The 72,089-nt window shown below is 35.1% G+C and overlaps 5 protein-coding genes and 2 long non-coding RNA genes across 17 annotated transcripts; 5 read left to right on the forward strand and 2 right to left on the reverse strand.

The window, feature by feature from the left end:
• Nucleotides 1-2,180: 2,180 nt before the first annotated feature.
• Nucleotides 2,181-3,164, forward strand: LOC120265021. Its single transcript, XM_039272955.1, has one exon. It carries the CDS (start codon nt 2,181-2,183, stop codon nt 3,162-3,164), a length of 984 nt encoding a protein of 327 aa, XP_039128889.1.
• Nucleotides 3,165-7,760: 4,596 nt separating this feature from the next.
• Nucleotides 7,761-14,725, forward strand: LOC120265553 (protein ABCI12, chloroplastic). Its single transcript, XM_039273495.1, has 9 exons — nt 7,761-8,130; nt 8,606-8,722; nt 9,331-9,567; nt 10,242-10,406; nt 10,625-10,700; nt 13,107-13,171; nt 14,039-14,213; nt 14,274-14,391; nt 14,474-14,725. Exons 1-7 carry the CDS (start codon nt 7,777-7,779, stop codon nt 14,189-14,191), a joined length of 1,167 nt encoding a protein of 388 aa, XP_039129429.1. The 5' UTR covers nt 7,761-7,776; the 3' UTR covers nt 14,192-14,213; nt 14,274-14,391; nt 14,474-14,725.
• A 14,502-nt stretch (nt 14,726-29,227) lies between these two features.
• On the forward strand, nt 29,228-33,254 carry LOC120264690. Of its 3 annotated transcripts, none has more exons than XR_005537519.1 (5): nt 29,228-30,235; nt 31,782-31,876; nt 32,628-32,710; nt 32,813-32,941; nt 33,148-33,236. It is a non-coding gene; the product is annotated as an uncharacterized LOC120264690 (long non-coding RNA). The 3 variants fall into 3 exon arrangements; XR_005537520.1 differs by lacking the exon at nt 33,148-33,236 and adding an exon at nt 33,016-33,077; XR_005537518.1 differs by lacking the exon at nt 32,813-32,941 and having other exon boundaries at nt 29,230-30,235; nt 33,148-33,254.
• On the reverse strand, nt 30,789-35,902 carry LOC120264689. The gene is made up of 2 exons (XM_039272512.1): nt 32,653-35,902; nt 30,789-31,487 (listed from the first exon to the last, which is right to left on the reverse strand). The coding sequence occupies exons 1-2, from the start codon at nt 34,921-34,923 to the stop codon at nt 31,062-31,064; spliced, it is 2,697 nt and encodes an 898-aa protein (XP_039128446.1). The 5' UTR covers nt 34,924-35,902; the 3' UTR covers nt 30,789-31,061.
• On the forward strand, nt 35,116-38,575 carry LOC120264691. Of its 3 annotated transcripts, XR_005537522.1 has the most exons (5): nt 35,116-35,203; nt 35,384-36,503; nt 36,579-36,770; nt 38,312-38,431; nt 38,540-38,575. It is a non-coding gene; the product is annotated as an uncharacterized LOC120264691 (long non-coding RNA). The 3 variants fall into 3 exon arrangements; XR_005537521.1 differs by having other exon boundaries at nt 35,384-36,770; XR_005537523.1 differs by having other exon boundaries at nt 35,148-35,203; nt 35,341-36,770.
• Nucleotides 38,576-46,490: 7,915 nt separating this feature from the next.
• On the forward strand, nt 46,491-49,869 carry LOC120265977. Of its 7 annotated transcripts, none has more exons than XM_039273926.1 (3): nt 46,491-47,073; nt 47,201-47,491; nt 47,547-49,869. In XM_039273926.1, the coding sequence occupies exons 1-3, from the start codon at nt 47,029-47,031 to the stop codon at nt 47,565-47,567; spliced, it is 357 nt and encodes a 118-aa protein (XP_039129860.1). In that variant the 5' UTR covers nt 46,491-47,028; the 3' UTR covers nt 47,568-49,869. The 7 variants fall into 6 exon arrangements, with proteins under 7 accessions (XP_039129860.1, XP_039129859.1, XP_039129855.1 ...); XM_039273925.1 differs by having other exon boundaries at nt 47,560-49,869; XM_039273923.1 differs by having other exon boundaries at nt 47,201-49,869.
• Nucleotides 49,870-57,113: 7,244 nt separating this feature from the next.
• Nucleotides 57,114-59,396, reverse strand: LOC120264499 (probable ribosome biogenesis protein RLP24). Its single transcript, XM_039272313.1, has 5 exons — nt 59,244-59,396; nt 58,589-58,701; nt 57,854-57,967; nt 57,603-57,739; nt 57,114-57,491 (listed from the first exon to the last, which is right to left on the reverse strand). Exons 2-5 carry the CDS (start codon nt 58,667-58,669, stop codon nt 57,323-57,325), a joined length of 501 nt encoding a protein of 166 aa, XP_039128247.1. The 5' UTR covers nt 58,670-58,701; nt 59,244-59,396; the 3' UTR covers nt 57,114-57,322.
• Between the last annotated feature and the right edge of the window lie 12,693 nt (nt 59,397-72,089).

Consider the following 72,089-nt stretch of genomic DNA (forward strand, 5'->3'; position numbering starts at 1 on the left):
TTTTTTTTAAAAAAAATATGGAAGATAATATAGGATAGCAATGCATGCAATATTAGTTTTCATGTGAATTCCAAGAGAATTTTCTTAGTATTCATCACATTGTTTTAATTATATGGTTTAAATTACAATTTTTTTTAAAAAATTAGATAAATCACATATATTAAAAATTAACAATAAAAGAGTTAAAAAGCTTAAAAGCCTATAGAGAAAAGAGAAGAGCAAAAATAGACTTCCAATAAAAAGAAACAAATCTAAACAAAGTGAAGAATAAAAACACCCAAAAAAACACTTACGGACTAAAAATAACATAAAGATTGACAAATGATAATCTTTTTTTCAGTTTTTTTAAAATTACAAATCAAATGTGATTGTGGAAAAAATTAGAGTAAAAATTTAGCATGTTACTCCAATTTTTTTAATTCTTTAAAAAATTAGTTCACCTAATTTTCAAAAAAATAATTTTTTTAAATATAAATTAAATTAAAGTTACAAAAATTATTCTTCCCTGATCCATGTGAGCCATGATGCACTTGATGAGCAATATTATATTAAAAAAATATAAACCACACAGACTCACAGAGCCAAATAACAGAATAAATAAATAAAGGAAATCACATCGACCATATAAGGCTTTTTTTTTTAAATATTACAAAAAAAATTTACTAAATTATGCATGTTTGGGATTATTTACCAAAATACGCACGTTGGTGGAAAACGGTAAAATTTTCCCCATTTTCAGCTTTTTTTTTTATTTTATTTTTATTTTAAAATATAGAAAATGGGAGATTTTCATTTTTTTTAATTAAAAATTATGAAAACGGGAGAAACTCTCCGAAAAGGAAAACGGGAGAAACTCTCCTGTTTTTTTTTTTAAAACTGATGTAGTTGCTGGTGTTATGTCTTAAAAGAATTCTTTTTATATAATTAATTTTTTAATTAAAAAATAATGGTTGATATATATATATATATATATGTATATATATATTAACCTTTTATTTAAAAAAAAACTATGAATCTCGAAAAATATTAGAAATAAAATGGTCAAAGTTGCACCGGTAATTAATTAATACAAAATATGATGGTTAAATCTACAACGGTAAGTAGTTAGTATAAAGTAGGACGGTCAAACCTACACCGTTAGTAATTATCACAAAGTAGGTCTGTCAAACCTACACTGGTTAATAATTACCACAAAGTAGGACAATGAAAAGTGCAACGGTCAGTACTAAGCACCAGTCAGTACTTAGCACAAAGTAGGTCGGTTAAACCTGCACCGGTCAGTAATTGGTATAAAGTAGTTCGGTCAAACTTGTATCGGTAATTAATTAGGACAAAGTAGGACGATCAAACCTGCACCTGTCAGTGATTAGCACAAAGTACGTCGGTCAAACTTGCACCAGTCAGTAATTAGTTCAAAGTAAGTTGGTCAAACATACACCGATCAGTAACTAGCACAAAGTAGGACGATCAAACTTGCACCTGTCAGTAATTAGTACAAAGTATGTCGGTCAGACCTGCATCGGTTAGTAATTAACACAAAGTAAGACGGTCAAACCTGCACCGGTCAGTACTTAGCACAAGTCAGTCAAACCTGCATCGGTCAGTAATTAGTACAAAGTAGGTCACTCAAACCTCCACTAGTCAGTAATTAGTATAAAGTAGATCGGTTAAAGCTACACCGGTCAGTGATTAGCACAAAGTACGCCAGTCAAACCTGCACCACTTAGTGATTAGCACAAAGTAGGACAGTCAAACATGCACCAATTAGCACAAAGTGCGCCGGTCAAACCTGCATCACTCAGTGATTGTGACAAAGCAGGACAATCAAACCTGCACCAGTCAGCACAAAGTACGCCGGTCAAACCTGCACCACTTAGTGATTGGGACAAAAGTAGAGACGATCAAACTTGCACCGTCGGCCAAGTACGGCCGGTCAAACCTGCACCGCTCAGTGATTAGGACAAAGTATGACAGTCAAACCTGCACCAGTTAGTACTTAGCACAAATAGATTGGTCAAACTTGCACCAATCAGTAATTAGGACGGTCAAACCTGCAATGTTCTCAAATGAAATTTTCAAAATTCGAGCTCTTTATATAAACCAACATTAGTAGTCCATTTTCACTCTTGCACACTATTTACTCACTCACTCACCCATACTTCTTCTTCTTGTCTTCAACAATGGCAGAGACTTCACTTGTATTGGTTTACTACAATGGTTCAATCATTGCTAATGAAGACACAATTATATTTTCGTCGGAGGATCAATCATATTTTTATGTCAAAGACGACATCTTGTACGAAAATTTAAAGAGATCCATTAAAGAAAACATTGAGACTGTTGAATACCAAGGAGTTTCATGTATCAAATACCAGCTCCCAATTTCTTCAAGATCTAGTAAGATTTGCTATCGGTCATTCAAATTGCGTAATAACCGAGATGTTCGGATGATGTTCGACTGCCACAAAAGAAATCCAGATATTAGCATCATTGAATTGTACGTGGAGTTCAGCGCTGCAACTTTCGAGGGTGCTCCTTCCCAACAACAAACCGCCACAGATGATGAAGTTCAACGCAATTTGAGACGGGAGAGGATTTCATCACCATGCCAAGTTAATGAACCTGAACGGCTCTCTATGGAGTGGAGGGCACAAGATGATCCACCACCCAACAATTATTTTACTAATTCACAACATCTACAAGGCGGAACAAGTTCTTTTTATGATACTCATGAAACCGAATTCGGTCAGTATGGCCGATCCAGTGGAGACGATGAGGACGACGATGGTGACAGCTTTGGGGAAGACACTGAAGCAAGTGTTGATGACATTCAGTTAGAAGAATGCAATCTTGAAGACGTTCCAATGACCAACCATAATTTTATGATGGCACCAATGGAGCCTCCAGCACATATGCAGACCCTTGATTTGGAAGCAATGCCCGCACAAGAATTTCCGGAGTACCCTTTATTGTATGCCGACACATTAACTGGAGCAACGACAAATGGAGATCTTCATGTAGGCATGAGGTTTCGAAGCAAAGATGATGCTATGACCGCAATTAAGCATTACTGCTTACTTAAATCTGTCGAATACAAAGTTATTGAGTCTGATCCGACTCGATACTCCGGTAAATGTAAGTCATATGGTGATGAGTGCAATTAGAGGGTTCGCACATCCTACAGCAAGCGGAGACAGCTTTGGGAAATTACAAAGTACACTGGGCCTCACACGTGTTCATCAGCAATGATCTCGTAGGATCATTCGAAGCTGGATTCAAACATGATTTGTCGTCAAATACAAGCACTAGTCCAACAGCAGCCAAGCATCAATGTATCGGTTTTAATAGCGGAGATCAAAAATCGATACGAATACACACCGACATATAGGAAAGTATGGACAACTAAGCAAAAAATGGTTGAAGCAGCATTTGGCAATTGGGAGGAGTCCTACAACGAATTACCAAGATGACTATCAGTGTTGCAACAGTTTGTTTCTGGGACACCTTGGGCGAAGCCAAATTGTCTTGTCACTCGATCTGTTTGGTGCCACTCAACAACTTCGAAGCAAATCAATGATGTAAATGCAGCCCATAAAGGTCTGTCTGCGAAAATGTCATGTGGCACTTGTGCGATTATCTCATTCGAATCATAAGGCCGCCATATAAACTGTTCAAAATTATTTACCAAATAATCAATGATTATTAATATCTAAAATATGTGTATGAATTATCAGTTTTTTTTTTAACAACATTACCTGTTGCATCTCCAACCGATCTAGTAGCTGCCTATATATCTTCACATTGTGCTTGTTGCTACGACTATCATCATCCACTTCAATGTGCGCCCACCTGAAAAATGAGAATGAATTATAATTTCAATGTATTATAATTAAGTGTAAAATGAATCATCAATTTACTTTGCTCTCACCTACGAGCCAAAGGAAAGGATACGATATACTTGAAATCCTGTACCATGCCCATGCTTGAAGTAATATCATAGATCCACTGATATTTTTCATATCCTTGTTGGATGCACGACATAAAGACCTGTACAGGGTTGCTAGACATGCTGAACCCCAACTGTATCTTCCTGCTTTTGTAAAATCCCTCAGAAGTGGTAACCACTTCAGATGAACCCTGTTCTGAGACATATTTGACATAAGGACACAACCGATAAGCCTTAGGATATAGGCACGTGCATAACATTCTATCTGTCGTTGACCTGCATCGTATGACAGCATGCCAAATGTTTCCTCAAGCCACGTTAGAGTTATACTCTAGCCTTTCCTTTGCTCCGCCGGTGGGACCACTCTGAGCAACTCTGCACAGACAACACTTCCTAAGCCGGAAGTCTGCCCGATGACTTCGTGGCCGTTAATCGTAAGCCAAGCAATAGTGCCACATCTTCCAACGTGATTGTTGTCTCACAGCATGTAAGGTGGAATGTGTGTTTCAGTCCGCTATCTCTCCACTAATGCGCTCACAAGAGCGGCATCAATTCGGAAATTAAGAATTTGAGCCGCATGATAGAACCCGGCTTCTCTTAAAAGGCCTATGATTTGTGGAGGAGGCTTTGCGATAGACACATGTCTACACCTAAGAACCCGAGCATACTGTAGAAAGTTATAAATTAATCAATTTCATATTAAATGGGAAAATAAAATAGGTTGACTTGAAAAAATATAAGACACGAAAAAATCATAAATCCGAACATATGCCATCGAAAAATTAAATATGATTGAAGAGTAAACCATAAACATTGGTGTCCTATAGTATACTAGGTTATCTAAAAAAACATGCTTCAGCCATAATATAACAATTATTAATACAATAAAAAATTAACCTAATAATATACTAGGTTATCTAAAATAATGACTTAATACAATTATTAATAAAAAAAACCTAATAATATATTAGGTTTTCTAAATAAACATGCTTCAAGGTTAATATAACAATTATTAATACAATAATTAATTATGACATAATAAAATTATTCATAAAATCTAATGACATAATACAATTATTAATAATAAACAAAATTACCTAAAAATGTAGTGGGTTATCTAATTAAACATGATTGGGTGCTAATAAGATAATTATTAATATGATTAATAATTATGACATAATATAATTATTAATATAAAATAATGACTTAATACATTTATTGATAAAAATAACCGAATAATATACTAAGTTATTTAAATAAACATTCTTCGAGGTTAATATAACAATTATTAATACAATAATTAATTATGACATAATAAAATTATTCATAAAACCTAATGACATAATACGATTATTAATAATAAAAAAATTAACCTAAAAATATAGTGGGTTATCTAATTAAACATGATTGGGGTGCTAATAAGATAATTATTAATACGATTAAGAATTATGATATAATACAATTATTAATATAAAATAATGACTTAATACAATTATTAATAAAAAATAACCAAATAATATACTAGGTTATCTAAATAAACATTATTAGCGGTTAATATAACAATTATTAATACAATAATTAATTATGACATAATAAAATTATTCATAAAACCTAATGACATAATACGATTATTAATAATAAAAAAATTACCCTAAAAATGTAGTGGGTTATCTAATTAAACATGATTGGGTGCTAATAAGATAATTATTAATACGATTAAGAATTATGATATAATACAATTATTAATATAAAATAATGATTTAATACAATTATTAATAAAAAATAACCAAATAATATACTAGGTTATCTAAATAAACATTCATAGTGTTAATATAACAATTATTAATACAATAATTAATTATGACATAATAAAATTATTCATAAAACCTAATGACAAAATATGATTATTAATAATAAAAAAATTACCCTAAAGATATAATGGGTTATCTAATTAAACATGATTGGGGTGCTAATAAGATAATTATTAATACGATTAATAATTATGATATAATACAATCATTAATATGAAATAATGATTTAATACAATTATTAATAAAAAATAACCAAATAATATACTAGGTTATCTAAGTAAACATGCTTCGAGGTTAACAATTATTAATACAATAATTAATTATGACATAATACAATTATTAATAAAAAAAATTATCCTAAAAATATAGTGTGTTATCTAATTAAACATGCTTCGGCCGCTAATAAGATAATTATTAATACGATTAATAATTATGACATAAAAAATTATTATGTGAAACTAATGCCTTAATATAATAATTAATAAATAATTAATTTCAAAGTTATCTAAGTATAAAAAAAATATTATCTTTTCCGACAAAAATGGATGAAATGTGATCACTCTGTAATCTTAAGAAGCCATCTGAAAAATTATCAATGTAAAATCCCAGTACATGTGTAAGTAGAAAATACCCGCACAATTAGAACTTGAAGTAAGATTAAAATAAGAGAAAATGAGAATGGAGGGGGAGATAGTATGAAATGGGAAGTGGGAATTATATAAAAAATAATAATAATAAAATAATTCAACGGATAAATTTATATCCGTTACTAAAGCTATTACTCAATGTTCTTGTTTTTGCTTTTTAATAAAAGCACGGGTGAAAAAGCCTAGGAGCGAAGACCTCTGTGTTTTGAGGAACTTTCTTTTTAATTTTTTGTTTCTCTGTTTTCTTGTTTGGCTTTTCAGCTTTTTCCAGCAAATCGAGGACAAAAAGAGCTTTTATCTGCTTTTTGAGGCTTTTTAATAAAAAGAAAAAAGAAAACGGGAGAGTTTCTCCCATTTTCCTTTTTCTTTTATTAAAAAAATTTAAAAAATTATGAAAACGGGAGAGTTTCTCCAGTTTTCATAATTTTTTAATTAAAAAAAAATGAAAACGGGAGAAAATCTCCCGTTTTCTATATTTTAAAATAAAAAAAATAAAAAAAGCTGAAAACGGGGAAAATTTTACCATTTTCCACCAACGTGCGTATTTTGGTAAATAATCCCAAACATGCGTAATTTAGTAAATATTTTTTTTGTAATATTTTAAAAAAAAGCCACCATATAACTAGAATAAAATATATAAAAAGTTCTTACTAATTCTTTTAAAAAAATATTACAAATTAGGCTTGACTCTCTCGCCGCAGTCGCAGTTTTTATAAGATAAAATGAAAAAATAAATAAATAAATAAATAAATAAATGAATATAAACTACAAATTAAATAGAAAAAAAAGTCATTTATGCAAATTAAATAAAAAAAAAAATTGATCGTCTGGTTAGTATAATTTGATTGGTGGACGTTGAGATTGGCTTTACGATATAAATAAAATTTTTTTTTGGCATCATTATGTTTAATAGGTTTTAAACTTAGATAATGAAAGTTTTTATAAAACATTTTTTACAGCAAGACAAGTATCACACACACGACCAAAAACTTTTATGTTGGACAAATATTTTTATAAATATATTAAATTTTTTTAATAAAATATAGACGAGCTATCATCACTCACACATTCATTACATATTCAATCATATTTCCAAAAGCGAATAAAACCCTCAATCTGCCATATTAAAAATAAATTCATTATCATTAAACTTTTGCATCACTAGGCAGAAGAATTGAATATGGTAAAATATAAAAACAAAAACTTGCATTTGATTTTTTAAAAAATATTTAAAATTTAAATAGTTATTTTTTGAAAAAAAAAAAATTAAAAACATGAAACTTTTTTATTAATAAAAAAATAAATAAAAAATAAATAAAGAAAATGGGATAAAAGGACTCCAACACAACCTTCCTGCAAGCTCTCCCCCGCCATGTCTTACTCTACTCTTCTCTATCCTTCCTTCTTCTCTTCCCCAAACCCTAACCCTAATGCCCTCCGCTTCTCGCATTCATCCATCTTCCATTCTTCTCGTCTGATCTTCTCCGGATTGCCGAAACTTGGTGCCAATGTTGTGAAGAAGAGGACTCCATTGAATTGCTTTGCGGCGCAGCAGCCGCACAACGAGGGAACACCTTCAAAAGGATGGGAATCTTGGATCCTCCATGGCGCTATCTCTCCGGAGAGAATCCTCAGGGTGATAGCCGGTGCCACCTCCAGCCCAATTTGCCAGTTCATCGAGTCTCCTCGCACCTTCCTCCATTCTGTCGACCCGAGAATCAAATTGGTTGGCTTTCTTTCTTTTCGTAATTGCTTTGCTTTGAAATTTTTGGCCTGTATTGGTGTTTTCAGATTGAATTTGTTTGCTGGCTTGTAACCAATTCAGGGAAAAGAAATTTCTTTACCTTCTATTTTGCCTTCTTTTATTGCTTTTCCCCCCCTTTTTTTCCCCCTATCCTTTTAGTTTAGAGTATGATCGGTGCTGTTGGCATTTGATTGATTTTGCTTGATCGTAGAATTGATTAAATAACCGGTTGGGAAACAGTCTGCATTTTAGTCTTGTAGACCATGTCCTTTGTAATTGCTGTTGTAGACCAGTTCTTTTGCTAGATTTTGTGTTCAAAATTGTATCTTTTGCTGTGTTTCAACTTTTTTCATTAGTTGCACCGTACCATGTATTTTTTATGTGTATACGTATACATGTCAGATGTTCATTGATGGTCAAGGTGCTGTTATACTCTTCTTGTTGATGGTTTTGACAGATATGGCTTTTGGCTCTTGTAATTTTACCGGCAAGGTCAAATATTTACATACGCTTCGGATTGGTCGGCTACCTCTCAATCTTGTCAATTTCAGTTCTTCCTACTCAAATTTGGATGGTGAGCTTGATAAGCAATTGACTTGGCTTGCAGTGATCTTGTTTTAATACAAAATAATGCAGTTAAGAGATTGTGTGCAATTTTACTTATGTGCAGTTTTAATAACTCAATATACCTTGAAGAATCTCTAAGCACTTATCTTCATAAATTAACTTCACTCACTTCATAGCACAAGAATATTCAAATTTCTTGCATATGCCATTTACATTTTAAGTTTTTGCTTCATTATGTTCTCCATAATTGCTTTATGTCTTCTTCTCCTTTATCTGGAGATCATAAACCCACAGGGCTGCCCATAGTTGACAAGATAGTTCGCCTACATGAAACATTTTAGTGAGTTTTGCTGACCAGGATCTCCATATCAATTTGAAATGTGAAAGTTAATCCATTGCTTCTGCATATATGATGGTCTTTACTACATAGTGACCTCATCTTGTTTGCAGGACGCATGATTATATGATGATCACTGTCAACTTTTGGTTTCCACCTATCAGATAATTTCCTTTTTTCTTCAATTTCCTTGAATACCCATATGGTATGGTATGATATGAGCAGTATTCAATTTTTGCTTTTGTTGTGTTACTAAACTTACTGTTTTATTTTTGTAGGATCAACTAGGCAGAGTAGCTCTCCTTTCAGGGATTTTGTTTGTGATGCTGGGTTTTGGAACAGACAGTGTGCCGACATTTCTTCAATCAAGAACTCCTCCCCCATCATTGATAGGATTGCCTGGTATCCCTTCATCATTGAGTGGTTATTCATATTTGATTATGAAGCTTGGACCACTGCAATTAACGAGGAAAGGCTTGTCACTAGCTAGTACGTCTGCATGCCTGTCATTCACAGTATGTTTTCTTTTTGTGACTATTCTGTTATGTGATTTTGATTTGTCTCCATTTCTTCCTCTTGTGCCACAATGTGTTGAGTGTTGACCACTCCAGTAAGTGTTCTTTTCCCTTTTATGTTCCTTTGTGAGTTGCACCTACATCATCAGACCTTAGCTGTGACCTTTTTTCATTTGTTTCAGTAGAGTGTCTTCTGCAAACATGTTATGAATGTATGAGTAATGCTCAGCTATTCTAAGTTGGCATAGCTTATCTTGTCTCACCACCAATGATAATTCCATCTAGTTTACCCTCCCTTATGCAGAGACTTTGAAGTGAATTAGGGCCATAATTGCAATTCCATCTTAATGTACATGGATATATTAGTTTGATGTTTCCCATCACTTTTTCTCTTTCAATACTAGAAGTGATTATTTTAGATTTATTCACAACCTTCGCTTAATGATTTAATGAATTGACCACGTACTGATACCCTGATGGACCATTTTATCTGTTTCTTGACTGTGTGCAGCTTGATGTTCTTAAGTTTTTCTTTCCCCTTTATATTTTCTTCCTGTCTTTGCTGACTCAACTTGAATTGTAGTTTAGATGTCAGTTCAAAACATGTTCTTTTTATTTCCATAGTATGCCAAGAAAACTTAACAGAGAATCCTTTGTTTTTTAATTTTTGGAAGATCTTTCAAAGTGCCAGTTTGTGCCTAACAACCACGACTCCGGAGCAACTTGCCTCTGCACTGCGGTGGTTTATGGTTCCATTCACAGTTCTTCGTGTTCCAGTTGCTGAGATAATACTGACTCTGCTACTGTCACTGAGGTTTATAAATTTGGTCTTTGATGAGGCAAGTTTTATTTTGTTTATATTTAGGTGGCATACCAAAGTTGACCGAGTCTATGGATATTTTAATAGCTTCCTCTGTTTTTAATCTTTTAGCATTTTGTATTAAATCTACTGATATTTCTGATGTAAAGGAGTAATAATTTTTTTGTATTCTTATCCTATAGTTCATTTCCTTTTTCAGCTTCCTCTAATTTACTGTGTGGTTGTGATAATTGTTAGGTCCGTAATGCTGCATTAGGCATTGTCGCTCGTCGGATAAACTGGAAACAATTGACAGTGATGGAATCATTGGATGGTATGTATCAAATAGTAAACATTAGTGCTAGATAACATAGAAGCTAATAGACATAATTTTATTGTCTTAAATTTTATGTGAAAGTATTATACTTTTAACAAAAATTGTCCTTTGCTGTTGATGTTTGAACTGGGTGGTTTCCTTAGTTATTTGTCTCCAGAATGATTTTTTTTGCATTCCTATAATTGATGCGAAGGAATCTCAATTTAAATGGACAGTGGAACCAACTCTACTATATGATTTATAATTAGTATTGAGAATGAGTTTGAGAATTATTAAAGTCACTACTAAAGTAGGTATATCTTACTGTTTTTAATTTATGGTTGCTCTAAGACTGAGTGACAGCATTGAAATTGCTCTAATATCATACATTAGCATTTCTTTGTATACAGACAACTGTCAGCCATAGTGTAGCGTTGAGCACATTGAAGAAATCACAACTTTTTTCTTTGTATGGAGGTGTTATTTCTCTACCAAAAACATATATGCATGACTTTGATCTTGTAATCTAAGATTATAGAATTTTAATACCATCTTGGAAAGAAAATCTTAAACTCGGAATTTTTAATTCCATTGTATTCTAACTTCCACCTATTTCTCCAATACTCTAACCATGGTTTTATTTCTTGTGAAAATGACACCATACTTTTTCTTTATTTTTCCCTCTTCTTTTCATGATGTGTGAGCTAATCTACATCTTAGAATCTTAGTCCACCTTTCAAACCACAACTTTCTACATCGTAGAGTCTTCAATTATTTGGATCTTCGCTTGAGAAACTGGAAGGATTTACATTAACATGGTCTGGACAAGGCATTCACCCACCCACATGGAACAAATTGAAAAACATATCTTTGAGGCATATTTCAAAGGTCTTGAATGATTGGTGAGGTAAAGATAGAAAAAAAAATTGGTGATGGCTTTTCTCACCATCCCTCCTTTTTATAAATGTATAAGGGTAGCTCAGAGCATTATGCATATAAGCTTATTAAGGTTTTGCTTCATCTTCGTTTGAGGAAGGGAAAATTGCAGGTAAAGCAATGTTTTACTGGTTCAAGATATTCTAGAAGCTTCTCTGCAAATAGTTGATGATGGTTTGGTCTTGATGTTATGAATGAATCCGTTTATCATTGACATCTTTCTTTTCCCCCTGCTGATGATCTATCTCCAGCTTTTGTTGACCTTGGAACCCTATATGAGAAGTAAGTTAGCAGGCAGGTCTACATAGGTTCATGGTGATCTTTGATCACTGCACCACCTGTGTCCATGTTCCCGAGGGCACCCCTCTCTTTCAAGAGGATTCATGGCATGCTCTAACGCCTGCACTGGACATAGACTGGATTGTTTCATGACGTTCTGAACCTAGCTTATGTACCGCTTTATCAGTGAACATCCCAACCTTTGGAACACCGGCTGGAGGCTCCTTGGTACTTAAATCCAAAAACTTGCCTTAAAAGACGAGTGAGCTGAACACCACCCCTGCCCCCCTTCACAACACCTACTTTTTACTTCTTTTTTCCCCCTCCTTAGTGCTTGAAACAATAGGAACGGTTAATGTAGCTGCGTTAGATTTTGTTTTTTAATTGGCTTTTTTCATGGAGGTGGAGGATATGCTTCTTGAAGGGTTTGGCGTGCTTGGCTAGGCTGGTTGGTATCAGACAATGCACGGCGGTGGGTGGGGAGAGGGTGTTGCGGCAATTTGGGATTGATTAACCATCTTACTCGGCGGGGGATGCTATTACAAACATTATTGCTAATATTAGATTATTTGTGTGCATATGCCCATGAGAGCTAGGCTGGTCTTTTATAGTTAAACATATCTAAGAACATCTTACATTGTTGAGCTTGCCTAAGGCCATACAGGTTGTTTTCATATACTGTTACACATCTAGCACATGCTAACTTTGGTTTGTGATAAACTCTATTACTCGCTTAGCTTGCTTTACTTTTGTTGAATTTTTAATGGCATTGCTATTGGTTCTCACTATTGTCTTCTTAGCTCCCCTTACAAAGTGTTACACAAACTTGAATTTAGGCATTGGAAATTTGTTAGGCTACGAACAAAATGATTGGAAGAAAATAGGCTATATGTTGACTTAAATAAAAGGGCATGCTTTAGTATTTCTATTTTAAGCACTTGATTTTTATACAACTACATTTCTTTTTTACCGTTTCTTATCATTATTATATCTATTCTTGTCTCCCCTTCATTTTTGGCATTGGCAATTCAAATTGTCTTACTCCTGCATCTGTATAAAATATTTACCCACTCATATTCATATGCCATACTGACCATATTATTTGGCGACCTCATCGTACCTCGCAAGAAAGAAATATAGAAGATTTGACCTTGAATGTTGCAGAAAGACCATACTTATATGTTTTGTTTATTTTGTTGACTTTTGCAGTATTCTTCATGTACGCTCATAGGATCTTCAAGAACATTTTTAATCATGCTGAGCAAATTTCTAAGGTTCATTTTTGGTTCATAGTTCTTTATATCTGATTTATTACAAATTTCGTTGAATTGTAATTTTGCCTCTGCGGAATTTGTTTTGTGGTACGATTGGGATGGTGACATAAAATCCTGTGGATCAAATTTCATATATTGTCCTAGCTTATATTTGAATAATTTTAACATGAAATAATGAAAATATCCATACCATATGCAGATAATTTAATATGTTGCTTAGTAAATACTGTATAAAGTTGTAAAGCTACAAGGTCTTTTCATCCAAATTGACAGGCCAACATAATAATCAATATGTTTTAAATCATCTTGTCTCGTACTATTTGGAAACAATATAAAAATACTCATTGCTAGCATTGTCTTGATTGTAAATGTGGGTCAGCATGTGAATTCTATTTTACTATGCAGGCAATTAGCATGTTCAATATAATCTTTGCATTATATCGGTTATAAAAAGTGTTAGATACTCAAAATAAAAAAATAGCATAGCCTGTCCTTGACAAATTGGTTGATGGCATAAATATATGGCAAACTTATAAAAGAAAAAGGTTATTATAAGTTTTGAAAATGCTTTTATAACCTATAATTGCTAGTTTTGCATTGCATTTATTTTGAGTTTGAAATCATAGTTTACAGTTATGCTAATCTGTGCATTCAAACATATGGAACAACGCAATTATGTCCAAGCATCACCCCCTACTTCAAATTTTATTTCTTCTCCTTTAGACTCCAAAATGAATGTGATGTTGTATCATTGCTATGTTTGCTATTGTTTCTTCATTCTTTAGCATGGAAAATCTAGTCTCCTTCACATGATTGTATGGCTTTATTTAAGTTTCAGTCCTCTGATCTTCAAAAGCTTTCTGACAGGCAATGATAGCCAGAGGCTTTCGTGGCGACAGTGACAAACACAAAGTTTACTTCTTTCACGATTCTTCAAATGGATTTATCAATATCTTGTCCTTGTTTTGCCTCTTTGGTCTGATATGTGCTGCCGTTCTTTTAGAGCGCACCTTCATCTAATACGAAAATCACAGTGCTCATGGTAAGTTTCATATCAATCCAACTAGTAACAACATATTATCAAAAGTCTAACCGCACTCAGGTTTTTGCGAGCATTACATTTGGTTATCAGAAGTCTAACCACAAAGTGAAGGCATTGATATCTACATTCATCGAAGAATTACCATTCATTTGTTACAATTTTCCAAAGAGAATTAGAGGTAGATACAATATAGATTACGATTTCCTTTTATGCTTGCCTACTTTCTATGTGATGATCTGATTGATGCCCTAATTTTACAGCTATCTTCATATACTCGCAAGCTCTCGGAATTCCAATAATGCTGATTGACATTTGGGTCCAGGGACTAAAATCATGAAGGAAGAATACCATGATCTCTTTTTTCTTCTTCTTGTTTCATGTTAGTATATGTAATGTGATATCTTCATGTATGCTGTATAATTTTTTAGGTTACAGTGTTTCAGTCTCTGTTAACACCAAACAAAGTCCAAATGATGCAAAATTCTTTCTAACAACAAAGGTGATCATTTATATGTTATTTGGCCATGTTTAGAGTCCTTAATTGAGAAATTATATCAATAGCTGTTTGAATGTGAAAATCATTAGTTGGTATATGATTGATGTGTTTGTCTGGAGGGAATTTTGGTTTTCTATTTTTTTTTTGAAAATATTATTCAAAATTAAAAAATGCAGTAAAATGACGGTAGAGGTATTATGTTTAGCTTGAAACTCATTTATTTTTTTTATCTTGTTTATTTTATTTTATATGGGAATATATTTTCAAATATAAGCATTTTTAGATTGATAAGTGCATACAACAAACATTTTGAAGAAAAAAAATGTAAAAAAATCAGAAGGTATTGATTGTTTGCATACAGAGATGGGCACGGGCCGGTTAACCGGGCCTGACCCGGCGGGTCTGGGTAGGTCTTTGACCGGCCTGTGCAACAGTACTAACTCTCTGGGCCGGGTTGACCCGCCAGACCCGGCGGATCACGGGTCGGCTGAAAGGGACTCGAACCAGGCCCGACAGTTCCTCAAACCCGCCAGGTTCGGGCCCAACCCGTCAGGCCCAGCACTTTATAAAACCTCTCACCTCCTGGGCATCCTTTCCACAATGTTTTTCTAACATTGTTGTTAAAACAAATTAAACTATATTTCATATTAAGTTTTTTAAATAATTTTTAAAAATAAAAAATTAATTCTAATGAATTAGATAAAGTCGAGACAACTTAAAAAATTTGAAAATAATTTTGAGAAAAAAATATTGCATTAAATTCATTTATCTATCTAATTAAATTGTATGTACATTTTTTTTATGTGATAAATATTAGTTTTTTAATTTTTTATTAGAGTTGTCACCCATTTATTTATCTATATCTATTGAAATCTATCTAAGTTTTACTTTTGGTCTTGAATTATAAGGTGTTATTTTTTATACTCATTATGTTTGTTGATGAAAAAAAATAATAAGTCTCTTATCTAATGTACGGAGTGGTGAGGGTTCTAATCTTCGTTGAAAGAAACAATTCACGAGTGATGTTGCACCCCACATTCACATGCCATAAATACAGATGATCGTCGCCTTTTTTTTTAAAAAAAAATAATACTAAAGCACACTTTAATTATTTATATAAATTTATATTTTGATGAAGATAATTAATAGTTTGTTAAGTCCAACATGTATTTACTTGTATTAGATGTATGTTTATAAGCACAAAATACACATAAGTGTGGTTTACAATTAATGATGTCTCTAACAATTTTATATATATATATATTAATCTATAATAGTGGTCACCTAATAAAAATTGGTGTAGTTGGTTAGAGCATTACATTAAGTTGATAGAGGTCATGGGTTCAAATATGTGGAGAGGCAATTTCATGCTCAAATTTTTTTGAAAAAGAATAGCAACCCGGCGGGTTTTGCCGGCCCGAACCCGCCAATTCGCCGGTTGACAAAACTAGACCCACTACAGGTTGGGCCGTATGTAGTGGGTCCGGTTACGGGTTGGCAGGCCCGCCGGGTCAGATGCACGTGCCCCCTCTATTTGCATATAAGTGTATGTTTGGATGGGGGAATGGTTCCCCCAAGAGGGTCACCATTAGTTACACATTTCCATGCCTTTGTTTGGGAAGTTTTTTTGAGAGGTCACCATTACCCTGAGGGGGTCACCATTAACCCCCACAGGACAATCAAGTATTCCCCCCAATATGGGGGGGAATGAAACCATTCCCCCCTTGTGAAATGACTATTTTGCCCTTGACAAACAACAAAAAAACACATTATAAAAGTTAAATAACCAAACCCTAGCTTGCCATCTTCATCCTTTTGAGAAGCTGCACATCCCTGTTGGCAAGGCTCTTGAGATCGGGTTCTTGCGCTCGTCATCGTCGCCGGCGAGTGTCCGTCCGACATCGACATCACCAACGCCGCCATCAGGTCACCATTCTTGTGTGTGTGTGTGTGTGTGTGTTTTTGAATTATTGTTATGATAGTTTGGCTTTTCCATGGGATGGTAAACTTCAACTAGTTTATGGGAAAATGCATGATTCAACTGTATTTTCAGAGATTCGGCCATTTGTTTAACTCATCTTTTTGTTGCTCTGCCAATCACATTACCAATTTTCATGAGCTAATCTCCTCCTAATCATAGCTTCATCATTATGAAATGCCCTGTGAATCAATAAACTAATAATGGTTTTTTAATTAATAATAATGTTTATTGGTTTGGCTGCAGCTTTTCCATATGTGTCTGGGAAGAACTGCCTGTGTTCGGCCCAAGTTCCTTAACAAATTAAGCATTAGTTATCACTAATTTCAACCCCCTGTTTTTTTAACTAGGGAGAAATTGCACTGTTCTTTCCACTATCAACCGAGTTCTGAAAATAAAAGCATGCATTGAATCACTAGTGCTTAATTGCTTACCAAGGTTAAGCATGGGCCATGATACTACATCAATGAAAGATGCAGTGCCATTGAACGAATTTACATCTATGGATCGATCATAATATTATTTTATCATATATCCATGGGAAGAGGAGCTATTAAAGCATTTAATCTCATGTCATGTGCAACAAATTAAGTAGCCAAAAGTCGTGTGAATGCTATGATTTGGAAAAGGTCATGCGTCGTGGCTTTTTGATTCACCGAGATAGCAACGTTTTTCTTCTCTTTTTTTGGAAAGGTGGATATTGATCATAATCCTTAAAACATTAAGGATTTAAATCAATCATTAATTAGCCCTCCTTCCACCTAGCTACTCACTGTATATAAACTCCATCAAGAATACTACTAAAATATTCACTGTGTTAATTGAAATCTCCCAGATTTTTAGATTAGAACAAAATTAGGAACCTATGCCACTTTAATAAAAAAAAAATTATGAACCTATGCAATATTAGCCACATAAACAGACCACACCATGTGTATTTTAATATAATGCTATGATTAGTTTATAAATAGATAGGGCCATCAAAATGTGAGAACTTTATGTGATTGATATTCTAAAATTTGGACTCATCTTCTTGGCCATGCATGCTAACAATGGAATTATATGATAACTAAGCTAAACTAGACTTCTCCATCATTTTTCTTTAAAAAAATATTAATTGACAATGTCACATAGGAGTGACAAGTAATCAAATTTCTGAAAATTTTAATATGTATTTGATTGAAACAATAAGTGATTGTAAGCAAAGTTGATCTTGATTATTTGTACAAATCTAAGTTGTTTATAGTTAAAAATCATTAACTTCAAGAAAATAACAACTAATATGACTCATATGAGAAATATGATTGTACTATCATTATTATATTTTTATTTATATTGCAATGAAGTTGAAATAAAACTTGCAGAATCAATTTAATGGAGGATATGCATGACAACTTTAGTTCCTAAAGATTTAGATCTTATTACTTGATCCTCCTCTAAATGCTATATATGTATCATGTTAATAAGTTCTTTTTCGGTGAGACCTTATATATATATATATATACATATATTTTTATGATATAGCAAATGTGTTTATTAACTCAACCATAACCTTTAGAATGAGGTTAAATTTGATATATGCTTCATGAAGATCAACTGACAGTATTTTGGGACCTTCCGGCTGAAAGAAAATTGCGCTTTTGCCGGGTTTTCTTGTCAAGGATGTCATATTGCCCACCCAATGCTTGACTCATCTTGGTAAGAATTTAACATTTTAGCAATGTAACTTTGATGATTAATTAGTGTTCATTACATGTATATTTAACATTATGCTTTTGCAGGTTTATCCATTTGATAGCCAAGTGTTAGAATGAGGAGATGAGTATGGGAAGGAGTTGGTTATTTTTATATTGGTACTACTTATCATTTTGAATAGAACTTTGTGGAATAACGCGAAAGTCTTGGACCTATGATCATAGTTGAAGTTTATGATGTTTTACTATTTATGGTTTGGTGAATTGTTTGTGCAACTTTGGTAGTTTATGAATGTTATTGAAGAACAATGAGCTATTATTGTGAATGCATGTTGAGATAATGAATGGTTGGAATTTGGTTGGAATTTTTGCTTTAATTGATGTTTTCTAGTACTCTTTGCTTTATGTATGCCATTGAAGAACAATGAGCTAGTATTGTGAGTGCATGTTGAAAAATTGCAACTTCTTCTTCTTAATTGCTCATTAGTGATGAGCTTTTAAATCCATGCATATGTTAAAGGTATATGAATGGCATTGAAGAACAATGAGGTAGTATTGTGAATGCATGTTGAAAAAACAATGAGCTAGTTTTTGGTTTTTAAGTTTTTGTAGTTCAAGTGTTTGTGATAATGAATGGTGAGTTCTTGATTTTTTATTTTTATTTTTGGTTAAGGTGTTTGCTTGGGTTCTTGATTTAAGGGTTGTGGAGGTTTTTGTTGTGGAAATATTGAAGAGGAACAATCTTGTTCATAAGGTGATTTTTTGGATTTCTTTTTTGATGTGTTGTAGTTGTTGTTTTGAATGGTTAATTGAATGATGAATAATTAGTTAAAATTGATTTTTATTTGTTATTTTCTTGAGATATTGAAGAGAAACAATCTTGTTTGATCGTAGCTTGTGTGAAAATGTTAAAATTATTATTTTCTATTAATATTTATGTTTTAATTATTTATAGATAATAATTATTTGAAATAAATATCATATCTAATTAAACATTAAATAATAATAAAATAAATATTTATGTTTTAATTATTTTATAATTAATAAATATTTACATATATATCATTTCAAATTTAATTAAAATATATAAGGTACGGAATGAAATTAATATTTATTTAAAATTAATTTCTAGTTAAACATCAATTAATAATAATAAAATAAATATTTATGTATTAATTATTATATACATAATAGTTATTTAAAATAAATTTCATTTGAAATTCATTAATAAATTTTAATTACAGAATTAAATGAATACTTATTTAAAATTAATTTTGGATTAAACATTAATTACTAATAATAAAATAAATATTTATGTTATACTTATTTATAAATAATAATTATTAGAAATAACTATAATTTCTTTATATTAGGGGTAAAAATGTAATTTTATCACAACTCCATTTTTTACTTTTCTCATTCCCAATGAATTACCCCTCCAACCAAGCACCTTTTTCATTACCCTCCCCTATCCATTCTTTTCCCCCCTTACCATCCTAAGATTATGAATTATTAATTGAAAATTGTGAAAAGTCCAACTTAAAAGAATGATTTTTTTAGATTGCTAAGGCCATCTCCAACCCAAAACTCTATATTTGGCGTTTCAATACACAAAATTACAGCTGTTACGGTAAAAAAATCTCCAACCATCATCTCTATTTTTAACTCTAAAATAGAATATTCTAAGAATATTCTTCTTATTTCACACTTTTATATACATACTAGTAATAAATTTAATCATCTTTAATTTTTTCACTTTTAACCATTGAATTTAAATATTATATTATTTTAAAATATTCTAAAATAGAATATTCTAAGAATCTTGCTTTTCAACAAATGAGATATGAGGACAAAATTTTGATGCGAGACTTGAATTCTATAGCTGATCCAAATATTCGTGCTTGTATACAAGCACAACAACAAATAATTTTACAGAAAAGAGGACATTTTCAACAACCACTCCCTTCTGGATCTAACATGTTTAGTGATATCTTTGGCAATATTGGTGGAAGTGGCGATAACATGCCAGATTATTAGACCCATATACTTCAGCTTTCATTAGTTGTATTTTGTGTGTTGTGGTTTTTTTCTTATTGCTATCGATGATAATCTATGTTATGACTATTTTTTATGTTTTTATTTTATTGTTCGTGTAATTTTAGTTAATTTTAATGAAGTTATATTTCGTGTATTATTTTCGTTAATTTTTTATTTTTTATTAATTGAAAAATACAAACTTAAATTATAAATTATTTAATTTAATTAAAATATAAATTATAAATATAAATTTTATAAAAAATAAAAAATAAATAAAAAAAGATAAAAAAATAAACTGAAAATTAAAACTAAAAAACCAAAAAAAGATAAATAATAAACTGAAAAAATAAAAAAAAAAATAAACTGAAAATTAAAAACAAAAAAATCAAAAAAAGGATAAAAAAAAGATAAATAATAATCTAAAAAATTAAAAAAATAATTAACAAAAAATTAAAACTGAAAAACCAAAAGAGATAAAAATAAATAAATGAAAAAACAAAAAATAAAACTGAAAATAAAAAAAACAAAAAATAAAATTGAAAAAAAGAGAAAAAAAAAATCAAAATGAAAACTGAAAAAAATAAAAAAATAATAAAAAAAGAAATAGCGCTGCTACAGTGGTGCGCTACATGTTGCGCACTACTGTAGCATTTCGCAAATATGGCGCAGGATTTGGCGCCGGATTGGACCAAATCCTGCGCCAATTTTGCTATGAAACTCTTTATTAAAGCCTGGGTTGGAGTTGCTCTAAATGCATTCAACAAACATTTTGAAGAAAAAAAATGTAAAAAAAATCATTAGGTATTGATTGTTTGCATATAAGTGCCTAAGATTATGAATTATTAATTGAAAATTGTGAAAAGTCCAACTTAAAAGACTTTTTTTCAAGGTGATTTAGATAGCGCAAACATGGAAATATGGAATTATGTGAATAATTTTTAAGTTTTTATGCAAATAAGTTCATGTTGAAAACATACCTTTTATTGTGAATCTTCACTCTCATGATATATCGTTCTGGAAAAATGAGAAAATATTGAATTAATATTTTTCCTAAGTGCAAAAATACAACATAGTGGCAATGTTACAAAACATTGATGAGCAAAGCAGTACTATAGAGGTACAATTCATCACTATTTTTGGGCATATGTATTGTTCATAGTAATGTTCAAATTATTTTGGAAAAATCTTTTAAGCATGAACATGACAGGACTATCATCATAGCATGTGACATCTGGTTAAGGTAGTGGCTATGCATTTGGAAGGTAGAGCATTACAGTGGCATTAGAACTATATGAAAAATAGGATGGGAAGAGAAATGCCATATTGGAAGGAATATATTACCGTTATGACTGTCAGGTTTGGTAATAATTAACGCTCAGATCTAATGGAAGAGCTTAAGAACATGAAGAAACTGGGAACATTCCAAACTTATTTAGATAAGTTTGAAGAATTAATGAACAAGGTATATCTCTCAGAGGAGTATATAGTCAGTTATTTCTTGGGAGGGTTAAAAGATGAAATACGATACATTGTTAGGATGTTTGGTTTAAAAAACTTACAACAGACTGTTAGTTTGGCTAAATTGCAGGAGATAGCAGTGGAGGCTAGCTAGAAGAAAGGGAAAAAGGTATTGAAGAGTCTTCCCCAAGGTCTGTAGGAGGTTAGCAGTCAAAGATAGGAAAAAGGTGGAAGTTGGGGAATAAAAAATAATTTTGTGAAGCCTTACAAATAGCTTTCAAGCAAAGAATTAGAAGAAAGAAGGAGCAAAGGGTTTATGTTATGTATGGCACAAAAAATACAATCCTGGTCATCAATGCAAAGGAAAACAATTATACAAGCTTGAGGTATATGCAGAAGAAGGAGAGGATGTGGAGCAAATAGATGAGGAAACAAGTGGTGAAGCTACTGAAAAGAAGAAGGAAGAAACATTGATGCCAATTATATCCCTAAATGCCATAGCTTGAATTCCATCTCTAATTGATTATAAGACTTTGAGGGTGAGTGGGTCAGTGAATGGGCACAAGGTGCACATATTGGGGAATTTAGGCAGTGCACACAACTTTATAGACACCTATATTATACAAAAATTGGGTTATAAGATTAGCAAGGGCCCAGCATTGATTGTTGTTGTGGCTGATAGCAACGAGATAAAGTGTAAACAGATGTGTGCTTTGAGCTATTGTGGAGGATGCAGGGTCAAGAATTCCAAACAAATTTCCTAGTGATTCTTTTAGAAAATTATCAGATGGTGTAGGCCATTTAGTGGTTGGTGTAATTAGGGTCAATTGTCTGGGACTTTTAGCAATTGAGAATGGAGTTGTAAGTCAACAACAAGAAAATTATTATATCCCTAAATGCCATAGCTTGAATTCCATCTCTAATTGATTATAAGACTTTGAGGGTGAGTGGGTCAGTGAATGGGCACAAGGTGCACATATTGGGGAATTTAGGCAGTGCACACAACTTTATAGACACCTATATTATACAAAAATTGGGTTATAAGATTAGCAAGGGCCCAGCATTTATTGTTGTTGTGGCTGATAGCAACGAGATAAAGTGTAAACAGATGTGTGCTGGGCTATTGTGGAGGATGCAGGGTCAAGAATTCCAAACAAATTTCCTAGTGATTCTTTTAGAAAATTATCAGATGGTGTAGGCCATTTAGTGGTTGGTGTAATTAGGGTCAATTGTCTGGGACTTTTAGCAATTGAGAATGGAGTTGTAAGTCAACAACAAGAAAATTATTATATCCCTAAATGCCATAGCTTGAATTCCATCTCTAATTGATTATAAGACTTTGAGGGTGAGTGGGTCAGTGAATGGGCACAAGGTGCACATATTGGGGAATTTAGGCAGTGCACACAACTTTATAAACACCTATATTATACAAAAATTGGGTTATAAGATTAGCAAGGGCCCAGCATTGATTGTTGTTGTGGCTGATAGCAACGAGATAAAGTGTAAACAGATGTGTGCTGGGCTATTGTGGAGGATGCAGGGTCAAGAATTCCAAACAAATTTCCTAGTGATTCTTTTAGAAAATTATCAGATGGTGTAGGCCATTTAGTGGTTGGTGTAATTAGGGTCAATTGTCTGGGACTTTTAGCAATTGAGAATGGAGTTGTAAGTCAACAACAAGAAAATTATTATATCCCTAAATGCCATAGCTTGAATTCCATCTCTAATTGATTATAAGACTTTGAGGGTGAGTGGGTCGGGTGAATGGGCACAAAGGTGCACATATTGGGGAATTTAGGCAGTGCACACAACTTTATAAACACCTATATTATACAAAAATTGGGTTATAAGATTAGCAAGGGCCCAGCATTGATTGTTGTTGTGGTCGATAGCAACGAGATAAAGTGTAAACAGATGTGTCTGGGCTATTGTGGAGGATGCGAGGTCAAGAATTCCAAAACAAATTTCCTAGTGATTCTTTTAGAAAATTATCAGATGGTGTAGGCCATTTAGTGGTTGGTGTAATTAGGGTCAATTGTCTGGGACTTTTAGCAATTGAGAATGGAGTTGTAAGTCAACAACAAGAAAATTATCTTGAGGGGGTCTCCAACTCCCACGTTGCAGGTTATGCATGGCAAAACCTTGGTGATAGAGTTGCAGCTGCCTGCACAGTTGTGCTTTATTCAGTCATGTTCATTGCAATCAACAAAAGAATCCAATATACAAGAAGCTAAATCAACATAGGATCACTGGAGTATTGATTAAAGGTTGCAATTAGAAAAACTACTTCTCAAGTATGAAGATATATTTGTAGAGAATCAAGATCTACCTCCTAATAGAACTTTTGATCATAAAATAATTTTGAAAGAGGGCATAGACCCAGTTAATGTGAGGCCATATAGATTTCCAACTTACCAAAAAGATATCATGGAGGGGTTCATAGCAGAAATGCTTAAGAAATGAGTGATTAGACATAGCAATAGTCCCTTTTCTTCACCTATTGTGCTAGTGAAGAATAAAAACAATAGTTGGAGGCTTTGTGATCAAGTTCTAAGATGCAAACATTTTTTTTTATTCCTGAGACACCTACTCAAATTACAAGTATTTAAAGAGTAGCAAGGTTCTGGCATGTGGCTCAAACTTGTTATATTAAGATTGATTATGGTCTTATCAGTGCATTAGTGGAGAGATGGTGGTTAAAACACACATATTTCACTTGACTTGTAGTGAAGTAACAATTATACTCGAGGATATGGCATTGTTATTAGTCTTATCCATTAATGGCAATGAAGTCATCGGGCAAACATCTGGCTTAGGAATTGGTGTATGTGAAGAGTTGCTAAGTGTTGCCGTGTCTCCTAAGCAAATGAAAGGCTAAACAATAACCCTTACTTGGCTCCAAGAAACATTTGGTGTGTTTCCATTTGATGCAAGCCAACAATAAATTGAGTATTGTACTCGTGCTTATAAACTAAGGCGCATTGATTTTGCCTTAATATCGGATATGTCACAAAATAGGGTTCATTTGAAGTGGTTACAACTTTTGCGGGATTTAACAGAAGCCGGAAGATACAATTGGGGATTGGCATGCTTAGCAACCTTATACAGGTCCTCTATCATGAATGCATCAATGATATGATGAATATTAGTGGATCTATAATGCTACGTTTGTCATGGGCATTGTATAGAATTTCTAACATATCTCCAATAACTCAATCCAACATGTTATTTTCTCTGGCCCATATGTAAGAACAATTTTTAGTGATTATTCATTTTTTCAGTAAAGGACCTAAATTGTGTTCTAATTCATTCTTCTTGTTAGGTGGACACATATTCAAGTGCACTACGAGAGATGCAATAATAGCCATAATGTTAGGATGTATACATAGCTAATTAATCGAATGGAAATACAACAAGTAAATTATATATATATATATATATATATATTGTAAACAAGCAAAATTATGGAGAAAAGTAAACTGTATTCTTCTCTATATTAATTACATCTTTAGATATATATAAGTCCTAAGAGGAAAGTCTAGTAATTTGGAAATAGCTATAAGTTAGCATAAGAATTAGGCACAGATTTGTCAATCCTAAACTATGTAAATACCAGAATAGAAAGAAAACTAAGATTGATAGCTAACATTCCTCCTCAAGCCGGAGTATAGATGTCTATCATGCACAGCTTGTTACTCAATCTAAGGAACTTTTCCTTCTTAAGTGCTTTAGTAAATTTATATCAGCAATTTGATCTCTTGAATGTGTAAAAGGTGTGCAAATCTTCTTACCAATAACTGCATTTCTCACAAAATGACAATCGATTTCAATGTGCTTTATCCGTTTATGAAAAACATGATTGCTTGCAATATGAATGGCAGCTTGATTATCACAATGCATAGAAAATAGGATATGAATAGGTGATATTGAAATCTTTAAGGAGAGCTTTCAACCAAATCAGCTCACATGTGGTATAAGCCATGGTGAAGTACAATAACCTGATGTAGATTTTTCTGTCATCCTTATGGCTAGCATAGTTAGCATCATAATAACCTACTAAATTCACATGCTTGATCTTTCTGTACCATAATCCTTTTCCTGGAGATTTCTTTATATATTTCAAAATGTTGCAAGCAGCCTCAAAATGACCCTTCTTAGGTTTATCCATAAATTGACTAATCAAGCCACGACATGCATAATGTCCAGTCTAGTAACAATTAAGTAGATAAGTTTCCAAACAAATCTTCTGCATTGTCCATAGTTTGCAAAGTCATCATCCTCCTTCCACAAGTCTAGATTAGGTTCCATTGGAATATCTAATGGTTTTGTACCTACTAAACCTACTTCTTATAATAGATCAATTGGATACTTCCTTTGAGACAATACTACACCTTTTTTACCATGGGCAACTTCAATACCAAGAAAGTATCTTAACTGACCAAGATCTTTGGTGACAAATTGTTGATGCAAGTGCTTCTTGACTGCTTCAATGCATATACATCACTACGTGACAAGATTATATTATCAACATAAACAATAAGTACCACAATCCCTGATGAACTATGTGCCACCAACACCCAATGATCAGGTTGACTTCACTTCAATCTTATTGTAAAAACAACTTGACTGAATTTATCAAACCAAGCTCTAGGACTCTGCTTTAATCCATAAATATCTTTATTGAGCTTATACACTAAATGAGTCTCACTCTGAGCAACAAAGCTAGGTGGTTGCTCCATATAAACTTCCTCATTTAAGTCTCTATAAAGAAACACATTCTTGATATCTAGTTGATTTGGTGTCCAATCATGATTGATTGCAATAGAGATGAGCACATGAATAGAATTCCGTTGAGCAACAAGAGAAAAGATTTCAAAGAAATCGATGCATGGTGTCTGTGTGTATCCTTTGGCAACTAGTCGAGCTTTATATTAGTCAATAGAGCCATTAGGGTTGTATTTGATAGTAAAGACCCAACGACAGTAAAGCTATTATAGGAAGATTTTTTATCCCCTTTAATATTGAATTAACACATTCAACAAAGTTGGTGGTCATTTTCCCAGACCTTCAACTTTCATTATCAAAGGATTGAGCCAACTTTTCCTGCGATATATTGTCTAGTCACCTCATCATTTTTACATTTCATTCCTGCACTAAGCCATACCATTAGTTAAAGTCATGAGTAGTTCTTGAATAGCCTACGTTAATCACCATAAGGAAAGTAAGACTAGACAAAAAAATTTTAAAATATATGATTAAAACTAGCAAAATATAAGTTTTATAATTTACTAGAACTAACAACTATTTGTTGCATTTCTTTATTTTTAAAATAGTTCATGAAGTTTACTGATTTATGCCTAATGCAACAAACATGGTAAGCATGAGGAGGATTTATTAGCCAACTTCTCTTTGACCAAAGAAAGTATATGCCTACAAATCATATTGGAATCAAGCTTGGAATGACCTTGGGAGATCAATGCCAATACGGACATATAAGGACCATTATGCTTTGCAATATTCCAAATTTGCTTCTTGTTAAATGATGCACGAACCCTCCAACTGCATCCATTGATTTATAACTTGGAACTTCCTGAATATCGAGTCAGATCAGACTCGATCACTTTGTATTCTATTGACTTTTGCAAATCGTAATGCTTAATTACTGTGATGACATCATCTTTAGTTCAAAATTTCATGTCTAAATGCAATTCTCTAAATGTTATTGCCTTTCTTAATATATGATGCTCTAGGAATTCTGGTGAGGATATTGCTTCCAAATCTAGTGCCCTTATATGTGTTGGGGGCTCAAATGGCAGATCATAAATTCTGCGCTGTCTTGGGATCTCTTCCAAATTGCAATATTCTAAATGAAGATCTTCAGAGCTTGTTTCATTGTTCTTTGTGTAGTTATCACTATTATGCTCATCCTCACTAGAGCTCCATACTCACCAACTTCATTTCCATGAATATCATCAAAAAATGTTATTTTGACATCTTGATGTCTATAACTTGATTGTGTATGTGGTTGCATTTATATTGAGCAGTATGTCGATGCATTTGATGGTTGTGGGGTGGTAATTCCAACATTGTATGGTAGATCATCCCATGCCCTCCATTATGTTGAGGTCCTTTTAGCTTCATTAACTGACCATAGTTTACTCTCTTCTCATAGTATGTTGAACGATGTTATCTCTATTGATTTGTTGTTGAGAGAAACTACTGGCAGAAGAATCAACACCAAGCTCCATGTAGAGTTTAACAATTTGAATATTAAGAAATTTTTGGTGGTGGTAGAACATCATTTGAACATCACATTCATTGCACAATTTAAATGATTAATAACAAATCTTACTGTAACCGGAATAAATAGGAAACCTGCATTTGATACGTATATCTCTTTCACTGTCTGTCGTTTCTAAGTTTTCTTCAATGATTCTCTTTAAAAATTCTAAAGAGATATCATTTTCTACATAGAAACAAGATTGATTAATCTTCACTTGTAGTAATAAAACCATTGTAGTAAATTAGAATAAGTGATCTTTCTGCCATTTTTGAAGAAAAGTAATGTATTGTAGAGAGAGTAATTTAAACAGAGTAAATAGGGTAAAAATCAAAATATAATGACATGTAGGGGAGGACTTCAAGCATTTCCATGAGAAAGCTTTTTTGCATGTTGAAATTTTAACCATTGTAATTTTGACCATTATCATTTTTCTTGTTAAACTTTTGATGGTTTCAGATTTGACCGTCATAATTCTTGACAGTTGCAATCTTTACTATGATAATTTCTGACAATTGCATATTTGATTGTTATAATTTTTTACCATTACAGGTTAGGTTTGACCATCATAATTTCTGACAATTGCAAATTTGGCCGTTGTGACTTTCAATGTTGTAGATTTGACCGTCATTATTTTTAATGGTTGCAAGTTTGACTATCATGATTTCTGACAATTACAGATTTGACCGTCATGATTTCTGATTATTGTAAATTTAGTGCCTATAATTTTTATCATTTTACGTTAGCTCGTTATAATTTTTAAAATTTTTTTAAAAAAATTTTGTTTAGTTTTAATAAGTAGTGATATTAAAATAGAATTGTGAGAAAGAGTTTTAATTAAAAAATTTTCAGGGGCTTAAGTGTAAAAGTTTCATATATAAAAAAAATGAGTTTTACTGTTTGTTACTGCTACACCGTCTGTTCGATACTGAGATTGTTTACCATTGTTAGTAGTGTACACGAATATGGCCACTGTAAATTTAGGGACATGTGCTCGTGTGTATATATATATATATATATAATGCGTTTTTTTTTTAATTCAAAATTTTAACTCTTAAGTAATTTTTGGTAAATTGTGGAAGCAGCTCCAAATATGGAGTGACAGGGAAGGGTTTTACCAACGAAAGGGAGGTATCCTTCTGTGACTTCTGTCGTTCTTGGTGCGTTTGTTGTCAGTCTCCAATGGCTGGTTTGGTTTTCTAATTTCAATGGAGGAGATCAATGACTACCTTCACAACCAAGCTTTTTCTTTTGTGAAATGGTGCCTTCTTTTAGTGGATTTCTTTTCCCTTTTTGTTTTTGTTTTCACTTTGATTTGTGATTTCTGGAATGATTCAGTGCTTGGTCGTTTGATTTGGAGGATGCTGAGAATGGATTAATGGTGTGTTCTATGGTGTTTATGTTTGAATTTTTGAGTTTTATTGCTTTAGAGAATGGCTTGGAATTAGAAAAATTCATTGTGCTTTTTTGGGTGTTGGAGGTGGTGGATTAGATTCCTTCCACATTGATTTGATTCTGTTTTGCATTTCTCATTGATCTAGGTGGTCAAAGCTTATTGAGAATTCTGCTTTTCTTTGTGTGGAGACTTTTGTGATCCTAATCAGGGTAGCTGTTTAATCCTTGCTTGTTTTGCTGATGATTGTTGCTGATAAAATGTAATTGTTCAGATGCACATTTGAGCAAAAAATGGTGAATTGCTCTATTGTCTTTATGTAAGAAAAATCGCATCTTTTCACTCCATCTTATTGCTTTGGGGGAATAATATGCATAAGAAACGTACCAGTGAAGTGGATCAAGTCAAGTGATAAGTAAAACTACACGATAACAAGTTATACCGGCATCTCTTGTAGCATCATCATTCATACCTATGTAAATATAATATTATGTTTGTGGTTAGATGATACCTATATTCTGTGGAGTCAACTGCACTTAGGAATTGTTCACATTCTAAGAAATTTTTGAGCATATACTTGCAGTTGAATTTGTAGCCAGCTAGTTGGTGATCTTGCTGGTGGAGTCACAAGTTGTACCTCATAACTGCTTTGAAAGGATGATATATCATATAGGAGAATATAACAGGTAATGTGCATAAGTATATATTCCTCAAATTTCTAATTTGTACTTGTGTTTTCCTAGACTTGGAGCTCTCTATTCCACTTTCTTGTATGAAGGCTTTTGCTAAATCTGGTGGCAATTACTCACTTCCGAACTGTAGGATAGTGCATCGGATAACTAATGAGTCTTTGGTTGGGAATTGGTTGTTAAGCATTCTACTAGATTTATGGAGATAATTTGATTTTCATAAAATATCCAACATAATCATGTTGATCAAAAACTCACTTGTATTTAGCTTTTTTACATCCTATAACATTGAATAATTGCTATTGCTTTTGAGGTTATCCCTAACCATAATTCTGTCATTGTTTCCTGATGCAGTCAGATTGTATTGATCCTTTTCTATTCAACTTTTGTTTACTCATAATTGTATCATGCAAAATTAGTTTCCTTATTAAAGCTGATTTTTAAATTTTTTTTTTCATAATTTTCACTAAATGCCGGCTGGAGATGTTGCCAATGGTAATTAGTTGCAACTATTATAAACAATAAAAAAAAATTATGCAACTGCGCCTAATAAACAAGAATTCTTATCAAAATATACAGGCCTTCTTTCAAATTCTGAACAATAGAAACTGCAGTGATGAAGACAGATAAATATATGTCTACATATTTGTATGTATATTCTATAGCTTATTTCTGGAAAATTTTTCCAGATTTCTTGGTTGTCCATCAGCTTCTTTGCGATTGTTTTAAGAACCTTATTTGTATAGCTTGCATTAATAGCTTCAGCCTGCATCATATCAATTTCCATGCCTTCTCTTGGATGACTTTATGAAATAGCTTACCTTCAATGTTTCATTAACAGCTCTAAAGCCACATGTGTGAGTGAGCATAGACTTATATCATCTCTGCTGAGTCCAATGCTACCAGAAAAGACAGGGAAGCATTCCAAGTCAGATGTGGTTTCAGCTACATCCTTGATCGCTTTGTCCATCTCGAATTTCTTTGACAACTCTATATATTTCTCATGTGATTTCATCAGCCAAATTACCATCTCTACAACAAATCTCCTTATCCTTGGAACCTGTACATGTGGGATGTTGTATTTTTCCAATATCTGTGCCAGCTTCTTTACGAAGTTGTTTGGACTAATACAAGCTTTTTTTAGTTCCTTATCAGATTCTTCAAAATTCATAAATCTGAAGATCTGTATTGTGAGCCCAATTGATAACTCAAGTAGTTTGCCCTCCTCCACCATGATGGAATGCAGCAACTGCAGAAAAAAAGACAAGTCATACTTATTTTCTATATTTCCCTTATAAAAAGGAAATCTGTTCATTTTTAGTCTTTGCAATCAAAGTGTTAAAGATGCTGGACGACACAAATTTCAAAATTATACCTCCTATCAGATAAGAGCACATGCTTCAACTCTCATTTGATAACGAGCAAACTTGTGGCTGATTTTATTTGTTTTAGAAAGTTTAGAGATTCTTTGTTTCTTGTACCTGGCATTGACTGAAGCTAACTATCTTAGCTGTTTTTAAATTGGTCTTTTTATATTGGTTAGAGGAGCATCATTTGGCCCTTAATGTTTTGGATGGGATGGACTGTTGCCTTCGCAATCAGGTTGTTACTGGTTGAAGCTGGGCTGCAAGGATTAACGTTAGTTACTTTATGTCGATATATTTATTTCAATTGCATGCATTCTTGTTAGTTTATCTGTTACTTTTATAAGGTGTTATTTTTTTTTATTTGTTGTGACTAATATTTATATATTAATTCAAAATGCATATGTGATCCCTTGATTGCTTACATACACATAATGTTTTTCAGAATACCTCTGACATTTTTTTAACCGTTTAAATTTTATGATTTAGTTTAGTTTCAAAAAAATGTATGGTGACAATCTTGATACTTTTAGGTAGATATTAAAATAAAAATATTGCATTTTGTGTATGTTTTAAGCCTTTTTATTTCTATCTGTCCAATCATACATTACTCTTTGTGTTTATCTGATAATTAGATAACATTTGCTTCCTTTTTTTTTTTAACTTATTTCAATCAGTGCATTGTAAGCTAAGGAACTAAGGTTTATTTTTAAATCATTGTTACTTCTCCATATAGATTGTTTCACTCCTTTGTAATTTTAGTCCCAATATTTGCTGAATTGAATTTCATTGTTCTAGTATCTTTTGCGTACGTTTTTACTTTGTCTAGATTCTCCTATATGGTATTTGTTGAATAAAGAACTATAATCTGCCTTGCGTTCTTTGTTTCTATGTCAAGGTTCATGTTGGTTATTCCTTAAATTAAATTTGATTTTTTTTCCTCATCCTCCTAGGATCTTTGTATCAAGGTTATCATTCTATGTAATAAGAAAGAATAATGGATGTTTATTTTTTTTTTTCTGTAGCAAAAACTTTTATGAAGAGACTTACAGTGGGTGCCGCTGCAGTTACTCCCCTCATGCAGAAGAAGTTTTCTGATCCTGAATAGGTACACAAGTTCCTCAGTATCCTGGATGAATTAATTTGGAGTACTGGGTCAGTTAATGAATCAACTAGCTGGTCTACGACCTGCATCTGTTTCAAAACACAGTTGGCATTGTGCTTGCTATTCAATGTTAGCAATGCCAATGTTTCTCCAGCTTCAACACTCACTTTATTTTGATCCTCTGTCAACCTTGGCTTGAAAAAGATTGAAAGAAGCAGTCTAATTACACCCCCGGTACTCCCAATCTTTTCTCTCGCATCCTGGTCCATTGCCAGACTAGTTAATATCTCAATTCCGTGCATTTGCAGCAACATATGATTCTCCCCATACTCCAGGATGTCTCTTATGTTGCTTACTGTGAAAACAATGTTTGATATCTCTTGTCGAAGCATCTTCCCTGTCTCACCGGTTGTGCTCACCAGCTTCTTTACAACTTGCAGAGACCTCTTCACTGCTTTGATCTGAGACTCTGTCACTCGGTCATTTCTGAGGAATCGCTCTCCGGTACTAGTGAAATCTATAATCTTCGAGAGGAGGCTTCTGGTGTTCCCAATTTTCCAGCAATTCTCATGATCATTAGCAAGCTTTTTCAGTATCAGTAGGCCCAACAAATTGAAGGCAGAGAACTCGTAGTTTCTTTGATCTGCAACAATGTCCCTTTCCCACATTTCATAAGGCTTGTTGTCAAATTTCCGACCTGTATATAACAGTGAAGAAACACACTCTATTGAGGCTGGAATTCCTGCTACACGAAGTGCATTCTGTTTCTTCCCTGCAAGCTTTGACACAATCTCAGCTGCTGACTTTCTGATGTTCTCTTTAGCTGGGTTCTTCCAACTGAGCATCTCAATTAGCCTCTCAATCAATGAAGTGCAAGTCCCTATCTTCCGTAGTGTGTCACTTGAAAACCTGTCACTGTTTGCAAACTTCTGCAGTATCTGAACCCCAATGAGCTGCTCATCATGAAAATCCGAATCCAAGAGTTCCTTAGCAAAAGAAATAAGGTCCATCTTCAAGCCGTCAAATACACTTCCATTGATGCAACTTGAATATGCATCATAGAAGAAACGCTTGATTGACACGATGTCTGTAATTTCAAGATCACATTCCTGGTTCACTTGTTCAAGCAACTTGCAGATGCTGATCTTCCATTCCCAGTATGCTTTTTCTAGCAAGAACAAGTGGGCTTCGGCCAGTGCCAATCCATAAAAGAGATTAAGTGCCAGTTTCAGGTTTTCAACTCCAGGCTGTTCCACTCCATAGTTTTGTTGAATCAGACGCATCAACGAGAGTGTCATACAAGCAACAGCAGATAGAAGCTGAAGCCAGTACAGTGCCTTGCTGATATTTTTGGATATGAAGATCAACCCTGTATATGGCACCATGAGAACATCAGAAGATCTCCATGTGCATTGCCTAATGGGTGGGGGAACTTGAGTTTGAGTGATTATTTGGATATCATTGGCAATATGCTGCTGCTGTGCACTTTCTGGTTTGATTGCTGAGAATGGCTGAAAGATGACTTTGATTACTCGAATGAAGAACTGGGAGCTGGATGCAATTGTTCGGAAGCTGCGCTTTCCAGCATCAGTAATGGTCCATGTTGCCTGGTGTTGCCACTCTAGCTCATGGCTGCGGCTGAAGATTCTGGTACCCTCAGTAAGTAGGATTACAGTGACAAACCAGAAATCTTTACTATCCATCAAGGAAGCAAATCCACCGAGGAGAACTGCAGTTGCCCAAATGAATCCGAGGGCTCCTAAACCACTGGCTGCCTTTTCAAGGATTGCCAAGCGAATAGCGAAGATGATAAGTTTCTTTTCAGGAGCCCTCTCCCAGTGATTCTTGTTGATGTTATCAGCGTCTTGCATCCCAATTGGTGTTGGATAGCTTGTTTCTCTCTGAGGTTCAAAAAATGAGCCTCCAAGGTCATGAAGGTTGCTGCTGTCTACACTGGGTGGCCGAAAGATCTGTAACCGGATGCTCCTGCCACCTTCACTTGACTGGTTTTTCTTAATTGGCATTGTTTCTTCTTCAAGACTAAAATCCTCAAGCTTTGTGATCCAGTAGGAAATTAGTACTTCAATGCACAATTGGAATGAGAATTCGGTGAAACAGTTGAGATAAGGATAAAAGCTCAATAATGTTTGGCTGCAAGTTTTGTTTGTGAGATACCAAACTGTCAATGGGTTGCATTGTAAGTAGTTGTATAGCATAATTTTGGGATTGACATATGGTTGGGAGAGATTTCAGGGAAAGTTCCAGATTGACAGGATTGTAATTCCTGGATTGATTTTGATTTGCACCTATAAATTGACTGGTATCACCCAAGACAATTCTTTTGGGCACAGAAATTCTCTTCTATCTGAAACTGTCACAAATAAGAATGATGTCAACTCCATCTTGTCTTTCTGCTGTATTCCCGCTTCCATGTTGGAGTCTTTGCATTGAGTAGCTCTCACATTTCCCGTCATTTTTTGTCTATTACCTCCCCAGGTAAGTTTTTTCTTTACTGGTTTACTAGCTTTGTCTCCATGTATTTAACTTCATAATTCTTGTTGTATCTTCATTGCAACTTGTCATATATCTTGCATTTTCTCTCCACATTATTCTCCTCATCTCAAACTTATTAGGATTTTGACACAAGAAGCATCCAATCAAAATTTTCTGCAACAGGCTGGAATCAATCCTTGATGTTTATATTAAAATCCAAGGGACATCTTTTCAAATCAGGATCAAATGCCTCTTACTTGGTCCATGGCTGATTTCTCCAACTACTGGTCTTAGAACCAGACATAAATAGGCATACCACTCAATTGACACACTTTGCCTTTTCAGTGTAAGAAGGGTAGAGGAAATAACTGTGTAAGGTGAACATGTGCTTTCTTGATGACTCACTTTTCAGATTACTGATGAAAGCATCATACTAAGGGAGTTGTCTGGTGATTTTAAGTGTAAAAAAAGGGATATTAAGAAAGAAAGCTTTTCATATTATTTCTCATTGTGGCATAGCTTATTTGATGTATTATTATGGTCAATGTCAATGTTTAGAGGATTTAATATTAAGTAGGACATGCATAATGATGGTGGTCCAAAGTGTTAGGATGAGGTTGAAACTCAAGTCTGGTACATGTGCTTTGATTTTATTTTTTGAGTTAGCGATGAAGTCTGAGATTACCATTACGTATTTAATTATTTGATATCTAAGAGTGGTTAATACTGAGATTCTTACTCTCTGTTCTTATTCCTCCTCAAATTGATTGTAATTGTTAGTACTTTGTTTATAAATAAAGACACTTAGAAACTGTTTGTTTGGGGGTATTTGAGTTTACATGTAATTGAAAATACTGCACTTTAAAAAAAAACTAATATTTGGTTTGATGTACTTGCAAATTGTTGCAAGGTGATTATATTAGTAAGTAAGAGAAGAATAAATTAGTAAGAATTATATTCAGATGTAATTCCAAATAACACAAAACCAACTATCAGCTGTGTTTTGTGTCACTGTGAAATCCACCATAATACTGAATACAAGGTAGTTGAAAAGCAACAAGCACATTTCAGCCTTTCTTTTCTTCATCACTGTCATTGGTCTCCAACACCGTTCTTCAGCGCCATTCTTCGTTGATGATCTCTCATCGTAGATCTGTCGTTGACCCCCTTTCTTCGCCTCTGAAACCGAAATTATTGTATGGCAAAGTTGTAAATCTGGCTGTGAACATCGGCCCAGCGCCGTTGAGCTCTTCTCTTGCCACGTTGCCGGAACCGCAGCAGCAACAACAACAACAAAAACAAGGTGAACGTCTCTCTAGATTGTATTTATCTCGATTCTTTCATTTAGTGTTTTGGACTAATCCACCACCAAAAATAGATCATTTTCTAGTGTCCCCAAAAGCATAGAAAAAAAAGGAGTCGAGAGAGATCAAAGCGCACCAAATCTTCTCCACTTATCACTGCTCTCTTTCTTTTCCTCTAACTTTTGGTTTTTGAAATCCACCACCTGAGGTGAAGGCCACCACCACCACCACCACCACCACCACCACCAGCAAGCTCTCTTTATTTGGTTGGTCTAATTTTTTTGCTTATTATGTTTTGGTTTTTTTGTTCTGGGAATTTCAGCCTTTGTTTTATATATATATATATGAATGTTCTGGAAATGCAACATTCATGGTAAATTAATAATGTTGTGTGATACTATTTCTCATTGGATTCTCATTGGATACTTTTTTTATTTCTCAATTAATAATGGTTTGGTATCAAACTAGATTGTTCAGATGTTTTTTTGATTTGTCTCTATTGTTGTTTTCAATATTTTTTTTCTTAATTTGTTATTAATGTTTTAATTTAAGCGTCAGATATGTTTCTATATGCCCATAATTCTTTTGTTGTATATAAGTCATATTTAATTCTAGTGCATAAATTTTTCTAGTTTATTTTATGTGAGAATATATTAATTAATACTTATGTTCAAAAGAAGAAAAAAGAATCAATAGAAAAAAAGGGCACATGTCCTTGCAAGCATAATCTCCTTCATTTGTGTGAGTTTTGATGTATTGACTAAATTTGAATCATGAATAAAGAAGCCATGCTTCGGTGAGCTTGAGCTCAGTTCAAGAATGTGGACTGAGCTTGAACTCGTGTTTAACAAGCAGAAATAATCATATACATCAGCTCTAAAGCCTTTTGGGAAGTGCTTCATGGACTTGCTGAACTGTTTCATTGGTTACATCTAACTGCTTCAGGGAAACCAGGCAAGTGTTTAAACTTTTACGAAAATTAAAATTTAGATGTAAAGTTTTCAACACATTTTCATATAAAACCTTACTAATATAAATTTCTAATTATTCTTTTTATTACTACATTATACTCTGTATATATAATTCAAAGTTGTCGAACGAGCCAAGGTATGTTTGAGCTTGGCACATTTACTTAATGAACCTGAAAACTTGGCTCAAACTTTGCTCATTTATAATCAAACAAGTTTGAGTGAGCCAAAAATTGAGCCATAGATAAATGGCTCAGCTCATTTGATATCCCTAGAGACACTCATCATACAAAAGCTATATAAAAGAGATGCCAATGAATCTTGCCACTGTTGCACTTATACTTATATATTCATTTTAGTCCCTGGTTAAAACAAATCAATTTGATCCTTATACCAAGAAAAAGAATTAAGAAACAATTCCTAATTGATGAAAAGAACTGGCAACCTTGGTATTTGTTTAACTTTTTAATTGTTAGATCAATATATATATATATATATATATATATATAATATAGGTCTAATTCAAGGACAATAACTGCAATTTTATTAATAAATTGCATTGAATACATTGGAGTTACTTACGAAGCAAACCAAATACAAGATACTCGTTCATATTTCAATTTGAACCAAACATGAGAATCCGTTTCATGAATTTGCAATTCTCATCCTTTACTTTCCAGGAATATGGCTGATTTTCATTCTTTACTTTTCAGTAATGTGACTGATTTGCATCCTTTACTTTCTGGGAATATGACTCACTGTATCTGTGATTCTCATCCATTATTTTACAGGAATGTAATTGATTCTCATCAGTTACTTTCTGGGGATGTGATCTACAGATTATATGAACCAAACAAGCTTGGCTTCTCTTCTGTTGTTCTTGGAGTGTCTTTGGTTTGGCAGTCTCCAATGGCTGGAGTGGTTTTTTGGAGGTGACTGATGGCCATGTTCGCCCCTATGTGAGTTCCAGAACAACAAGCCCATTCTCTATTTTCACTTTTTCTTGTTGTCTGCAGCTATGCCTTCTTTTAGTAAATTTCTTGTCTTCTCAAATTTGCATTCCTCAGGGATGATTCAGTGCTTGGTCCTTTGTTTTGGAAGATGAAAAAATTGAATTGATGGTGCACACTTAAAGTGGTGATGCTTGAATTGTTTTTGGTTATATAGGTCTTTGAATTGAAAATTCATTGTTTTGTTTATGTTGTAGAAGCAATGAAATGCTGTAAGAGTTCCACACTTATCTGGGAGGGTAAGCTTCTTGAAAATTCTTTCCTTTCTTTGTTGTAAAAAATGATGTGATGTGCAGATATATCTTCCTTGGAGTACTGTCTAATCTTTTCTAATCTTTTGCTGATGATTTTTTGATAATTATATGTGTTTGTTTAGATGCTTACGATGGGTTCCATCGACTTGTTTTTTTTTTCTTTTGTTTGGAGTAAAGATTGTGAATTTCTTAATTGTTTTGATTTAAGAAAATTCATCCGTTATGACTCTGTTCACTAAGATCTAAATTCACTGGATGATGGCTATCACTTCAATTTTGAAATTGTAGCTCGCCAACCAGTAATCTTGTCCATTTAATAAAAAAAAAAACCGAACAATTTTTTTTTTGTTTATAAAAATAAACGGTTTTCATGCTTTTTTTTCTTAAGTTTGATGAGAATAATTATTGAGAAAGATGATTGTATTTCTTGTCTTGAGAACTTACAACCTCTCATGTATATATAGGAGGATTTGCCTTTCTAACCCTATACAATTATGCCTAAATGTATGTAACTGCTAAATTTATACAGATACAAAATATATTCAGTTACCAAAATATATGCAGCTACCACATATAGATAGATACTTGAAAGATATGTCAATATTATCTCAATACTCTCCCTCAAGTTGGAGCGTGGGATTATGAACGCCCAACTTGTGCAGAAGATGATTGAATTGTTGTTTCCCGAGTGCCTTGGTAAATAGATCAGCAGGTTGTTGATGAGAATGAATATGTGCTGTGGCAATGGTATGATCAAGAATCTTCTCGCAAACATAATGACAATCAAGTTCAATGTGTTTTGTCCTTTCATGAAAGACAGGATTTGCAGCAATATGTAAAGCAGCCTGACTACCACAGAAAAGCCGCATAGGAGATATATGAAAAACACCCAAGGAAGCAAAAAAAGATTTTAACCAGACAAGTTCACATGCAGTGCTAGCCATTGCTCGATATTTTGCTTCAGTAGATGAATGAGAAACTGTTACGTGTTTCTTTGTCTTCCAAGATATAGGAGATTGTCCAAGCATAATGAAGTAAACAGTAACAGAGCATCTAGTGAGAGGGCAACTAGCCCAATCAGAGTCGCAATAAACATACAACTGCATGTCATTACTGGCATTTAACACAATACCTTGCTCAGGATGAGCTTTTAAGTAGCGCACCACATGCATAAGTGCATCAAAATGCTCTTGTTTAGGAGCCTGTATAAATTGAGATAAAATATGAATAGCATAACAAAGCTCTGGGTGAGTAATAGTGAGATAGATGAGTTTGCCCACTAGACGGCGATGCAGTCTAGGATCATGAAAATCTTTCCCATCGGCAAGAGCTAAAGAATGATTTTGTTCCATAGGAAAATCATCTGGTTTGGTACCTAGCATACCACATTCAGATAGAATATCAAGAGTATATTTCCATTGACAAAGAAAAAAACCATTAGAATTACGAACCACTTCAATACCCAAAAAATATTTTAAGGGCCCAAGATCTTTTAACTTAAAACAAGTGCTTAAGAAGTGTTTGAAATCTCCACATGCATCAGAATTGTTTCCAGCCAGAATTAAATCATCCACATATATAAGAATGCCAACAAATATACCATTGTGAAGATAGGTAAACAGAGAATAATCAGCATAAGATTGAATAAATCCATACTGCTTCAAAACACCAGTCAATTTGGCAAACCAATTACATGGAACTTGACGAAATCCATATAAAGATTTATGAAGTTGACAAACTTTGTTAGAGTGAGAAGGAGTGAAACCATGAGGTGGTTTCATATACACCTCTTCAGCAAGATCACCATAGAGAAATGCATTATTGATATCCATTTGATGAAGCTCCCAACCTTAAGCTATAGTCACAGATAAGAAACATTGAACGGATGCCATTTTTGCAAAAGGAGCAAATGTTTCGGTATAATCCAAACCTTCCACCTGAGTATTATCCAACACAACTAGGCGAGCTTTGAAGCATTCGATAGTCCCATCAGGGTTATACTTGATTCGATATACCCATTTGCAACCAATTGGTGTTTTATTTGGAAATAAGTCCTCCAAAGTCCTTGTGCGAGTTGACTCCAACGCCTCAATTTCTTGTACCATGGCCTCACGCCACTTTGGATCCTGTATAGCTTCCCTAAAGGTCTTGGGCTCAACATTAGCAGAAATAGCATCTAGAAATTTCTTATGAGCAGTAGAAAAATTATTGCAAGTAATATAATTAGAAATGGGATAAGGCATACCAGGAGAGACCTTTTGAAGTGGGGCCTGAGAAATAGAGTTTATAAGTTGGGTGGTGTGGCATATATAATCTTGCAAATGTGCTGGTGGATGTCGAATGTGATGCCCTCTACCTGTTGGAGCTAGTTCATGAACATTATCACTAGTAGAAGCCGACACACAATCTATGTCATGAGAGGATGAATCATTCCCCATTTCTTCAGTATTTAATGGAGGACCAAGAGCTGGTAACACAGATTTTATATCATCAATATAATCCATAACATGTGCAAGAATTGGTTGTTGAGATGGTTGCCTGGATGAGTCAGTAGTAGTGGCAAAGGGGAATACCTCTTCATGGAATATGACATCACATGAAACAAAAAAAACTTCTGATTCAAGATCAAATACCCGCCAACCTTTCTTGCCATGTGGGTATCCAACAAACATGCATTTTCTATCGCGAGTCTGAAATATATCCTTTTGGCGAGGATGACAATGTACATAGCATAATGAACCAAAGGTTTTGATCTGACTATATATTGGATTTTGATGAAAAAGTGCTTCGTATGGTGTTTTACCATTTAGAAGAGGTATCAGAGTTCGATTAATCAAGTAGGCTGCAGGAAAAACACATTTTCCCCAAAATTGAATAGGAAGATGAGCTTGAAACTGGAGGGCTCGAGCTACATTTAGTATGTGTCGGTGTTTACGCTCCACTCGTCTATTTTGTTGGGGAGTGTCCACACAAGAGGTTTTATGCAACATGTCATGTTCTCTATAAAACTTAGGCATAGGTCCTGCTACAAACTCAAGCCCATTGTCACTTCTAACACACTTTACATGCTTTCCAAACTAAGATTTCACCATAATACAAAACTCAATCAAATAACTACTTGCTTCACTTTTGTAGCATAGCAAATAAACCGAAACACCTCTACTAAAATCATCCATAATTGTAAGAAAATAATGTGCACCAGAAGATGAAGGTATATGATAAGGACCTCAAAGATCACAATGAATAAGCTCAAAACAATAATTAACTTTATTGTCACTTCTTGGAAAGGAAGACCTAGTTTACTTTGCATGATAGCATACATCACACAATTCTAGTTTATTATTGCCTCTATTGCTACTCAAAACACCAGGAATAAGAGATAGATGCTGACTTGATGGATGACCCATGCGGAAATGCCACAGCTTATAAGAATCTATGCTTGCTATCTTCATAGCCTTATCCAATGCCACCCGCTTGAAACAATAAACTCCATCTTTCACTTAACCCACTCCAATCAGGTTTATTGAGGTGAGGTCCTGTATCACACAAAGCTTGCCAAATAAATATTACAAAGCAATTAAATTTTGTAACAAGTTGCCCAATTGAAATAAGATTGCATGACAAAGTAGGAACATAAAGAACATTTGTTAACACCAAACTAGAATTCATCACTACTTTGCCACATTAGTGGCTGAAGCACAAGTACCATTTGAAAGACCAACAGGAGATGGTGTTGATGCAATAACATCATTTAATAAATCAAGGCAACCTGTCATATGATTAGAAGCACCGTTATCCAAAATCCAATGACTGTCTACCATAGCATTCACACACTTACCAGACAGTTTCTCAATTGAAGAATTGGGTTCCAACAATGCCATCAACTTCTGCACCTGCTCTGCACTAGAAGTAGGTATATTAATGGTTGAAGAATTCTAGCCAATATCATTGTTATGGTCCTCCCTTAAGGCTGCATGAGCAACGTGTTCCTAACCAACATATTGCTCACCTTTTTCACTAGAAGTACCACGCCCAACACCACGTCCACCACGGCCACGACTCCATCCAGAAGGATAACCCACAAGTTTGATTGTGACTTCTCATGTCCCTTTTTCCCACAATAATTATAAGTAGACTTTTCAGGCAGAGTAATCTTCCAATTGCTTTGAATGTGTGAATTTCCACCTTTATGGGTTGCAAATACCATATGCTCAAGTCATTGCGCCTTTTCTCTTGCAATGGATTTGGATCATTCTTCTTGAGTTGCCATGGCAAAAACTTTATTCAATTGAGCATAGGATCCATTGCTAAAATTTGTGAATGCAATGTCCCAAAAACAGCATCATCAAGCCTCATTAGAAACTTATAAATCTGGTCATCTTCTCGTTCTTGTAGTATTAACTTTCCAGCTTCATAACTGCATGTTGGGATCTTTGAATAATTAGGTATTTCATCCTACTTTTTTTTAATTCGGTATAATACATGATAACATCCATGCCTTGTTGTTTCATAGAGGAGATCTCACTTTTTAGATCATAAATAGCAGGACCATTTCCAACTGAAAATCTTTCTTTTAAGTCATCCCACATAGCTTTAGCACTATCTGCATAAGTAACACTAGGTTGTAAAGTCACATCAATGACATTGAAAATCCATGAGATTAACATTGAATTACACATATCCCAGAGTTGTGCTTCAGACTCGTCTTCATTTGGTTTATAGATGGTGCCATTTATGAAACCCAATTTATTTTTCGCCTTCAAGGAATTTCTCATTGCCTTTTGCCATGTTTCATAGTTATTTCCTTTCAAAATACAAGAACTAATCATAGCACCTGGATTATCCGATGGATGAAGATAATATGGAGAAGTCACATCAACAAAGTTCTTAGGATTGCTGATGTTGCCGCCTTTTCTGCCACCTCCGCCACTCATCGTTTCTTTGCAACCCGGTTTTTGAGTTTTATAAAGTTTTAGGCTTCACTGCTCTGGTACCATGAGAATAAATATTGAGAAAGATGATTGTATTTCTTGTCTTAAGAACTTACAGGCTCTCATGTATGGGAGGATTTGTCTTTCTAACCCTATACAATTACGCCTAAATGTATGTAACTGCTAAATATATATAGATACAAAATAGATTCAGTTACCCAAATATATGCACCTACCACATATAGATAGATACATGAAAGATATGCCAATATTATCCCAAAATTAGATGCTTGGCTTCTCTTAAAAGTGCTAAGAGCCCGCTAAAATAAGTTATTGATTTGTGTCTTTTTGAAGTTATTTGATCATCTTCTAACAAAAGTATCAAAACTGTTTATTTTTTTTAAAATAAGCACATTGCAAAATATAAGGGTTTTTGGCTGTTTCTTCTAGAAGTACTTATTTCATAAGCTTAGTACTTCTTGGAGAAAAAAGCTTATCCAAATGGGATCCCAAAAGCAAATGGTAGAAGTGCTTCATAAGTGTAGGTGACCATGAGCACTTATTTTCATAAGTGAATCCAAGTAGACCCTTGTTAGTAGATAGATGTCCTAAAATTGGGTGTCATCATAGCTAACAATTCGCATGCACAAGAATATATTCCTGAAATTTCTAATTTGAATAGAGATCTTTTCATTGTTGTTTAAGTTGTCATATATGCTGAAGTAGTTTTTCATCTGACTATACCTATTAAGGTTTTTAATTCTTCGATTTAATCACTTTCTTGTCAAGATATCAACTGCCTTTATTATGTTGCAAAGAATGTTCTCATCTATAACTTTGGTAATTCCTTGTTTCCTAAATGTAAAATTGCACACCATATAACATATGAATCATTACTGGGCATCACAATGGATTTTTCTAATTATTTATACAAACAATTTGTTTTTCATCACAAAATTAAAGAGTAGATATTTCTTTTGATTGAATTTCTAAACATACTTTTGTTGCTGCTTCCTGGGGTAAACCAATGGCATTAATCCTTCTTTGATTTGGTTCTTGATTTTTCAAATTTTAAAAGGATCATGATATGTGTATTCTTCAATTAACCCTTTTTTTTTAGTAATTTATTTCTTTCTTTTCAATGAGTGGTGGCCATAATTTTTTTGGCAGAAGGTTGTAACTATGATAAAAAAGTTATTTGTCAATATTTGTGAACTTGTATATGAGAATCCTTATCAAACTATATAGGACTTCTTGCAAAATCCAAATCATAGAAAGTGGCACGATGACGGCAAATGAAGAAGATATATATGTCTATATGTACTCAATAATTGGATTCTTGAAAATGATTTCAGATATCTTGGTTGTCTATCAATTTCAATATGTTAAGAACCCTAGTGTAGGATCAATTCATGGGTCGAGACATAGGGATGCTTCCTTCCTTTTCTTTAGCCATATTCTTCCATGTCTTTAGAGCACCTATGCTAATAGCCAAGGGTGAAACTAGTTCATGATACCCTCTTAAATAGTATTGAAAAAAAAAACAAAAATTAACTCTAATTAGGAGTTTTAATTAGGTAAAAGTCTAAAACAGAATCATAAAATTATAATGTAAATGGGAAACATAATATTATGAAATAGTGAATCAAAGATGATAGAATCAAGCCAAGATTTCATTTGCTTTGTCTGTAGCTCTTTTGCTAAATGAACTGCATCAATCATCACTTATCTTTTTCCTAGAATAATCCTCTCCTACAAATGTATCCTCAACCTTGCTCCCTTCCTCGACATGGAGCTTATCCTCAAGCTCCAACTATGGATAAGCATTGTGAAAGTATGTACGATCCTCTCAAATAATAGTCTTCTTGGAACTATCCTCACAATGAATCAACATTTCCTACTTACTTTTCTTTAGCTTTCTCTGTAAGATATACTGAAAAATATGTATCATTATGCCATCATGAAGAGGTGGTAGGGGTATAACAGAGTTAGGAACCATGCTCTTAAACTTTTTAGTAAGGAGACATGAAAGACATTGTGGATGTGAATCTATGGTAGCAGCTTTAACTTGTATGCGTATAGTTTCCGCATTCTTTAACACCTTGAAGAGATTGGAATACTTTGGTGAAGTTTATTGGAACTTCATTATGCAATGGAAAATTGCCAGTAAGGATGGAGTTTCAACCATACCTGACTGCTATCCTCAAAAGGTTCTCTTCGGTAATTTGTGTCTTCATTTGTTGTTGTGCTTGCAGTAAACAGTAGTAAGCATATTTTAACTGGATAAACCTCCTCATGAAGAGCCCAGTCTACTGACTCCACTTGAGTAGAACTAGATAAATAATTAAGCAAACATATCAATTAGCCTTTCTATTACTGAAGTTAAATAGTAGCACACCACACAACTATACACAAATTCTAATATTACTAATACCATCCTTTGTTGTGGCAACCTTTTACATTGTTTCTCTACTTCATGTTTCAGGTGAGCTGAGTAATGGTATAGCTACACCACCATTGGCCCTAAACTTGGTAAAAGAGGATTTCTATGATCACAACTTTAGCTTGGAGGCACCCCTAAAGTTTCCTCAAATAAATCTTGAAATTCAACCAACAATTTCTCTAAAACTACAAAAGCCAAATATTGTCCTCATAATAGTGTCAGTCTAGGTTTTGCATTAGGGAGTTGCCTCACAATTACACTTTTTCCTTTTAATCGAAGCTCATCATTAAGGATGCAAAGTCCCAAAAAGTAGGCCCTACTGTTAATAGTAAAACCACATTGAAACATCCAAAAAAATATTAGTTACAAAAGAGCCAGCACCAACTTTTAATGTCACCGCTTTGTAGATGCCACTACTTGGAACTCTCTTTGTTTGCCATGGCCACCTATAATCTTAGTTGCTATCTTATTGTGATGCCAAGCTTTGGTATGGGTCCTTTACAGATGAAATTGTGTGTTCGTTTTGAATCCACATATTCCCATGATAGCCACTCATCTACTATAGTTTGCCACTCCATGGCTTGAGAATGCCCAACAAATTTCACTTAGAAATGCTTTTCTTCTTCTTCTTCTTCTTCTTCTTCTTCTCTGACAACTGAACTTGTCTCCTCTGAGAAAACCTTCTGAGAAAACCTCTGACTCCCTTGACTTCGTCTCCATGGCCCCATCAGGGCGGGCCACCTCTGTCCTCGTCTCTTCCTCCCGGAACTCGTTCTAGGGTCTCCTAGGCAAACATTGTCGACTCCAACTCTAAACTCCCCTTAATGGAAATTCCTCTCCACCTTCAACGTGAATACTTTGACAAAATCAAGAACACCTCCAAATCGTTTGTCTCCATTGATCAAGACCTTTGGCTCCATGCTAGAAATGCCATGCAATCTTCATTATACCCAAAATTTCTTGGTAAATCTCTTCCTCTTGACCAAACTAACTTGCTCTCACAAACACTTGGAGAGGACTCGGTGCCTTTTTGATCGTTGATTTCCCGAATGGATACTACTTCATTAGATGTGAATCGTTGGAAATGCAGAACCGTCTCCTCTGGGATGCTTCTTGGACTGTGGCTGGACGTATTCTCCAACTCTCCCCTCAGCAAGAATCATTCCAACTGGCCTTCGAGAAGCTCTCGATGGTTGCTTTCTGGATCAAAATCTTTCATCTTTCCATGGAGCTCTGGGGTGGGGACATCCTTGAGATGGTGGCTTCCCAATTTGGCCGAGTTCTAAAAGTTGACGAACACACGCTTGATTATTTCAGAGCCAAATTCGCCCGTGTTTGTGTGGAGGATGATCTTTCCCAACCTCGTCAACTAAGCACTTGGGTAAATTACGGAGATCATTTTGTTTTTGTGCTCGTTTTATATGAGAAATTGCCAGTTTTTTGTTGCAGTTGTGTAGAATCAACCATGGTGAAGCTCACTGCTCATTCCCCAGCAATCATCTGCAATTGGAGCAACCTATGCCCCCAGAACTGGTGGTTTAAGGGTCAGTGAATGTTTCTCCTGATATACAGATTGATGAGGTTGGAAGGGAGCAAGATGGCTCTTCCGACTTGGTTCTCCCCCATAATGCCATCTCTGAAAATGATCGTGACTTCGGTGCCTAGTTAATTCCTTGAAATAGAAGCACCAGATCCTAGGGTTGTTATTGTGGTGGTGCCCATTCCGGTGTCCATGGTGGTGGAACCAGTGACCACGATGGTGGTCATTACAACGGTGGTGCTAAACCAAGCCCTAATCCCCCTCAGGTTAAAGTTCCTCCGATGACTGACATGTGTTAGCATGCATGTCCTCCTTCGGGTCCCGAGGGAGAGTTGCCTTGCATGTACGCGACACATGGTAGTCGTTCTTTGTGAGGCGGACGTCACATCAATTTTAAAAACCCCTCATTCCTTGGAAATCCTCACACCGCCCTCTCGCTCTCCCCAATGTTTCTTCTTTGCCTCGAGACCCTTCGGCTTTTCCTATTCTCTCTAGCAAACTTGATGAGGATCCCTCTCTCTGTCCTTAAAGAGACCCTGAGGAAAATCCTAGTCTTCATATGAGAGTAGACTGGCCGTTGGGACTGATGAGGGTGGCCCTTCGAAGGCTCTGCGGTTCCCCAACCCTAACTCTTTACACTCTCCTTTACTCATCACCTCCGCTAATCTCTCTGCTATAGAGAATCATTTGCAAAATGACGGTCATCTATTAACTGTGGAGAAAGTTGTTACTGCTCTCTCTAGTGGTTCAACAGTTGATCAAAACATGGAAGGTTTGTCTTCGCCTTTGCTTTCAGACTCTGAGTTCTCTAACGCTACAATGGACCTAGATAATAATATGACTCTTAGCCACTATCAAAAAGACATCAAACTTGAAGCTCTGGCACGAAGGGGTCCTTCAAAGAGCTCTTCTCGCTTGAAGAAAGGGAGAATCACTCCTATCTCCTAACTCTTTCCTTCTTTTTATTGCCTTTTCATGGATCTAAAAATCTTCACTTGGAATTGCAGAGGTCTCTCTAATAGGAAAACCCTGGATTGCATCCATGATATTATGTGAAGGCTCAAGCCAAACCTTCTTTTGTCTTGTTGAAACTAAATCAAATAAAAATTGTATTCATCGTTTATGTGGTACCTTTTCAAAATTTTGGGATTGGGCTGCTATCCTGTCGATTGGCCTATTTGGGGGTATCATCGTCCTTTGGAGACGAGACTTTGGCCTCGTTACCCTGGTCGCTAACTCTCGTTCTGTCCTCCATCTGGTGATTTCTTCTGACAACATCTCTTGGATCCTTTCAGTTGTCTACAACTCTCAGGTGTTCACTCTTCAAAACCTTATCTGTAAAAATCTTTCTGGTATTTCTGCTCTGAACACTCGGTTTCTGACCGGGGATTTCAATGCTATTATTTCTGATGAAGAGCATAGAGGTGGTTCTTTTCGCAACTATATTTCCAAAGCTTCTCTTTGCTCCAGTTTTATTCTTAAAAATAATCTTATCAATTTTGGCTATATTGGCCCTAGCTTCACCTGGTGCAATGCCCATTCTGGCCTTTCCAGACGGTGGGCTAGGTTGGATCGCTACCTTGCCAATCCTAGATGGATCTCCCTTTTTAAAAATTTTTCAAATCGTCACCTCCCTCGTACTAACTATGATCATTCTCCTATCTTTCTTTCTATTTTTTCTTTCCCCCATTCTTTTAATAAAAGAATTTTCATTTTGAAAAATTTTTGGTTTGACTATGCTGGTTGTAATGACAGCGTTGTTAAAGCTTGGAACTCTCCCTCCTTGGCTTCTCCTATGCATTCTTTTTCTCATTTTATCTCCCAAACTAAACATAATATTCGCAGGTGGAAAGCCTTTGGTGTCCACCATCTTGACAAAAAAATAAAAAATATTGAAGTGGAGATTCAAAACATTGAGGGAGCGACCAGTTCTATTGACAGCTCTTGGCAGCAAACCTGGGTTCAAGCTCTTTACAATCGGCATTCGGCTCTTCTTCGCCAAAATTCTATCTATTAGGGTTAGAGAGCGAAGATGCTTTGGATATTGGAGGGAGATCGTAAATCTAAATTCTTTGATTCTTCTGTCAAAATCAGACACCACAAAAACAAGATGCATGCTATTAAGGACTCTTCATGTATTATCTTTACTGAGCATTCTGGGTTGAAAACTATTTTTTTTATTTCTATAAAACTCTTTGGCACTCCTCTTCCAATTTTAATGTGGATTTCCCTCTTTAAAGCCATCCCGGATGATTTTGTTGTTCTTAAGGATGGAGATAGAGTTGATTTGATTAGACTGATCTCCAAATGGGAAGTCTTTTTTATCAAACGCTCAATTCTAAGCCTTGTGGAAAAAGTCCGGGCCTTGATGGCCTTAACAGTGATTTCTACATTTTCTATTGGAACATTTTGGGAGACCATTTCTTTAAAGCGATTTCTTATTTTTTCAAACTTGTAATCTCCCCTCTTCTTGGGGTAAAACTTTTATTGCTCTTATTCCCAAAAAAAAAAAAATCCTCTCTTTGTCTCTGACTTTCGCCCAATTTCTCTCTACAAAGTTATTTCAAAAATTTTGGCCAATCGTTTTAAAAAGGTGATTCATATACTTATCGGTCCTAAGCAAATGGGGTTTTTCTCTAGTTGTGGCTCTTCGGATAATGTTATTGTTGCCCAGAAAATTGCTCATTCCATTGAAACTAATTTCCCTACCCCCCCGAGGATGATCATCAAAATCGATATTGAAAAAGCCTTTGATATTGAAGAATGGAATGCCATTGCTACCATCCAAAGAATGCTTTTCTCGGAACCCTGGATTTCTTGGATCTTTTCCTGCATCTCCTTGGCTTCTTTTTCCTTTTTTTTTTTGAATGGTCAGAACTCATCTTGGATAACCAGTAGTAGAGAAATAAGGCAAGAAGATCCTATCTCCCTCCTTCTTTTTCTCCTGATTACTCAAACTGTATGCTATTCTTAACAAAGCTCTTTCTTTAACTCTTGTCCCTAGCTTCAACCCGTCTCTTTCCCACGATTTCAATCATCTCATGTTTGCTGACGATCTCCTTCTAGTCACTATGCCTCTCGTAAAAATGCTCGTAATTGTCGGATGTGTCTGAGTCTCTATCATTCTATTACATGTCAAAAGCCTAACCTCAACAAGTCTGCTATTTACTTTCCCTCTTGGTGTAACAAAAAACTTTCCAATTCTATTTCCCGCATTCTGGGTATCAATCAGGACTTTTTCCCTTTTAACTACCTTGGCATTCCTATTTCCCCGAATAGGATCCTCATTTCTCAATTGAATGCCCTGACCAACAAAGTCCAACGCAGCATCACTTCTTGAAACCATGCTTCGATTTCCACTGCTGGAAAAGTTATTCTTCTTAGCAGCTCCATCTTCTTTTTTCCTAACTATTTTCTTTCTGTAATGAGCCTTCCTGATTCAATTTTTGATCAAATCTCCAAGCTTGCTAGAACCTTTCTTTGTAGTAATGGCAGCAGTGGTATGGGGTTTCATACTATCGGTTGGACAGTTATTACACTTAAAAAATCTGAAAGGGGGAGGGGGCCGGCTTGGGCTCATGAATCCTAGGCACGTCAAGCACTCTCTTATGGCCCAAAAAATTTTCTGTCTTGAACTCTGATAATAAAATTTGGGTGGATATCTTCAAGCATAAGTATCTTAACTGGAATCCGTGGAACACTGGCTCGCCTCATCATTCTTCTTGGTTTTTTTTAAATCCATTTCCCATACTGCTCACTGCTTGAAAATGAATTTCAAATTTTTTTTTGCAAATCCTCACTGTCTGGATATGTGGAAGGACCCTTTCTTTTATGGATCTTCCTATTTTGAGTAAACCTACCTTCTTTAACATGTCCATTGATTTTGAAAATTTTGTTTTCTCTGATTTTCTGATAAATGGCAGTTTTAACAGTGAGTTTGTTCATAGCATTTTTGGATCCAATTTAGATTGGGATTGGATCAATAGCATTAAGATTGATTTCAAAGCTCAGAATCATTGGGTTTGGGGGTCTCATTCCCTCAAAACTTCTACAGCTGCAGTGGTCTATGATCATTTGATTTCTTGTGACCCGAATCTTTGTCTTGGTTGGGACCACAATTGGAAGCTATGTGTTCTTCCTAGGACTAAAATTTTCATTTGGAAGCTGGCTCATGGAAAGCTCCCCACTAGCGCCAACCTCTAAGATTTAAACATTGGTCCTAGTACTCTGTGTAATTTCTGTGGCTTGGAGCTTGAAACTGCTACCCATCTTATTTGGAACTGTAGTAAGATTGTTCCAAGTTGGATCTTTCTTTTGGCCGCTCTTAATTTGGATGCTTTTTTTTTGTGGATTTTAGTTCTGGTAATTGGCTCACTTGGAGATACACCTCCAAAAACTTATATGCCTTCTTCAAAGCTCTTGTTGCTACAACTGCCTGGATTCTATGGAAAGATTGTTCCAATTTTGTTTTCAAAGGCTGGGCTCCTATGTTTCAAACTATTTTTTCTAGAGCCTGGTCTTACTGTACGAACTACTTCAAATCTATTGGGAAGATCCATAGGGAGTATTCTAATCCTTCCGGCCCTTGGTCCTAGATTAATCTTTATACAAATGCTTCTTGGATCGATTCTATGGTTAGTAGTGTCTTAGGCTTTATTGCAACCACTAATTATTATTCAATCTTAATTTCAAGCTCAATGGGTACTGTGACTGACTCTCCTATTTTTGCTGAGATTGTTGCTATCAACTTTGCTTTGGATCTCTGCTTTTCTAGAAACTAGTTTCCTAATAAAATTTATTGTGACCGTCCTGGCTCGAATGTTGAAGCACTTTGATAATTGTGTGGCCTGGCGACTTAAGCCTAACATGGACTCCCTCAGATTGAAGTTGAACGCTTCTTCTTGTTCTAACATCTTGACTATCAATCGCGAAGAAAACCAAATTGCAGATGCGCTTGCGAACCACAACATATCTAATCCGCATCTTTCTCTCTACTTTCAGGGCATGGATCATCCCAGGTGGCTCGAAGAAATTTGCCGGAGATCAAAATTTTCCTTTTAATTTCTTTTCCTTTCTTAGCTTTTTGCTTTTTTGATAAAAAAAAACTCCATGGCTTGGGAGCCCTTGGTTTCATTAATAGCATGCAATGTTTTTATATGATCCCTTTTAGTCTTATTCTGTTCATTATTTGAATCCGGTACTTCTATCTAGAAAAGTGGCTTAAACTTAGTATTTGTTGTGTATCATTCATCACAATTAAGACACAACCCTTGAGTCTTGCTCTTCATTATTTCTACATGAGATGGTCGCTTGAAAAACAATGCTAGAGTGCTACTCAAACTATTGGCAACAAATTCGATTGGTTTCCTTCTTCACTAGATGAAACTACAGCTCTTTTACCAAGTGGAAAGCCTGAAAGTTGTACCTGTTCAGCCAAACCAACGGGTCTTTTAAACCATCAAAGGATGGAATTTTTAGCTTCAAGTACAGCAGCACCAGCTTCCTCTTGTTTTTTCTTTTGGCTGTTCCTCTGAATAGTTACCACTGTCTTGAACCATGACAGCCTGTTCTTGACTCTTTCCTTGATTTTCGTACAAGGTATGTGAGTTCCTTAAACTACTTCTTCAATGTGTGCTGCCTCCCAAGGCATGTGTTGTATAAAATCCTCAAGCTTTCTTGGTATGCGCTCAAGTGGCTATGGTACTAAGTTGTTAAGAACCCTAACTTAGGATATAATCACTAGCCAAGACTCAGGGAAGCATGCTTCCTTTCCTTTAGTTTCGGTTTCATAAGCATTAAATATCCAAGGATTAAATCAAACAAAATTTAAACATTAAAATAGAGAGAATTGAATATAAAATCTTTATTTATCAAAGGGATAATCCCAATCCTAGAATAAAAGTCTTCACTCAGTCATCTCTAATATACAAACCATGAAACACAATTCTAATGTCAATTCCAACCTACGGCAAACAAAGATAAAAATCAAAGGAAAGGAAGAAAGAACTTCTTGTCCTTCACCAAATGGTCAGGCGTTTTGCTTGCCGACTGATGAATTGAACTTGATCTTTGATCTTCTGTGGTCCAAGATCATTTTAAGCTCCTCAAAGGCTTGGAGAAGACCCACCTTAGTCAACTCAACCATATATGCCCCTTTTGAAAGCTCTCCATTCCCTTATATAGGGTGAAATAGATTAGGGTTTTTTTATTGGCCAAGTGCCATAGTATGGAGTGTACCACAGGTTGGTCATGGAGCTTTTTGTTTGGAGTTTCTGAATTCTTGCACTAGGATGCTCCACAGGTGTGGCAGATTCCACTAACAAGTCATGGATCTTGCCAAATAGGCACTCTGTACTTCTTTGCTGCTCAATAGCTTGTTCTTTTTTTATTTCTTCTAAGATTCATTGAACAGTCATGGGATTGGGGCTAAACTCTGGTTATCTGCATGCAGAATACTAAAAAGCGGTAATCTCAACCAAAAAGGATAATATTCAAGCAAAAATATCAACAAGATGCATGATTATTTATAAATTAATCCTAATCCCAAGTTAAAATGTTTCAAAGTTTTCACTCAACAATCAACAACTGTCCCTTAAATAAGCTTAAAAAATAACAAACATCAACCCTAATTAAGTAAAAATCAAACAAAGTCATAATAAAATCATAACATAAATAAGACATATAATATTTTGAAAACACTGAGTCAAATACGATAGAATCGAGCAGCTCCACTAAATTAACTACATGAGCTGTCACCTTTCTCTAAACCTTGCCCACAAATGCATCTTTGACACTATGCTATGGTCGTTGCACCTTATTTATGTAGCATGCATCAAGTGCTTGACAACAGATCAATTTCTATGTTCTCTTTTATTCCTTTATAGCATAGCAACCTTTCAACATTCCATTAGCAGCTCTAAAGCCACATCGACGAGAAAAGATAGACTTATATCATGTCTATTGAGCCCAATGCTACCAGAAAAGACAGGGAAGCATTCTAACTTTGATGTGGTTTTAGCTACACTCTTGATTGCTCTGTCCATTTCAAACTTCTTGAATAACTGTTTATATTTCTCATGTGATTTCATCAACCAAATTACCAGCTCTGCAACAAATCGCCTTATCCTCTGGAATCTTTACACATGGGGCATTGTATTTTTCCAGTATCTTTAACAGCTTCTTTGCAAAGTTGGTTGCACTAGTACAAGCTTTTTTTAGTTCTTTATCGTGTTCTTCATGAGTAATGAACTTGAAGATCTGTGTTGTGAGTCCAATAGATTCCTGGAGGAGTTCTCCGTCTTCCACCATAATAGAGTGCAGCACATGCTTGAAAAACATGACAAGCTATATTTGTTTTCTAGAGTTTACTACTTACAGAATAGATTACTAGCTTCACTTTGGGTAATGAGCAGTCATGTTACCGCTTTTATTAAGTGTAGAAATTACAAAGATTTTGTGATTGTTTTTCCATATGATGTCTGAAATTGATTGACGAGGCTAGTTATCTCAGTTGTGGTTTCAAATTTTTGCACTGGGCTTTACATATGCATTCCTTCATTCGGAATATGTCCCTCTTGGTATTTTGCAACAGATTAAATTCTTTGATTTAGGTTGGCTAATTAAGTTCTTCGCTGATTTTATTTTCTTTTCAATGAACTCACTAAAAAAAATAATATGCTGGAAAAATAAAAAAAAAAATTAGATGAATTATATCACATCATCATTTTTAGAAGAAAAACGCGTGTGGGCCCTTTAAAAAAAATTAAAAGTGCATAATTACTAATATAACCTCAAAATCATAATTCTTAATATATCTCTATAAAAAATATTTTTATCTACATGTATGTCCCAATATAGTTAAAATTCTACATTTACTCTAGACTGATTTGGTAAGAAGAAATTATTCATCTTGTTCTGAGGAATATATATATTTATATATATATATCAATATGGTTTTTGTATGGTTGCATTAGCAATGACTCATTACCAATTATAGTCTAGAAAATATAATATAAACTAGTTTACATATTTAAAGATACAAATAAACCCTAAAAGAGAATGCATAAGAATATATATGCTACTAGTCTAACTCCCGACAATACAAAGTGGGAATGATAACCACACTGTGGAACCAATAAATTAATAGTTTTGGTGATAAAATAAATAACATATTAATTTGGTCTTGTTTCTCAGTGCTGGAAAACTTACTGCAAAGCTTGTATGAAGAGATAAAATTGAAAATCAATACTCACTGAAGCCAGTTTTGGTTCTGATTTATAGTTTTGGGGAAGAGTACCATGACCATGATTGTGGCCTGAATAGCCAAACACCTGGTGATTATTATTGATTGCACATTGTTAATATGCATCTAAAAAGTTGTATTTCTTTGATTTTTAATTTTTCTTGATTATTTGGTAGCTTAAAAATGAAATACTAGATCTGAGTAGTTATGAATTCTAACTTGATTGGATGCATAATTGAAGTATATGAATTCATATCCAGCCAAAAATTCTCCATATATGTAGACCGAGTGCTTGGAGAGCCTTGTTCTTGCTTTTATCATGATTAATTTTGGAGCTTAGTACTCTTGGAATAATTCTATTCTCTGAAGCTGATCACTGCCTCACTCACAGTATGATGTGGGTTTGGTATCATTGCAAGGAAACAACTGTACATGAACTACTGCTACTGCCCATAGTCAATTAATGTTACAGAAGTTGAAATTTCATTAGAAATTATTCCACAATATACAACAATATTATATATGGGGAAAAATATCATCTTTTATTTCTCTTAAAATCAAATATACAAAAATTCATTGATATATTCATACATATATATATATACATTCAATAAAGAATAGCAATTTTCAAAACTTGTTCTATGTATTGATATCTGTTGTACATTCTGAAATGTTGATATTTGGAGACCTAACAGGAATCAATCATATTCTGCTCAACTAAAGCTAGCAACTGCTGTAATTCCTCACCGGAATGAGAAGAGAAAAACTCAATCATGGTGTCTATTGAGAAATGAAGGATATCATCCCTATAAGATTCATTCACTGCAGAAGCTTCAGCTGGTTCTGGATTTGCTTGAGTTGTGGTACTGGTCATGGGCATGGACATGGGCAAGGGCAAGGACGGAGAGGTGCAAAAATTAGAATCAAAACCAGCATATCTGATTGCACTTCCAATTAATAAAAGAAAACAAAAATAAAATAAAGATTAAAAATAAACAATTCAGTAAAAAAATATTACATACAGAAATGTCAATTTAAAATTCTTAACCACATAACAGTAAAATCAACTGTGAACAATCCATCAAAACGTAAACAACAAATACATAAATAACAGACAACAAAGTAAAGCAGGAAACGTCACATGCAAAGCTGTTTGTTAATTATTCTGAACATATGTAATATCAACCATGAACAACTCCAGCAAAATGAGAGCAACAACAATTGAGTGAACAGTAAACATCGCAACCAAAAGGTCAGGTTATTATTCTGTACCACATGGACAGTAAAAACAACCATGGTAAACTCCGTCAATAACATAGAATTTTAAGTTTGGTCAATGACAGTAAAAACAAACATTGAAAAACTCTATCAATCACATAGATGTTTAAGTTTGGTCGATGATGGTAAAATCAAACATGTAAATACTCCCATCATTCTTCCATGTTATCCTCTGCTTGTGATTGAGAAACTTTGACCTTGATCTTTGGAAGGGTGAGAGATGGCTCTTGTTGAAGGGCAATAGGTGCCTTGACCATATGAATGCTCTGTTCCAACTCCTTGGCTGCTGCCCTCTGCTCAATGGCTTTCTTACCCTTCATCCTGTAGAAATTTTCAAATACATTGATGATGAAATGACAACAGAGAAACATTGGCATGTTTTATGAGTAAGAAGGTAAATCTTACTATGCAACCAATGAAAAAGAAACCAACCTCATAGCATGATGCCTGGCCTCTCTTGCAACTCTAACCTTGTCAATCTTCTTAATGGCCTTCAGGGTGTTCTCTGTAACATTCCTATCATACCTCTCAGGCCTATTGCGCTTTCTTTCAAACTCGAAGGTTGAGTCCTTTATGAAAGATCATAGTAATATAATGATGATTGTTAACAATCTTAAATCAATATGCCAATGTTTTTTTTACAAGAGTAGACAAAATAAAACATGTTCCATAAATTCTCTCACCTGTGTCATATCCTTCCCATGCAATCTCCTATATGCCTTAGTCCATTTGACCTTGCGAGGATTTCTCTTCATTTTGAAGTTCTTATGGCATTTAGATCTGCAAAACCTGAAAATCTGCAAAGAATGCTATAGCTAAAATGGTGCCAATTCTGTTAAGAAAAAGTATAAAAGCATTACCCAAAAAACAAAGTTTGCATAAGCAATGTAATAATATTTTGAATCTTAAAAAGAACTTCTCAAGCTGCTTAGCCCTTGAAGTTTACACCATCAAGAAATGAAATATATATATATATATATATATATAGGTTAAGCTCATAGGTGTCCCCATGGGAAGATCCAGAGTAAGCAACCATTGTGTCTAATAATTACTACAACATAGCAGATAAAAATACAACATATCCAAACAAGAGTGCTAAGGTATGTGGCAATACGCCTGCAAGTCACAATGGAACCATCAAAAACTATGTGTTATCGCACCACAAAGATTTAAGTTGCAAATTGAACTTTCCAATCAATTAGGACATGCATAAACAAAAGATGGCAATCAGATTCTAAATTTGCATATTTCCCAACTACAAGAATAAATAATCCTCAAAGTATCCAACAGTTCGGAGGCCTGCACATGTTATTGCATGTATAAAGACTACCACGGTGTTCATCAATTCAACCACTAGGCCACAACACAACTTTCATCACAACCAATGCAATTTAAACAAAAAGAAATGAATTCACTACCTTTGCATCATTGCGAACAAATTGAATGCCATGCCCTGGATAGATCGTCGAGGAACAAAACCAACACTTCTCTAACCTCATTGTACCAAATAATCAGCAGGTACAACAGAGTTCTGAAATTACCAAGAAATTGTCATAATCAAATGAATATACTTCGAATTGAATATCACAAACAAGTGAACCTAGCATTCATAATAATTAAAAAAACAAAAAAAAAAACAAAAAACCCACAAAGTATATAACAAACTAATTAAAAAACCTCCACTCTCATATTAATTATAAGCATGAAGATCACAAACAAAACAAGTCAAAAATCAGAATAATTTTCAAACAAATTAAATAGAGAAAACACAAGAAAGAAATCCTTCTCCCTTCCTGTTAAATCTAAATCAGCTTTCAAACAATCAATTCATCACAACTCTACAACCAACATTCATAATCCAAACCAATCAAAATCCAAATAGTTGCTCTAATCCATCAAACAACCATCAGCACCAATGAATCAAAACTCTACTTATCGGCAACAAACCAAACCACAATTTCAAAGCAAAAAATACACAAAAGTACTAATCTTTCCTACAATTCATTAAGAAATCAACATTCCAATAAAATTTCAAAAAAAATTAAAAAAACAAAATGGAGAACGAACCCTTACCCTCTTTCGCTTCAAACTCGATCGGCGCCCGATGATCGGAAGAGGCGCTGGCCGGAATCTCACCGCAGCCCGCCAAACTAGGGCTTCTTCGGTGGTTATAGTTTGGATACTTGAGAGCTGGCTTCGAGATTAATAAACGACCGTTGGATGAGAACTTTATGCATCACCATCGTTGAATGGAGGTAAATGGCACCTTGATATGATGAATGAATGCATAGTGTAGGAATTAAGTTTTATTATTTTTATTTTTTAAATATTTTTTAAAAAAGTTATTTTCTGATTTGGAGTTTTTTTAAGATGAAGGAACAAGAAAATGCAGTTATTTTTTATGGGTTATTATTTAATGCAAATTGCATAGTAGATCTGCACCAAAAATAGAAAATTGCATTTTACAAGCTTGAAAAAAAATTAAAAAATTTATTATCAAAAAATTTTGTTAATTTTTAAAAGTAATATCCGTCGTGAGTGAGATGCAGCTTATGGGTGATGGGGGATCGATTACCTAATGGCCGAACCTTTCCCTCCAATGATCGAAGAGTATGATCTCTATTCAACGAAGCTTTGGAATCTATCAAGTATGCAAAAATAATCATTATAATGTTGTTATTATTATTATTATTATTATTATTATTATTATTATTATTATATATGCTCTTTAGTTCTTTGATCATGATATATGGTAGGTAGATTGAATTTAATTTTGAATATATCTCATATATATGCATGAAATTTCATTGATTATTATTGATAAATTGATTAATTATCTCCACGTAGGCAATACGAGATATTCTCAAGATGGCAAGAGCTACTACTTCACAAGAGATTTGGGTGCATGTTGGCATATGAACGGCGCTAATAAAAAGATACCTGATAGAAACAGTGTGCATGTGGGCAGCACATACAACAGGTTTGACATACTTGCATGAATCAAATAAGAAGAAAACAAGATGCATGGGTTATGCATGAGTACAGGGTTGATCACTACTCTTTCTATCACAACTCAAATCCATAGGTAATTAACTCAACCAGCTACCAACCTACTAATTAATCAATTTATTAACTAATTAACTAACGCCTTCTGATTCACTATATATATTTAATTATATATTATTCAAAACATGTATATATACGTACACTTCGATTAATATTAATTCAATGAAGAAATTAAGAATAATTAATTATTGATTTTCAGATATCTAGATGGTTGATTTACAATGTGATTATTAATGCATGCATGTGTTTAATTAGGCTACAAAGTTGGTGCTTTGTTGTATACAAGAATCTGGCAGAGGAGAGGAAATTATCAACAACAACAACAACAACAGAACAATCAACAGTCACCAGATCAGTCTTGAAAATAATAGTGATCAAGTCATAGTATTGAGTGAGCCACATATGAATATGACAATGTCCAAAAAAAGAAAAATACAAATAGGCGATTAGGAGGAATGTTTGTTATTGTCAGCAGTAATTGAAGCAAAAGAGAATTTGGAGTTGAAGTGAAGAAGAAAAGCAGATTGAAGTCTCTGAAGTGTCCACAGTGTCAATAGTTTCAATTGGAAGGGTGTTTGTGTCTTTTCGGTGTTCAAATATCGATTAAGTTTGTTAGGAGATGGGTGGAAGGTAACCAAGAGTGAGATTCATTTGATCTTAGATGAAGTTTAAGTTCGAGGCGATCAGTAGAAGAGTTAATTCGGTTTGATCAATGGCGGGATCGATTAATCAAAGGTTTGATGTAAGTTCGAGGCGGATGAGCGGTGAGAAGCTTAAGCGGTTGGTTTGAGTCCGGGTGGAGACACGTGCTATAGTGACTCGAGCCGATTTCTTTTTGGGTACCCAAGTATTGTAAAGTTTATAAGGTTGTGTGTTTTAATGAGTTAATGTAATGGTTTTTACGAAATTTTCACGTTCTTAAGTGTGTTCGATGAATTTTCACTGTGAATCTGAGAGAGTTTTGACTAAAACTTTGTATTAGACTTTTGTTGCTCATGTTTTTGGTTGTTCATGTATTGAATATCAGAGGAATCAGAGTTGTATACAAATTGGTATCTCTATTTTAAGTGAAAGCGATTCGAGTATTTCTGTTTTTCTGGTTGATCTCATCTTGTATGAATTTTCCAGATCAAAGGAGTTGTTTTTAGTGTTTGATTTGTATAAGAAAGTTGTTCCTCTGGGTCTTAACTCTCTGTGTAGTAATTATCAGTGGTATCAGAGCCACGAGGTTAGAGTTGTTGGTGTTTGTTTGCTGGTGTGTTGAGAAATGGCATCTAGTTCTTCATCTACACCAACACCAGAGATTTCTCATGCTCTACTGCCAATTTTCAAAGGAGAAGGTTATGAACACTGGAGTTTCAGGATGAAAACTTTTTTCAGGTCCCAAAGGCTATGGAAAATAATTGAAAAAGGGTTTAGTGAAGAGAAGCCTACAGAAAAAGAAATTGAAGAAGATGCAAAGGCCTTTTTTCTATTGCAGCAGGCTGTTGATGAGTCTATACTTCACAGGTTGGTGAGGTTTCAGACAGCAAAAGAAGCTTGGGAACATCTTCAAAATGAAAATCAAGGCTCCTTGAGGATGGTTTCTGTTAGACAGCAGACCTTGAGGCAGAAGTTTGATTTACTACAAATGAAAGAAGAAGAAACAATTCAGCAATATGTTACTAGGGTGCTTGCTGTAGTGAATCAGATCAGAGGTATGGGCACAGAGATGAAGGAAATTGAAGTTGTTATGAAGGTGATGAGAAGTCTCTCCTCGAGGTTTGTTCATGCAGTGACATCAATTGAAGAAGCAAGGGATTTAAAGACAATAACTCTAGATGAACTTAGCAGTGCTTTGCAGGCACATGAGGCCAGGTACAATCAATTTTCTGAGAGAATTGTAGATAAATCCTTTGTGGTTCAAGGGGAGGCAAGAGGTGGAAGGTCTATGCAGAGAGGTAGAGGTAGAAGTTTCAATTTCAGAGGAAGAGGCAGGTTTGATGGAACTTGTAGAGGTGGAGGTGTCTCAGATCAAAGGCAAGCTGGACAGAGGCAGCAATGTTCTGATATTAATACATGGCAAAGAGGCAGAGGAAGTACAAGACCATTTGGGAGGTTCTCAAGGGGACAAAGACAATTTTGTGGACAGAGGTTTAATAGAGGAGGATTGCAAAATATCCAATGCTTCAATTGCAAGAGATATGGGCACACTCAAGCACATTGTTGGTCTTTAAACAGAAACTTTGAGAAAGGTTCAAGCTCTAATTCTCAGGATGATGCTAGTGACTATGGGAGCTTATTTTTGGTACATGGTGGTGATGATAAGGTTCTCTCTTCTCTTTGGTTATTGGATAGTGGCTGTTCAAATCACATGACTGGGAATAAGAATTTATTCTATAGTCTTGATGAGTCGAGTAAAAGCATGTGGTGAAGCTTGGCAATGATAGAGATGTTGAGGTGCAAGGAAAAGGTTCGAGTACTAGTCTTGATGCAAGGAGGTATTAAAAAACTCATACATAATGTGAAGTATGTTCCTCAGCTAGCTCATAACCTGTTAAGCATTGGTCAGTTGACAATGCGTGGCTATGAGATTGTATTCAAGGAGCATTGGTGCGAAATTTTTAAACGATTCGAGTGAATCGGGTTTTGTTACTTCATAGAAACAGGAATAATTTATATCCTGTGGAATTCTCTTCAGATTGTGAACAGGTGAATTTGGTTAGCAAAAAGGAGAATGATTCTCTGCTATGGCATCAGAGATATGGGCATTTGAATTTTCGAGGGCTGCGAGTTCTTTCTCGGCAGGGAATTGGTGATGGGTCTACCTCAAATACAAGTTATTAAGAAGCGTGAAGATTGTGTATATGGGAAGCTTACAAGGTTGCCTTTTAATTCAGGAAAATCATGGAGAGCTAGGAGGAAATTGCATTTGGTACATACAGATGTATGTGGACCAATGCAGACTGAAGCAATAAATGGAGGTAGATATTTTCTTTTGTTTATTGATGACTTCACAAGAATGTGCTGGGTTTACATTTTAAAATTCAAACATGAGGTGTTCAGTTGTTTTCAAAAATTCATGTCTTATGTGGAGAGACAATCTGGATGCAAGTTGAAAATTCTCAGATCTGATAGAGGTGGAGAATTTATGTCAGGTGAATTTCAAGCTTTTTGTGCTCAGAAAGGGGTTAAACATGAATTAACAGCTCCTTACTCACCCCAGCAGAATGGAATTGCAGAAAGAAAGAACAGAACTTTAGTAGAAAAAGCCAGGAGCATGCTTAAGGCTAGTGGTTTGGAAAAAAATTTCTGGGCAGATGCAGTGTGTACAGCAGCATATATTTCTAATATATCACCCACATTTGCAGTTCCTGGGATGACACCTCATGAGGCTTGGTTTGGCAGTAAACCTAAGGTGTCTCATCTAAAGGTATTTGGTTGTATTGCTTTTGTTCACAAACCTATCCAGCATGTTCAAAAATTAGATGATAGAGCTGTCAAAGGTATCTTTGTTGGGTATTGTTCTGATGCCAAAGCCTACAAGATTTATGATCCTAATTCTGGGAAGTTTTTGATCAGCAGAGATGTGAAGTTCTTTGAGTCTGAATTCTGGCATTTGTTTGAACATGGGAAGTCTTCTTCTGATGGTGTTGTATCTCATGAAAAGAGAGTAGTTTCTGTTGCAGGGAAATTTAAAGATATAGAAGGAAATGGTACAGAATCAACATCTTCTAATGGAAGTGATAATGAGAGATCTCAAAGGGCTGGTGATCTAATGTCTGGTTCTAGTGTGGATGATTCTCCTTCACCAAAGGTGAGAACTCTGAGAGAATTATATGAGAGTTGTTCTTATGCTCTTAATGTATCTGATCCAAGTAGTTTTGAGGAAGCTGAAAAACATGAGCATTGGAGGAATGCTATGGCAGATGAAATTCACTCTATTCAGAAAAATGATACTTGGAAATTATGTGACTTACCAGAGGGAAAGAAAGAAATTGGAGTCAAATGGGTATATAAAACAAAATTGAAGCCAAATGGAGACATTGAGAGGTACAAGGCCAGGCTTGTAGCTAAAGGTTTCTCTCAAGAGTATGGGGTTGATTATGAAGAGGTATTTGCTCCTGTAGCCAGAATGGACACAGTGAGAATTATTTTTGCTTTAGGTGCTCAAAGAAATTGGCCTATCTATCGAGTTAGATATTAAATCAGCTTTTTCGAATGGCGGAAATTGAAGAAGAAGTATATGTTTCACAACCTAAAGGGTTTGAAGTTCAAGGAAAAAGAAGGCCGGTATCAGAGTTATTTAAGGCTCTGTATGGGCTAAAACAAGCTCCAAGAGCTTGGTATGCAAGGCTTGATGCATGGTTCATATCTCAGGGGTTTTTGTAAAAAGTCTTCATCGAGCATACTTTGTACAAAAAATTGGGAGATCAAGCTGAGGTGTTATTAGTTTGTGTTTATGTGGATGACTTGCTATGTTTGAGTTCATCAACAGAAATGGTGGAAGAATTTAAATCAGCTATGAAGAAGGAGTTTGAAATGACAGATCTTAGATTGGTGAAATATTTTTTGGGTTGGAGGTGTTTCAAAATGAGAATTTTGTGCATGTATCTCAGAAGAAATATGCCGAGATTTGTTGAAAGCAATTTAATATGCTAGGATGTAGAGCGATGGGTGTTCCTATGCATCAATGTACAAAGTTGCGTTAAATGATGAAGTCGAGAGTACTAATGCAACTTGTTACGTAAGCCCTAGTTGGTAAACTATTGTATTTAACACACACTAGGCCTGATCTTGTATTTGCTGTGAATTTGTTATCAAGACATATGACTCACCCCACCAAAATTCATTTGGCAGCAGCAAAGCATGTACTAAGGTATGTTTCAGGCACTTATGATTTTGGAATTCAATACAATAGAAATGTCCCATGTGTGCTTGAAGGATATTCTGATAGTGATTGGAGTGGAGATAATGAAGACAGGAAAAAGCACAAGCTGGTTTTTGTATTTAATGTTGGATCCGGTCTCGTGTGTTGGGCATCAAAAAAACAGGAAATTGTAGCCCTATCATCCACTCGAGCCGAGTATGTGGCCTTAAGTGCGACATGTTGTCATGGTTTGTGGATGGAAAAGATTTTGAAGGATTGTGAAGTAAATTGTGAAGCAACAATTCAAATGTGGTGTGACAACAAATCATGTATTGCAATTGCAAAGAATCCTCGCTCTTCATGGTAGAACAAAAACACATGGATGTCAAATTCCATCATATCGTAGAATTGGTAGCAAAAAAAGAAGCTTGAGTTGAATTATTGCAACACAAATGTTCAAGTTGCAGATATATTCACAAAGTGTTTGAATGTTCAGAAGCATGTGCAGTTCAGAGGAGAAATGGGTGTGTGTCAGCTTCAATTAAGAGGAGGTTTTGTCGCGATGAATTGAAGCAAAAGAGAATTTGGAGTTGAAGTGAAGAAGAAAAAGCGATTGAAGTCTCGAAGTGTCCCGTGTCAATAGTTTCAATTGGAAGGGTGTTTGTGTCTTTTCGGGTGTTCAAATATCGCTTAAGTTTGTTAGGAGATGGGCTGGAAGGTAACCAAGGGCTGAGATTCATTTGATCTTAGATGAAGTTTAAGTTCGAGGCAGTCTGTAGAAGAGTTAATTCAGTTTGATCAATGGCCAGGATCGATTAATCAAAGGTTTGATGTAAGTTCGAGGCAGATGAACGGTGAGAAGCTTAAGCGGTTGGTTTGAGTCTGGTGGAGACACGTGCTATAGTGACTCAGCGCCAGTTTCTTTTTGGGTACCCAAGTATTGTAAAGTTTATAAGGTTGTGTGTTTTAATGAGTTAATGTAATGGTTTTCTGAAATTTCCTGTTCTTAAGTGTGTTCAGTGAATTTTCCTGTGAATCTGAGAGAGTTTTGACTAAAACTTTGTATTAGACTTTTGTTGCTCATGTTTTTGGTTGTTCATGTATTGAATATCAGAGGAATCAGAGTTGTATACAAATTGGTATCTCTATTTTAGTGAAGCAGTTCAGTATTTCTGTTTTTCTGGTTGATCTCATCTTGTATGAATTTTCCAGATCAAAGGAGTTGTTTTTAGTGTTTGATTTGTATAAGAAAGTTGTTCCTCTGGGTCTTAACTCTCTGTGTAGTAATTATTAGTTATTGCCTGCAAACAATATCGAAGGCTAATAATATAATTAACAACAACAACAATATGGAAAGCTTTCAAGCATGTGCTGCTGATCTAATTGATGACAACAACAACATTAATAGTGCTGATAACAAGTAGTAGTGCCAGAGACCAGAAGCAACAGAACAAATAATATTGGTTGCTATGATCATGCAGAAGAAGAAGCATCAACAGCAACTGCAATGGATCATAGAATGATGGCCAGTTGTGATTCTTATTGCAACCCTACTCCTCCGCCTTGCCCATGCATATGCCCACCACCATACCTGAAGCTTATATTGAAAAAATCATGGGCACCCAACCAGCTTCTGGAGTTCCATGGGTAGACAAAAACAGAACAAATAATATTGGAGGTTATCATGAAGAAGAAGCAGTAGCATCAGCAACGGATTTGTCAAGACTACTGAGAAGTGATTGACTGGCAAACACAGCTGTATGCATGGGGGACATATCACGTCCAACAGTATGTGTGGGCTCACATACCGTAAGATAATCTTGTCACATTGAGTATGTTAATTATGTTAGCCTGTATGTAGGAGGAAGTGCCTTTGAATTAGTCAAAATAGTAGTCAATTAGTGATCCACTTTTCTTGGACTAGTGGCATAAGTTGTAAGGAGGGGTTTATTTCCTATATGCACTGTGAGTTTATTATGAAGACATATAGAATAGAGACATCCGTTCTTGTGTTGTGTTGAGTGTCAAGGAAAAAAAAAATCTCCCCGGTCCATAATAAAGGATAAAAGGTTGTTTCATTTACATTTGGTCTCAGAGCATTGCTTATGCCGAAGATAATGTGGTGAAGCAGCAACACGGCTAATTGATTAAAATATTGATGTTTTTTAAATTATTTTTCAAAATGCGCATTTCCGTAATTATTTATGGAAATGCGCATTTTATATTTTATTATTATTATTTTTAAAATTACCGGTCCCATTTTGTTTTTTTAATATTTAAATTTTATTTTTTAAAAAAACAGAGGGCCCGTTATTTTTTTTAATATTAAGTTCTTATTTTTTTTAAAAACGGCTGGTTCCGGTAGTTTTTAAATTAAAAAAATTTATATCTAAGCCCTTATAATTTTCATTAATTTTTCTTATAAGTTATTTTTTCTCACTTCTACTATGTTATTTCTACTTTCACTAATTGTAACCGACTGTTAATAATTTAAATAAATAATTTTAATATTTCTTCATAATAAGGGGGTTGTTGAGATGAATTATTGGAGGCATGTGGCACCTACCCCATTCATGAGAGCTATTGGATGAAATTGATCTTAACCATCCATTTGTTAGGTGGAGACTTATATGAATCCTCCAAGTTCCTTTTCTAAAACACACAAGTATTTCTATAAGAAAAAAAAATTATCAATATAGAAAGAAACTCTTCTTTGAAATTTTTGTTATTATAGTTTTTTTATTTTCTTGCAAAGTTATTTTATTTTTTTGCATTAAATCTAGCAAAATTTATATTCTTGTTATACTGAATGAAGGAGACAACTTTGGCCGAGAGGAACACCGACCAAAGGCCGCAGGAACTCTTGACGAAAGAACAAGCTTCCACTACGGTTGTTAGTAACTCAATTTTGATCAATGGACTCAGGTATGTTTTTTTTATACGTGTTGACTAGTTGACTTTAAATTATTAAAATTATTTATTTAAATTATTAACAGCCGGTTACAATTAGTGAAAGTAGAAATAACATAGTAGAAGTGAGAAAAAATAAATTATAAGAAAAGTTAATGAAAAATATATGGGCTTGGATGTAAAATTTTTTTAATTTAAAAAACTACCGGGACCCGCAGTTTCTAAAAAATTAAAAACTTAATATTAAAAAAATAACGGGCCCTCTGTTTTTTTTTTAAAATAAAATTTAAATATAAAAAAACAAAGTGGGACCGGTAATTTAAAAATAATAATAATAAAATATAAAATGCACATTTCCGTAAATAATTACAGAAATGTGCATTTTGAGAAATAATTTAAAAAATATCAATATTTTAATCAATTAGCCCAGCAGCACTGCTAGCGGTGATGACGAGGTTACCTTGATAGCGCTGACGAGGGAGAACACCTGTATCTCTCTCCACTATTCGATGTTGTTCAAGAAAAACTATGTAGTGTGGACGATAAAGATGCGCGTGTACCTACAAGCATAAGCTATTCCATGAAGCTATTCGTAGGACAAGATGGCGCTCGCCGCCATCTATGAAGCTATTCCAAAGGAGAATCTTCTCTTTATAGTGGAGAAGAAGACGGGCAAGGAGGTTTGGGAGACTCTCAAGACGAAGTACAAGGGTGCTGATCGAGTGAAGCAGGCGAAGCTCCAAACTCTAAAGAGTGAGTTTGAGATTCTCCGCATGAAAGAAGCGGAGACGATTGACGACTTCGCTGGGAGGCTGATAACCTAGTCCTTAAGTCCGTCGGCCTCGGCTGCAAGATCAAAGAAAGCACTGTCGTCAAGAAGTTCTTACGTGTTGTTCCCAACAAATTCCTACCCATTTTAAAGTCGATCGAGCAATTTGCCGACTTGATGATGATGACATTTGAGGAGGTAATTGGTCGCCTCAAAACCTACGAAGAGAGAATTCGTGGTGCTGGTGGCGAGGAGGATGAACAACTCTTACTCACGAAGATGGAGTGGAAGGCTTGCTCGAAAGACTCCGGTGAGGGCTCATCATCAAATATGTATAAGGGACACGGCAAAGTAGCCGGACGCATGCGCGGGCATGGGCGCAGCCGTGGCACTGGTCGTGGAAAGGAGTATCATGACGGAGGCCATGTTGAGGAGAAGAAGAAGTTTGACAAGATGAAGATCAAGTGCTTCAAATGCGGCATCCGCGGACATTACTCAAGAGACTATCACAAGCCGCGGTGAGAGGGCCAGGATCAGATGCGTCTTACACAGGCTCTGAACAATGAGCCCACCTTACCAATGGCAAAGGTTTACACGCTTGAGGAGGCTACGGGAGTCCCAACTAGTGACATCATGCTCAACGAGGTTCATGCTCAAGTACATCTTGACCGGGCAGAAAAGTACCATGATAACGCATGGTATTTGGACATTGGGGTAAGTAAGCACATGTCTAGGTGCAAGGCAAACTTTACTGAGCTGGATTCTAACATAAAGGACTTGGTAAAGTTTGGAGACGATTCCGTCATCGATATTTATGGGCGGAACAGTGCTATTCACGTGTCACAATAGCGAGCACCGTGTATTGACAGATGTCTACTATATTCAAAGGCTTCACAACAACATAGTGAGTCTCGAGTAGCCTGACGAAAATGGTTGCCAAATGTTTATCAAGGATGGTATGCTGTGGATCCATGACCAACAACGAAAACTGTTTGCCAAGGTGAGAAGGACCAAGAACCGCTTGTATGTGCTTAATCTTGATTTGGTACAACTTGTGTGTTTAGCAGCTAGATGCAATGAAGATACGTGGCGATGGCACGCATACTATGGACATCTGAATTTTCATGTTCTCTATAAGTTGGTGCAACATGGCATGGTCGGTGGGCTACCACAGATTAATCAGGTGGATCAAATCTGTAATGGTTGCCTTGTGGGCAAGCAAAAGTGAGCTCCGTTCCCATAGAAGTTGAACTATCACACAGAGAATGTGCTGGATCTGGTACATAGCGACTTGTGCGGGCCCATCACGCCAGTCACACCAGGAAGCAAGAAGTATTTCCTGCTCTTGGTGGATGATCGCAGCCGTTACATGTGGGTGACACTACTAAAGTTTAAAGACAAGGCAGTGGCGGCCATCAAGCAGTTCCAGGCGAGAGTTGAACTGGAAGCTGGCCGCAAGTTGAAGGTCCTTCGTATTGATCGCGGAGGAGAGTTCACGTCTATAGAGTTTGGTGAGTACTACACGGACTAGGCCTCAAGCGCTATCTCATAGTGCCATACTCGCCGCAGCAGAATGGTGTCATCAAGCAATAAATTCAAATGGTAGTTGCAATGGTCAGGAGCCTGCTTAAATCCAAGAGAATGCCTTGAAAGTTTTGGGGCAAGGCTGTCATGACGGTGGTATATATCCTCAACTGAGCACCAACCCGCAACATTGACAGCAAGATGCCTTACGAGGCATGGTACGGGAGATGTACGAATGTACACTATTGCGTACATTTGGATGTATTGGACATGTGAAGAGGATGAAGCTAAAGCTGAAGAAACTGGATAACAGGAGCATGCCCATGGTGCTCAGAAGGGTAAATGTGACCTATGATGTTGTGTTCGACGAGAAGACAAAATAGGAGTGGGATGCTTTAGGGGGTGAAGAAGAACTAACTGCTCATGGTGAGATATTCATGGTAGAGTACACTTCTCGTTCTATCGCAAGTGATGGTCATGATGACATACCAACACATGGGAGTGACGAATCACTGATACCTGCTACTCAACCGATGGCAACGCCAGCAGCACCAAGTGGCATTGAATTTGCAACTCACCAAGTGACATTTCACCTACCTCGGATGGTGCATTTCCATGACACCGCACGTTGGGGAACATCTACGAGAACACATCCGAGGTTGGGCACGAGTACGATGGATTGTGTCTCATGGTGGCTGAAGAACCAGGGAGTTTTGCAGAAGTAGAAAAACACAAATTCTGGCGACATGCGATGCAAGACGAAATAAAATCCATTAAGGAAAATTAGACTTGGCATCTCACCAATCTGCCGAGTGGGTGTCGACCTATAGGCCTAAAATGGGTTTACAAAATCAAGGAGTCGCATGGTGCTGTGGTGAAGCATAAGCCATGGCTCATCGTAAAAGGGTATGTACAACGGCAAGGTGTGGATTTTGAGGAAATATTCGCTTCGGTTGCTTGTTTGGAAATGGTGTGACTGCTCATAGGATTGGCAGCTCATAAAGGTTGGGAAGTGCATCACATGGATATTAAAATGGCATTTCTTAATAGTGTTCTTGAAGAAGAAGTCTACGCAGCCCAGCCACCCAGTTTCATGGACGAGAACAATAAGCAAAAGGTATTGAAACTCAGAAAAGTGCTCTGTGGCCTACGTCAAGCGCCTAGAGCATGGAACGAGAAGCTTGACAGTAGTCTCATGTCACTGGGGTTTAAGAAGAGTCCATCGGAGCATGCTATGTACAAAAGAGATATTGGCTCATCTAGTTTACTTGTGGGTGTATACGCCAATGATCTTACTATCGCAGGATCACATCCACATAAAATCAACAAATTTAAGGAAGAGATGAAGAAATTGTTCAACATGAGCGACCTGGGTTCGTTGAGCTACTACCTAGGCAAAGAGGTGCAAGAGACTGACGACGGTGTGACCTTGAATTAGTCGACCTATGCATTGAAGATTTAGGAGAAGTATGGCATGGTGGGCTGCAACCCGTGCCAAGCTCCTATGGAATCAAAGCTCAAGTTAAGCAAAGTAAGTACCAGTCCTCCAACAGATGCCATGTTCTATAGAAGTATCATGGGAAGCCTGAGATACTTGGTATATACACGCTTGGACATTGCTTACTCAGTGGGGTACATGAGTCGTTTCATGGAGGCTCCAACCATTGAGCACCTACCAGCAGTGAAACACATTCTGCAGTACATATGTGGTACTCAAAATATGGGCTGCTAGTATGAAAGGAGGAGTGAAGAAGAACCACACTTGATTGGGTATAGTGACAGCGACATGGCAGGAGATGTC

The sequence above is a fragment of the Dioscorea cayenensis genome, chromosome 7 (assembly GCF_009730915.1).
Source record: "Dioscorea cayenensis subsp. rotundata cultivar TDr96_F1 chromosome 7, TDr96_F1_v2_PseudoChromosome.rev07_lg8_w22 25.fasta, whole genome shotgun sequence".
Classification (NCBI taxonomy): Eukaryota; Viridiplantae; Streptophyta; class Magnoliopsida; order Dioscoreales; family Dioscoreaceae; genus Dioscorea; species Dioscorea cayenensis.

Bases quoted from the DNA above. Each gene is read 5' to 3' on its own strand.
- LOC120265021 (XM_039272955.1), top strand. From the start codon at position 2,181: ATGGCAGAGACTTCACTTGTATTGGTTTACTACAATGGTTCAATCATT.
- LOC120265553 (XM_039273495.1), top strand. From the start codon at position 7,777: ATGTCTTACTCTACTCTTCTCTATCCTTCCTTCTTCTCTTCCCCAAAC. The intron at 8,723-9,330 runs GTGAGCTTGATA...TTATTTTTGTAG, and splicing joins TTCCTACTCAAATTTGGATG to GATCAACTAGGCAGAGTAGC. The intron at 9,568-10,241 runs GTATGTTTTCTT...AATTTTTGGAAG, and splicing joins CTGCATGCCTGTCATTCACA to ATCTTTCAAAGTGCCAGTTT.
- LOC120264689 (XM_039272512.1), bottom strand. From the start codon at position 34,923: ATGCTATACAACTACTTACAATGCAACCCATTGACAGTTTGGTATCTC. The intron at 31,488-32,652 runs GTAAGTCTCTTC...TTTTTTCTGCAG, and splicing joins TAACTGCAGCGGCACCCACT to TTGCTGCATTCCATCATGGT.
- LOC120265977 (XM_039273921.1), top strand. From the start codon at position 48,693: ATGATATTATGTGAAGGCTCAAGCCAAACCTTCTTTTGTCTTGTTGAA.
- LOC120264499 (XM_039272313.1), bottom strand. From the start codon at position 58,669: ATGAGGTTAGAGAAGTGTTGGTTTTGTTCCTCGACGATCTATCCAGGG. The intron at 57,968-58,588 runs GTAGTGAATTCA...CATTCTTTGCAG, and splicing joins TTGTTCGCAATGATGCAAAG to ATTTTCAGGTTTTGCAGATC. The intron at 57,740-57,853 runs GTGAGAGAATTT...TCTTTCATAAAG, and splicing joins ATGGGAAGGATATGACACAG to GACTCAACCTTCGAGTTTGA.